Source organism: Hirundo rustica, chromosome 1 (assembly GCF_015227805.2).
Source record: "Hirundo rustica isolate bHirRus1 chromosome 1, bHirRus1.pri.v3, whole genome shotgun sequence".
NCBI classification, from domain to species: domain Eukaryota; kingdom Metazoa; phylum Chordata; class Aves; order Passeriformes; family Hirundinidae; genus Hirundo; species Hirundo rustica.
In genome coordinates, this window is record NC_053450.1 from 122789877 (window position 1) to 122859284 (window position 69408).

General features: G+C 41.2%; 1 protein-coding gene and 1 long non-coding RNA gene across 3 annotated transcripts; one reads left to right on the plus strand and one right to left on the minus strand.

Annotated features, from left to right (window-relative positions):
- Positions 1 to 23681: 23681 nt before the first annotated feature.
- Positions 23682 to 59703, minus strand: SNX10 (sorting nexin 10). Of its 2 annotated transcripts, none has more exons than XM_058421712.1 (7): positions 59653 to 59703; positions 44132 to 44187; positions 38410 to 38496; positions 35745 to 35845; positions 35056 to 35154; positions 26624 to 26839; positions 23682 to 26177 (listed from the first exon to the last, which is right to left on the minus strand). In XM_058421712.1, the coding sequence occupies exons 2-7, from the start codon at positions 44153 to 44155 to the stop codon at positions 26099 to 26101; spliced, it is 606 nt and encodes a 201-aa protein (XP_058277695.1). In that variant the 5' UTR covers positions 44156 to 44187; positions 59653 to 59703; the 3' UTR covers positions 23682 to 26098. The 2 variants fall into 2 exon arrangements, with proteins under 2 accessions (XP_058277695.1, XP_039925672.1); XM_040069738.1 differs by lacking the exon at positions 59653 to 59703 and adding an exon at positions 44331 to 44677.
- Positions 26680 to 30476, plus strand: LOC120755133 (uncharacterized). The gene is made up of 2 exons (XR_005701641.1): positions 26680 to 26796; positions 29458 to 30476. It is a non-coding gene; the product is annotated as an uncharacterized LOC120755133 (long non-coding RNA).
- Positions 59704 to 69408: the final 9705 nt, after the last annotated feature.

The following is a 69408-nucleotide window of genomic DNA, read 5'->3' on the forward strand; positions in this document are numbered from 1 at the left end:
CTGGTACCACACGTAGCCTCTGTCAGGCCTGAGTTGCAGAAGCCTAAGAACTCCCAAATAACCCCCAAAGCAGACTGATGTACATGGAAGTTGTGACCCACCATTTCCTTATGTATCTTTTGCATAATCAGGATTAATAAACTGTAACCAAACACAAACTCTGTATGTACATCCAAACCTCTCAGCTCCAGGCTGAGTTACCCAAAGCTTACTATCTTCCACAAAAACTTTGAACTTATGAATAGCTTAAAATGCAAAGTGGCACTTTCTCATAGAAAATCAACGCTGGTGTAACCAATTTTGGCAATACCAGCACAGGCCAGCCAGCAACCATCAGTGTGGGGGTTTTGCATTCCATGGACTGGAGGCATAATTGCAAAGCTCCGAAAAGGAAGCACTGAACAGTTTGAAGGATGCAAGCTCTAATCTCATTAATATTTTAGATGCCACAAGACATGGAAGCTCCACCTGCTGTCAGCAATATCGTGAAGACAATCAAGGTGACTTGGGAACAGGACTCATGGGCCTCCACAATGGTCTATTGACCTTCTGGTGAAGCAGATACCGTGTGACAGAGATTGCCTATCTCAGCAGGCAGGATGGAAACAGGAGAAAGTGTTAAATATAACCAGGTAGACAGTGATGAATTGACATGCTGGAAAATCGAACGCTTCAGTAATCAGCCTAAGGATCTGATATCAACAACATTTTTCAGTTTTGTCTGAATTCATTGAAAGGTGTAGTTTAGCAAGCTCACTTCTTGTTGGTAAGACCTTTCATCTTTATGCAGGTTTTCTGATTGGATTCTGAGACATCGTCACTGGGCTCTGTGTCTTGCTGTTTTTTGCATAGAAAACAGAGAAAACATTTGCATAAGAGTGAAGTTGCCTGAGCAAACCCAGAATTGGAGAAATTACTGGATTTGTGACATTAAAAAGTGTTACCTTGCTCCACTTACAGGGAGAAGTCTGGATCAGATTCAGCCCCAACATTTATACACATGGTTGTGCAAGGCCTCCAAGCAATTTCCAAAACATATCTGTGATCCTCATCTGACATGAAGAAAACATCAGGCTGAGAAATGAGGGATCTATCTGAGCCTTTGTTGCAAGCTGGAGGTGATATTTAGTTGAGGCATGGTCCACAGCAGCCCTCAAAGAGAGGACCTTGGAAACTTGCAGGGAGTCTAGAGGAGCTGGTCTCCAAAAAAGTAGTTTCATGGGTTATTTACCCAGTTTGACACTCAGACCCCTCTCACCAGATTGGAGGTGAATCGCTCTTCCACAGCTCTCAGTTCTTGCCCTGGATGAAAGCTGTTTACTGAAAGCTTGAAACAAGTAAATACTGCATATATATTTAGCACTCTGAAGCCTTTGTAGCTATAATTCTAATTACAGAAGTCTAATGAATGTCTTTATGGCTACATTAAATCTTTGGGATATTTATATTATCCAAAGAAATAATCTCCATCCATTAAGAGTGCATAAATCCTGAAGCAGAACTTAAGATATTGCTGCAGGTATGCTTGTTTCATTGCAAAACACATATAGAGAATTTAAAGAAATCCATTAATAGGATTATATACCTTTCTTATAAAATATATTTTGAACATAATATTTTATTATGTAAGCCTGACTGCTAGCAAAGCAATACAGGACAGGACGTTCTAAAGTAATTACTCAGATGGTCAAATGGGCAAATATTCAGCTAATGTTTGAAAGACCTTTCATAAAGGAAAAGTTTAGTATACTTTTCATCTGTATAAAGAAGCCAGGTTCCTCTCATCTCAAAATTAAATACTAAGGGTACAAATGTCAAAATCTGGAAGATTTTTTTTTTTTTTTTTTTTTTTTAAAGAAGGGTATTTTTCAGGGTTTCTTTATCTCAGGCATGTGCACAGGACTTAGAGCTTCCCAGGACATCTTTAAATTGCACATGCAAAGCACCAGTTTTGCAACAAGATCTGCATTTTTTATGGGACTGAATCTGTTACCTAGACAAGGGGGCTGATGTCACCTGAGATGCCCTTGGACATCTCAGTGGGATAGGCTTCAGCTCCCACTATAGATGGACTCAGGTCTCCCACAGATCCTGTGTCACCCCACCCAGCCTGAACAGTCCCCTGAAGTGGCTAAGGACATCTCCAACAGGAGGAGGCAACCATGTATGGATAGCTGAGTTTCATTCCATCCATCTTCACAAAAACCTCATGCACCTATATCCCAGATTGTGTCAGAAGGTGTCTCCAGACCCTGGGGAGCTCTTCTTTCCAGATACCCACTGAAAAATGGGTCTTACCATATGAGAAAGAAAAAAAAAAAAAAAAAAAAAACAAAAAAAAACAAAACAAAAAAAAAAAAAAAAAAAAAGAAGCAGCACTTCTGAGACACAGATGGATTTCCTGCATTCTTTCCATAGTGCCCAATCTTCTCCCCTTCTTCTTCCTTACTTCTGTAGAAAAATGAGCCTCAGATCCTTCCCTGACCTGACTCTCTCAAATCCACTTATATCCTGATTGCCAAGCTGAAATCAACCAAGAACTTCTCCTTTTCCCTTCATTTCACTGTCTATTTTCTACTTGGACTTTCCGTTCTTCCACATATATCGGGACTGTTGCCATATTCTTTTATTCTTTTACAGCTTGAGATTCTGGGGTCTAATTTGCAGTATGGTTTTGAGAACAGTAGTAACTGGTATTGGTTAGGTTTCTCATGAAGAAGACATAATATAATTATTATTTCAGCCTTTCAACTTCTGAATGCATCAGATCCATGTTAGGTTTTACACTTTTGCATCATTTCCCATTAATATTGCAAGGAAAAGCAGTATTCTCTCTCAAATTGGCTGAAGTGTGCAGTATATCTAGGAGCAAACTCAGCAGGAGATAGATAGTGGCTGTCCCCAGGGTATCCTGCTGCTACTGATGAGGACAGATTCAGCCCTGTTCAGACATTATATGGTGCTACTGAAAGCATACCAAGCATCTCTCTGCATGGAACATTTTCAGGAAAATAGGAATTTGCTGTAAAATTGTGTGTGTGTATTCATAGATCTCTTACTGAAAATAAACTCTCTGGACTATGGCAGAAGGTTAGGGCCATGGCAGATTGGTGCGGAAAGCAAGCAGATACCAGGGATTCCAAATATCTTCCTTCTACCTTCACTCTTCACCTTTCTCAACAGAAACAGGTACCATTTGTTGTGCTTTACCCCAGCCCCACTGAATATAAAATTATGCCTTGTAGTCCAGTCAGCTTGGGTGAAATTTTTAGTTCATTTCTATATACACCAGGGACTGGCAAAAGTGCCTCAGAGCAAGATATGCAAAAGGCTCATTCTGGTTAGCTTATAAAAACAATTATACAATTACTTTTTAAGTAATAAATACTGTGGGCAGTATGCATTTTTTTCTTTTTGATACTGCAGTTTCATGATGCACATACTTACAAGGAATATATAGAGGAAATATATATATATGTGTATATATATACACACATATATATATACAAGGAAAAGGAATATAGAGGAAGATTTGCTAAACATGGAGCAAGAATGGTGTAAATAATGTTCTTGAGAAGAAAAACTCTTTATAATTATCAAAATGGGTGAATCCACAGTATATATATATATATATATATACAGAGTGTGCTAGGGATGTTTGCTAGTAATAAAGTCATGGTTTGTCTCACCTGGAATCAAGTCCCATTGTTCCTCCTTAAATGCAACAAGGCATCACCCCAGTATCTGGCATTCCTGAACATCAGTATAATCATCAACTGTCAGCTGAGATGGGCTTCATAAGCCTCTGTGTGAAGGTAGATCATGAAGAAGTCAAAGATAGGCGTTATGGAGGGCATTTTCAAAGATATATTTCCAGTTTTGAAGACTATGTGATTCTTCTGTATTCTCAGTACTTTAGGAAGTGTCCCTTTTACTTCTGCCTTCTGCAGACTGTGTGGAGCGCCAGCCTGCAGCCCAAAACAGATCACCCAATACCCTGACTTCCAACTGCATTTTTACTTCGCTGTCCAAGCTGGGGTCCCAGTTGTCACTACCTTAGCACTAAATAACATATACCAGTTGACTTTCTGTGGCAGAGAGAGAGGTTGCTTGAACAACTGCTTATAACATTTTCTGTTCCATATTTCTTGAAATGAACCATTAGCAAGCCGAATGTTTGCGATAATTTCTGTTTCTCAACATCTCCACACCTGTCATCAAAAACTGTCAGACCTTCACAAAAAGGGAACTTCTAGAAATGGGGAGGCTGGAGTAGTTTACTCCTGAAAATCAGCTAGTAATATGCTGGGAAGGGAAACTTTTACCTCATACATGATGAAATAAAGGAATTAATCCTCTTAAACATGATTAAAGTAGTTGTATGTATGCTATAAATGAAGTGGTATCTTCCAATAAATGGTAAACTTAATGAAATTTGAAATTTCATTAATACAAACAGTGAAAACAATTTGGAATTTAAGCTACCAAACATCAGTGTTGACCTCTGGAGTTTTCTCAGTTTTCTTAAGGTGTTTTTTCTCAGTTTTCTCAGTAGCATGTATTTTACCTCTGAAGAAAATATGGAGGTCAGATTTCACTTTCTGTGAAGGCAAAATTATGCAGAAGATGGAAATACTCTTAAAATTCTTAATATGTACCTTTTCTCCTGTCAGGAGTCAAGAAATTTAAACATTTCAGAAGATGGTATATTAAACCAGAAATTTTTATAATAAATGTCAGTGGACCTGAAAAGCCAATATAATGCATCTATAAGTAGCATTTCATCAAAGGATCCAGTTGTCAATGTATAATGTATTTGTTTATATGGTAATGACAGTCAAAGACTTTCTCCCTTTTTCAATTAAATGTATTCAGAGCATTATGAGTTTCTTCTGAGATAGCTCTGTGCAGGTTGATGGAACTCCAGTTTTAACTGCATGTTTAAAATTTTATATTTTTGTTCCAATCCTCCAAAATTGGAGGTTTTAATGTTTTTGACTCTGCCTCTCCTGCTGTTTCATTTGCAACCTGTGTTTTTGACATCTTAACTTTTTCTCCACCATTGCAATTCTAAAGTTTGAGTAACTGAAGGTGAAAATGCTGATCCAGGATGCTGCAAATGTCAGACAATTTCTGGATGACAAACACTTGCTAACACTCTCTTCTTACCTGTCTCTGTCTTTCTGACTTCTTTCCTGTCTCCACAGAAACAGTACAAGGACTAGACAATATTATTTTCAATGTGTTAAACCATTCTTGTTAGGTTTGAGGTATATTAGAAAAGGCTGTATTTTGGTCATAGTTGCACTGTAGTCACAGATTTACCACATTAAACTTGTTACTTACCAATATCCCCGTTTATGCAAGGGGAGGTTTAAAACTGTTGGAGAGGCATTTTCTGAGATGCAAGTAAACAGATTAACTAGGCATTGTTATGGTTTGGATTCTTGTTTCCCCTCCCTATCCTGCTCTATAGTAGGGAGAACTATACCCTTTTGCATAGGAAGTCAATTCGTATCTAGAATTGCTTTCTCTCAGTTTGGGTCGTGGTACCCTCAATGACAAAATTTTAGTGTGACAGTCTGCCTCTCTATGAAGAAAGATTTATGCATATAAAATGTGTAAGAGTGCACTTGTCCACATTTTTTTATATGAGCCTGCATATGCATGTACATATACAAGCAGAAGCCATCAAGATTACAGAACTGCACCACTGAAGACATTCCTCAACTGATATGAAGGAGGGGAACTTGGTGAAAACTTTCCATGTTCCTGTAGCACCCAAAATAGTCAATATGACTTAAGTGGGACAATTTTAGCTTTTCCGTTAGGAACCACAACTCTGGTCTCAGTGGATCTGCACAAGACACTGTCATTATCACCGGATCATTGACACGATAGACCAAAACAGCTCCAGTCTATCGTGTCAATGTGCACTTAGGGAGCCCTTAATCCATGGATCATTGGCAAACGATGCTGTAAAATCTCTGTAGGAGACGTTATGGTGTAGCGAGTCAATGCACACCTAGGGACTCCTCCATTTGTGAATCATTTACAGTGCATCATGCCAATTCATACTCAGGGAGCCTTTAATCTGCAGGTTGGTGCATTTAGAGTAACCCTGTATACCGGAAATCCTTGTAGGCTAACTGTTGTACTGTAAACATAAAGTTCACTGTCTTAAAAAAAATTTCGGGTTCTCCAAAAGGAGCTCCTGAAGGCATATGAATTCCAGTGGCACAATGATGCGCCATGCCATGAAAATTTGTAGCTTGCTGGGGTTCTAGGGAATCTTTCAAAATCTCAGTGCAAGAACAAAGGCCAAAAAACGCTGCTGCTGAAACCTTTGTGGTTTTGACCCTCCTATAAGTTTTTAAAAAATGCCTGAACCAGTCTTTTTAGCACGCTGCTTACAAAATAAATTAATCCCAGGGGCCTTCTGTTCTAAAGGATCATTGATCATTTTCATAAGAGCACTGAAAGTATCCTTTTCTGCAAATAATGAATGAGTCGCTGATCCAAAAATGAGACTATTGAGGCAGCTAAATATTTACCAGGGTGATGAATTTTTTTATACGGTTTTCCATTTCGCAGTGTGTATTTGACAACCTGCAGATGCCTATCTACCTAGTGACATCTGCCCATCAAGCCTAGAAGCTATGATTTGTGACCACAAGAGGTTCCATTACTGAAAACAGAGAAAAGACAGCCTTCCTGTTAAGTATCCATTCCCCAAGTCTTCATCCTGGTATAAATCACTGTCATTCCATTGACTTCAGTAGGTTTGCACCAATTAACACCAGCTGACAGCCCAGCCCCATATTTAGTAAAAGCCAGTTTCCAAGGCTAATGGGGTTGATTCAGACCTTTTGCTTACCAGGCAGCTTTGCCACAGGGAATTTTTAAATTCTTTTCCTCCTAAAATGGATGCAAAATTTACCAAAGGCCATTTCTGACTGCCTTGTTATTTATGATCCCGTGGTTCCTTTTATGAGGACAAGGTATTTCTGCAATGCCCATTGCCAGCATCCCCTGGATACTGGCAATGTACTACCCCTGGATCCCCTGGATACGGAACACAACTGCTGGGTACCACTTGGTCGCTGCCCTCTCTCCCAGCCGCACGCACAATTTGCACCACGTTCTGGGGCTCCACAGCAAAAGGTCATGGTGGGCACACCAAGCACGAATGTGCCACCTCACTTCGAAAATCAACAGAAATGTGAAACCATTCTCTTCTGTTTGACCACAACAAAGTGCCCCAGACGTTCAAGCTGAGATTTACGTGGTGTCTTGGGAGTTTTCCCCGCAATCTTGTCAGGACTGCTGCTGCAGGCTCGCTGCAGGCAGGGTCATGGCGTGCTGTCCAGGCACTTCAGTGAGCCCATGACATCCCAGGTGCGTGGGCAGCGCGGGTGTGCATGGGCAGTGTGGGAGGGTGGGCAGCGGTGCGCAGCCAGGCTGAGGCTGCCTGCTCCCTGACTTGGAAACAAAAGCACTTGACAGGGGCAAGGGTGCAAGCACAGTCGGAGCCAGGGAACCAGCAGAGCAGTAATCCAGGGAGTCAGTAGATCAGCTGTGGGGATGGGGGGAGAGCGGGGAGCAGAGGGCGGTGGTGAGGAGAGGGGAGAGCTGGCAGGTCTATTTGAATATCAGGCTCTGCCACACTCGAGGCTCCGCTGACAACTTCATTACCTCCACATATAAAAATGACTGCAGGGTAATGCAAATGGCTTTTGCGTTGTACACTCGCCTGCGTTCTGCGTGCTGGCTGCAGGCTGAGAAGACCTGGCAATGGAGCCTGGAGGCAGACGAGCTTTTGTCCAATTTAATAGGATATCTCTTCAAGGCATAATCCTCCCCTCCCACTCCCCATGCATTATGGAGTCCGGTGACCTGGCTCTTCAGGCACGGGGAGAGAAGGGGGGTTGTCTCCGGCTTGACCTCATCTGTCAATCACAGAAGAAAGAAAGCGAGGGGAGAAGGAGGGAGGGATGCCTATCTATCCATAAGAAATTTCTAATGAATGTTAAGCAAATTTCCTACAGCCTGACACGGTGATCTAATTAATATTATAGAAATGTCGACGGAATATCATTCTGCAGATAGGATTTATCACCTTGAACTGCTGTATAACTGATGGTGAAGGAATGGGCACCCCTGTCCCCCCTGATGCTGATTAAATTAGACATAAGCATCAATATGTTACTTATTGGAGACTAGAATTTCATGCTATTACTCTTCAGTTAATCAGAGAGCTGTATCTTTTTTTAAAAGATATCAGACTCCCAGTTCTGCTTGTCTGATAAAACAGATGGACAATTTGACTGTATGACACTCACTGTGTGGGGAAAAAATTCAAAAAGAAATCCTACCTAAAGCAGGTTGAAAGGTCCTGCAATGACTTTGGGAAAGCTCATTCTGAATGCTCATTCAGACCCAAAATTCAAGGTGGCGTTGGTTCAAATGAAAGGAACAGGAACTTAATATTATTGCCCCTTTACTGAGCATGAAGAGACTATTTAGGAGGAGGTCTGCCATTCACTTGCCCAAGATATTTGGAAATAAGTATTTTCCTGCTGTACAAGATGCATCCAGGCCTTATTTCCTGAAGCCAGGGCACCTGAAAGTGCCTGAAAGCACTGGGTTGTGGCACAGTTCAGTGCCTCTTGCCTGAACCAGTCATGACCCACTGGGCTCTAGTATTTACCTACTTATCAAAACCTGGAAATACAGAGTAAGCCTTAAGGTCTTCTTGTAAGGAGCTTTATCCTAATTATTTGTTTTTAGAGGACTCTCATGTGTGAGTAGCAAACTCCTCTTTCCACAGTAGTACATAACCCTGAAAAGTTGGTGGGGTTCTTTGTTTTTCTAGACTTTTTTTTTTGTTCAGCTTTTATCATCCTTCCTCAAAGGATATGCACAGAAAACCTTTCCTATTGGAGCAACTTTGTTCAATGCAGAATGATCAGGGCACATCAGCACCGGCACACCCCCAATAATGATAACCAGTGGCTGAAATAATTGACTTTTCCTTTATGTGTTTACTGCTTAGGAAAAAAAAAAAAAAAAAAAAAAAAAAAAAAAAAAAAAAAAAAAAGAGGTGGTAACTGTCATTATGTTTTGCAATTATGTGGCTATAAAAGAAGGTAGTGTTGTTCAAGAACACGTAACTGTGTAAAAAGGCATGAGTCTAAGCATAGGAAAATTGTGGCAGAATATCAGGAAACATTTCCTCACAGTGAGGCTTTCAATTGTGCAGTGGTCACCCCAGGGAAGTGATAGAAGTCTTGGCACTTGAGTAATTTAAAATTAGAGTGGGTAAAGCACAGGGGAATATACTGTTGGGAACAATCCTGTATTGATAGTTGAATAGACAGAGTCACCTAATTGGTCTTTTCAGGCAGAAGTGGGAGTCTGTGATGACTGATCTGTCCCTTAGGCATTAGGTTGCAGAATGACCATTTTGCATCACTAAATGCCTGTTCCTGATTTTCTGGTTGGACAGTTTAATGCATTTCTAAGCTTGGCTAGCTGAGATGAATATTGTTGCATCCTACATGGAGCATAAAAACGTTAAGCTTGAAAGAAGTTCTTACGGCAAATAAGAGGATTTGTGATTCTGATCCACAATGTTGTGATTAAAATCTAACAGCAGGATACAAAATTTAATGAATGGGTGTCAGCCTCCTTTTGCTCCAGGTTCAATTTCACAATCTGTTTAATTTTGCACTGCCACCAGCAGCAGTAACCCTGCCACCTCACAACATTGACAATCACTGCCTTCCCATCTTTCTCCCTTGTGCCAGCACTAGTGACTGTGGGGCTGCATGGTCAGCTAGATCTCTAAAAATGAAAAGTTACACTGTGACACCCCCCAAAGACTTGTGCTCAGCCAAATCAGCTCTCAAAGCAGCTGCCTGCTGTGCTATGTGGATGCTGAGGCCAGCAGAAGTGAGGGATACGGATATAACTATGCAGCTTCAGGTTGGGGGCTCTCAGTGACAGCCCAGGCTTAGGTCAGCCTCTGCTGATCAGCAAATCCGGTCCTCTTTATTTTAATGTTTTGGAAAAATAAGGCACAGCCAGCATAAGCACTGTGCTGTGGTTGTGTGGTCAGTCTCCCAGAGCTACGGCTACCTTAGGGTCATCATTTGATGACCTTCCCTTAAAGATCATCACTAGAAATCAGATCCAGATGCATAGTGTGGGATTCAGCTCGTCTCATTTTGCAGACTAAAAGTTAGGCTTCCAGTATCATCTTTCTGCATCCCAAGAAGAGAGCCAGCATCTCCAGAGAGTAATTCACCTCCTGTAACTTAGGCTTAGCCTCAAGCACCAGTTTCAGGCTGGGATGAATCTCAATGACTGCAAATGGAACCCAGATGACTAATTCAGACTAGATATCTAATTTTCTACAGCAAAAGTGAGCTGGGGTGAATGCCTATCCTTGGATATAGAGAATTAGCCCATGAAGTGCTTGTGATAATGATAAGCTTCAAAATGATATTGAAATATTGTTTTAAATATGCTTTTAGCAATCAAATCTTCTTTCAGAGAGGGAGCTTTGAAAAATACCATTTGGGATTGAGAAAGATTTTTTGTGGTCCCACAACACCACTTCTCTGTCTCAGACAGGTGTTTCATCTCTCTCACACATTCTTCTCAGACCCCAGAAGGCGTAAACTCACAGAGTAATTTTGGTTTGTTTTTTATTAACTAGAACCATTTTCCCCTTAATTTGCAAAAAGCAGAAACAACTTGATAGCAAGGTAAGGTGAAGGAGTGGTAAGAGTGACATGGGACATAGCCCCATTTTTAAAGCCTATTATTCTAGCTCATACGCTCCTGGGTCCACGCACAACCACACAACTCCTTGCTCAGGTCACCACCCTCAGCAATACCTTAAGGTTTGTGTGGACCCACAGCCCAAGAAGTACTCAGATGCACCCCTCCAGTCAAAATAGATATTTTGTGGTTGTTACACCTGGCTATAAACTCAGACCTCTAAAAGCTGAGAGTTGTATTTTCTAATACACGTACGCCCTAGGCAGACGTGCATTGTGTGAAGATCGTGTCTGTGTGACTTCTGCTAAGGCAGGACACGACACACAACACGAGGAAACACAGACTGCATCACCCACCATTTTGTGCCGCCTGTGTCCGACACCCCCCGACAAACGTAGGGGTCGTATTTGTGCTTCTGCGTAAGCATTCATTCATCACCTTCAGTCCTAAAATGCCAGGGGGTAAATACTGTGCAGTTCATCCCTTTTAAACACTTGGGAACCCCTGTGTCCTAAGGAAAGCAAGAGTGGAGTATGACATTGGCTTTAAACCAAACAAAGCTGCAAAACCCCTCTACTTTGATAGCTGTTTGTTTGCAGAGTGACGACGAAGTGCACCTTCCCACCACCAACTTCAAGACTGCTCTTATTATGCATTTAAAACAGGGATGAGGAAAATATATAACGATTTACTAGCATTCTGAAATGATGAAATACAGTAGGAGAGGAATGATAACTTTCTTTTTCAGCAACTGCTCTAACCTACACTAATGAGTAGACTGTTAGGAATTTTCTTCACTTAGCATTTCTCATTATTAATAAATTTTCCACTGACAACTACAAAGTGAACACTTTGGATTTATGCACCTAACCTAATTACATATGCTGCATGTACGCATTTCATTATTTACTTGACAGATTCATTCCTTGATACCATAAATAATTAAAGAAGGATCAAATATTAACAATCAGATACATGTTAATTCTCCTCAAATCTGGGGAAACAAACACCTTTTATTTTCTATTCAATAAAAATGGAATAAAATAAAATGCTTTCATTAGAAGGATTAAAAAAAAAATAGTTAAGGTTCTTGAGTGTCATTTTTATTTTGCATAGAGTGAAAATTCAAATGTCCAGCTGCTCTGTAGTCCCATTACAGGAACACATATAGCAATTTTAATAAGTATAAAAGGTTAGTAATTCCCTTTTGACAGTTTCTAAATGAAGCATTTTGGTTTAGTGTTTGTCAGGCAGTTTGTCAGAGAGAAGTGACTTCAAATGTAAAGTCTGATCCTGTCCCCATGAATGTCAACAATAAATTTGTACCGAACTTCAAGCAGGACAGCATCCATCCCATTTTTTCCAAACTGAAAACCCAAGCTTGCCCTCTCCCCGCTGAACAAGGGCCTGACCTTGCTCACTGGGGAGACCTGCTGCAAATAAAAGGTGAAATTCTGTTCCTGCCCCTTTCTGCTGCTGCGTTACATCTTCTCTGGATGCATCCTACTCTGGTTTCGGTGGGGTTTTCTGTAGAGGGCATTGCACAGCAGGAACCAGGCAAGGCAAGGAACCAAGTGGCCTTTCTTGTGCTGCCAGACAGCCCCAGGAACTGCTCAGGGCCTCCAGAGTTAGGGTTCTTCTCAGAAGAATTACTGCTTAAGCTCTGAGTTATAATTAAATCTGCAGGCGAATTATTTGTGACGGAAAGCTGCTCCCAGTCACAAACCCGAACAAACTGTCTTGCCTGCTGTGCAATTTAAATTGATGTTTAAATATTTCTCTACACATTATTCAATATCTCCGTTTGATCAAAAATATTCTCCAATTTGAACAAATTTACTTTTGGATATCACATTCCACAATTTTATCATTTTAAAGGTGTTAAAAATTCATAGATTGCCACATTATTCATCATGCAAGATTAATGCCAGCCTGACAGGTTTTGCAAAGATGTGGGGGTTTTTTTTCTAAGTGCATATACCATATCTGTATGAGATGTACCATGGTTGTTGAATATTGATTATTCACATCTCCTTTCTTATTTCTGATGCTAAAGAGAGAATATTAGGGTGTGATTGTCAGGGTTAGCGTCTCTCTGACCTACACATGTACTATTAATAATTTATGAGTTGATTTGAAATAGATCTCTGTGAAATGAGCTGGCAATAAGCAGGGCTGTCTAAGATGACAAAGATTCAGAACAGGCCAACTCATGTACATTAGCTTCCTGGTTTCAATCTAAAAACAAAATGAAACAAAACCACAGTGTGCCTTATGCAGTAGTTAGGGATATATTACTTAAATACACAATGCAATATCACTGCTCCGTGTTAAAATTTATGTATGGATGATGCAATTAATATATTAGACAAACTTTCTAAAGTATTACACTTGTTTAGCTATATAAATAAATCTACATGATGCATAGATGAGCAATACAAAGTATGGCAATCTGTCAGTCAAGATGAACATCTGCTTAAAAATACAGAGCCAGCTCATAGACTCCTAATTCCATTTAAGAGTTGTCTCCCTGAATCCAAAGAAGATAAAAATAACAAAGGTCAAGACCTGCAAATGCAGCTGCTGGATTGGCTTGAGATTGCCAGCATCTAATGGGAGCTCTTCAAAGACTAACATCATGGGGTTTCCTACATTAAAAGCCTTATTTTCTCTGCACTTTATCCCTTAATTTAGAAAGCAGCCCTGCTTATGTCCACAGACTTACTGAGGATGCCCAGATTGCATTTAAGGGGTGTTCTCAGGAGCAGACCTGGACAAGGCAGCCTGTCCCCTGACTGCTGATAGCAGGCACACCCTGACAAGGTGCCTCTGGCAGAGCTGCACCCTGCTGGAGATGCTCATGGAGAGGAAGGTAACGGGTAAGGGGCAGTGGGACCACAGAGTGTCCCGCTGGGGCAGGGCAGGGACAGCCACACTCAGGACCTCCCAGCACCAGCTTAGGTGCAAAGGCAGCAAGTGAGATACAGCCAAGAAACCACAACAGGGCTGCCCACTGCTTTTCAGAGGACACTCCTAGAAATTTCATAGTAACACTGACTTTTGCCAGTTCCCCAAGAAGAAACACTTCCAGTAAACCTCAGGCCTCATCAGCTAATATAACTAATATTTGGCTTCTCTATGTCTATAACCTTTTCTTGACTGCTGGGCTGCATGTGTTTGTTACTCATTGACAAGGGGTATTTCTGGTTTCCTTGTTACATGAACTCTCGAAATCCTGAACCCTTAACCTGCATGAAAATCACAGAAATATGACATATAAGGTTGTGATGGGTTTTGATGGTTTTTGTTTGTTTGTTTGGGTTTTGTTTGTTTGTTTTTGGTTTTGCTTTGTTTTGTTGGGCGTTTTTTGTTTGGTTGGTTTTTTTAACGTGATGCAAAATCAAATGGTAAAAGCAAAAATCTAGCTGACCCTAACAGGAAAGAGACAGTTCTTTAAACAGCAAACAGCAAACAGTTAGGCATAGGGAAACTAGTTAATACCTTGTTACAATTTAAAAATAAAGATGTTCAACCAAGGAAATTACATTGAACTGCACAAGCTAGGGCAGCACAAGCAGTGTGTCAGAGTCACAGGGTTGTTGCAGTGACACAGAGACAATGAAATTGGATGACACCAGCTCTTCTTGGTGGGAGGGTTTTCTCGGTCTGTCTCCTGGGAGTTTTGCCGCACATTCTTTGCAGGAAACCTTTCCACCCAAAGTGGCAGCAAGCCTTTTGGAATTCTTATTAATATTCTTCCTTAGTGCTGTGAAGTATGCTGCAGACAGGAGATGACATCTGCCTTACTGTGAGCAAGGGAAGAGCAGGGGACTAACACCAGCACTGACATATTCCAGTAAAATTGCATCGCCGGTATCTCAGAACAAGAAATGAATCAGGAGAGAGAATTGACTCACAATCCCAAGCCCAGCCAGTGGCCAAAGCAGTTATTTATTATTTGTGGTATGGCACACCGAACACATTCTGCCCAGACAAATCGGAGGGCAAGGTCTTTGCCCTGGAGAACATACAATTTATGGAGCTGACCCTGTGAGATGCTGTGGGCCCTCCTGGGAAGAGAGGAGCAATTTCATCTCAGGATTATTTTGGCACATTTTGGGAGGTCTCACCTCTCTTGCTAACACAAATGGTTCTTCTGACCCCAGGGGATGACTTCTGTAAGTGAAGGTGGTTTGGTTTTTAATCTGTGACTCGTGAGAAGTAAAATCTTTTTACAGTAAAACTCTGTCTGTAGAGTTTCTGCACGTGCACTGTATTAATACCTGCATAACTGAGAGGGAAGCTTGAACTTCTCAGATCTATCAGGGGAGCTGCAAATCGTCATGCATTCAAGTGGCAGAGTTCAGCATACATTACTCAGCAGGCTCCAAAGCACCGTTTTCTGGGGGGAGATTTAGGCAGGGCAAAACCACATAAAAAAAACAGGGAATGAGCAAGAGAGGTGCTGCTCATCCTGCTGCTGATATCACTGACATTATCCACAGCCCTTGTCAGGTCAGGAGAGCTTTAGCCAGGAGCCCCTTCGTGTCCTCCCTGCTATGGCAGACAGAGCAACTGAGAACTGCCAGAGGAACCTTCTGTAGGAACAGCAAATTACTTCAAAGGCAAATCTTTAAGGTCTCCTTCTTGAGTTGTTCCCACAGGGGAATCTGGGTCCTGTCTTCTAAGAAATTTCAGGGGGTGCTGAGGTTGATGGTTATGAATTAGTGCAAGCACATCACCACCACTGCCATGATCTGTCTCCCCAAATGATGTTTCACTAAATTTAACATTCAGATCTCTGCTTCCTTGCGTTACACCCAGAAAAATACTAAGTACCCAGTTCTCAGACCAGCAAAATTCCTTTTGGATGCCTAAGCCCTGAAGTAGCCCAGAATACTCTTCTTACAGGATGCACTACATCAGGGAACATTCAGCTCATCAATCCAAAGCATCAATGAGCTGGCCATCTTCAGAAGGAAACATAAGCCTCATCTTTTTACAATGGCTCCAACATGATCCAGGAACAAGGAGGGACAAACTAAACCAAGGAACTTCCTAATGGCTCTCTTCTGTGGGAAAGAGGAAAGATAACATTGTACTTCTGGCTTTTCCAAAGGACAAAACTCTCTTATTCACAGGCAGTGGCCTGCCCTGATAAATGTGTTGTAGGAAGCCACAGTGATTAGTAAGGAACAAAGTGGGAGGGAAGAGCCAGTCAAGCTCCAGGAACAGCACAATGCCCTGTCCTTGGCACAATCTTCATCTCCTGCTCAGGAGTCATCATCACTTTCTACAAACAATACAGTATTAAGGATAAGCTTGCAGAGCCTTCTGGGGAAGTGTCTCTGTCACTACCCCAAGAAAAAAAAATCTGGTCAGAAAACAAAATACGAACCTTGAAAGATTCCGCTTGGTTGTAATTAAATGGGTTGTTGTAATCTAGAGAGTTATATTTAGCTATAGTGCTTGCATTTTATGTCGATTTTTGAAAATTGTTTTTACTTATGAAAGGCCAGGCCATACATCCCACCAGCAAAATAAACTCACATGGAGAGGAGGTCTGCTGAAAACAGCTGAACAGGCAACACAACTTTGGAAAAGGAAGTTTGCAGTGCGCCCTTACACCAAGGGTCTTTAATCATGCTAGCAGTCCCAAATTGTTTTAATAGCGTCATGGATGGATGAGTACAGACTGAATGATCTGGTTAAAATCAACCTTTCCTATACTTTTTAGTCAACATCAGCTCAGCTTCCTTCACTCCAGATTCAATGATAACACCATCTAATATCAAAAAGATGGCAGCACTTCTGCAAGTGTCCCTCAGAGAAAATCCTGTCAGTCCTGCTTATTTAACCAGACTAAACAAGCTACCCTAATTACCTCTCTCTTCTCACTTCCTGGGTTTTTTAATTAGGGAGAAGAGTGAGTAACTCTCTTTTTCCAAAATAGACATAAATCTCTGTTTCAAATGCTGCAACCCAAAAGATGATTAGCCCAAAATTTACAAATGCAACAGATACTAGAGGGAGTTTGGTTTCCAAGTTTCAGAGTGCACAGTGCTGGGAAGCAAAAAGCACATCCCTTTCAAGTCAAACATCAAAAACTGGGAACCCTCTGCTACCCCTTTGGAGTGCTTTGTGCTGATAGCTGGGGCGAGATTTCTACAAGGAGCCTGGCACTTCGTCCCTCCCAGCAGGTAATGCAATGGAGTCCAGCAGCAGGAGGAACACTGTTCCTCCCTCATCTGAGAGAGATGCCCTGTACATCATTGTGGTCACCTCACTGTTCCTCAGTTTCCTCAGCAGTAAAAAAGTAGATCCTGTTTATTGTAAGGCTGAATTAATTCCTCATCACAGAAGACTTTGAGATTCTGGACAGGAAATCTGTATCATAAACAGAGACAAATTATTAATTTCCTATATCCAGCCCATGATGTGTAGATTCTGGTGCCAAGGCGGACGTTGATTTCCCAGCAAAACTCAAACCATCCAGGAGCCAAAGTTGCTTTCAGACTTCTTTTTGTGTGTGACCAAATTGGCAGCATTTTTATGGACAGACACTCATATCCCACCTCCTCTCCCCATGCCTTAGATCACTAGAAGCAGCAATAGTCTTGAGCCTTTTAGAGAGCAGGAAATAATAATAAAATAGAAGATTCTTATAAACAGCACTTAGAGGGCATTTCTTGCCAAAAATTAAGAAGCTATCTTATATAAAGAGGTTACTCTTCCAACAAAGTTATTTCTTGGGGTTACAAGGTCCCCAGGGTGTCCAAAGGTGGACATTTATACGGTTGCTTTTCTGTCCTAGGACCAGGTCTCCCAAGGCTCTTGCATGTCAGGGGAGTGATGGGCTTCTTCAGGGAGTGAGTCAGAGTAACTAAATTTGTTCAGGAACCAAATTCCCTAGGTCAGTATTAGCTTCTAAGAAAAGCTCTCCCCGCACTTTTAATGCCTCAGTCTGATAATTCAACACACAAAGCCCTCAAATGACCATCGAAAGCAAAAAGTGTTGCAGACCCAAATAGGAACACAGGTACCCTGAACATTGTGGGTGAACTCCTGTCCCACACTGAGGTTTCTAATTAAAGCCCAGGTTAGTGAGATGAGTGCTGGGTCCAGACCAAGTTCTACGTTACTGCCTGACAGCCACTGTCTTCAAGAAAAGAAAGAACTGAGTCAAACCAGCAGGCGCTGGGACTCTCAATCTGCTCTCGGATAGGGGCCACCAGTAAACGCTGAAAGTAGACTGCAGGGGCAAGCCAGGAATAGGGTGGTGCCTCTTTCCTAGGAGACCTGCCCAGCTCTCAACCATACACTAGCTGTTCTTATCCACACACAGGGATAAAAACACAAGCCAAAATTTATCAAAAACCAACCAACTTGAAAAAATAATCATGCGTCCAGAAATGCATAGGTCAAAGAACGAGCTGCTAAAATACCTCATCCAGGCATAAGTGAGGAGTGTTATGAATAACTCAGGGATGCATTTTCAGGTTTTTAACACCCTCATCTGACCCAGGCTTTTAAGAGGCTTGCACACCTATAGCTCCTGACTGCCTTTTCCTTGCAGAAACTTTTTAAGAATGTATTGCTTATATAGGAAATAAAACAGAATCAAGATTTCTGACACTTGGCTCAGAGGAGTGACTTCAGAAAAATCACAAGTACTCTCTTTCTGAAGCACAAGGAGATACTGTTCTTTTGAAACAGTTTTCATTAACTGAAATAACAGGAAATAAGAACTTATGAGAGATCTTAGAAAGTGGAAATATATGGCATTTTGAAAGCATGAACATGAAAAAGGAAAGGATAGACTTTGTAGTGCACTTTATCATCACGATTATTGATCCCGTAGGACAAAGGAAATGGCTTTAAACTGAAAGAGGGTGGGTTAAGATTAGATATTAGGAAGATATTTTTTACTGTGAATTTGGTGAAACACTGGAACAGGTTGCCCAGAGAAGTTGTTGACAACCCATCTGTGGGAGTTTTCAAGGCCAGGTTGGAAGGGGCTTTGAGCAATCTGGTCTAGTGGGAGGTGTCCCTACCGATGGCAGGGGGTTTGGAAATTTAATGTCCTTTCCAACCCAACACATTCTATGAGGTCTATGAAGACCCATATCTTAACATAAGTACACCAAAAATAGGAAATAAATCCAGAAGTTCATCTATATATTGTCTTTCAGAAACAAATAAAAATCACTGTATTTGAAAATTACTGTTTTAATATGTTCTCTATTTCAAAGCAAACTTTTTTTTCTGTTTTCAGGAAAAAACTTACTACAGCACATTGCAAAAGGCCATCTATTGGTTCCACCAAGAATGTAATTTTTAATCTCAGCATCATTCAGAAAACAGAATTTTTTAACCTCCCACACAAGTAGCACAAAATTTTTACCATTGACTTCAACTGAATCAGTGCTTGATACATTTTAACCACTTTCACTGTGAAATTTGCATTTTGAATTTGCAAAAAAAAAAAAATCCCCAAATCTCCTAAACCAGTCCTTAGAACTAGTATTGTTCTATGTAACAAAGTATCTGAAACAAATATATTTTTGTTCAGAAGGCTTAAAAAAAGCCTGTGGGGCTTTTTTCTGTATAATTTTTTCCTTGCTTTCTGATTAACCATCACAGAATTAAAATAGTGGAAAAATCTGACAAAATATTCATCTCATCTAATGACTGTTTTCTTATCTACAAGCCAAAAAAAACCCCAAAACCAAAAACCAGGAGCAGATACTAGAAGTAATTTTGAAAGCACTCAAAATCATTGGTATCACAGGAAAGTTCTACCACTCACACACATTTTAAATATAACTATGGGAAGAAATCAGAGAATGTGCAAATACTTGTAATTACAGTATCCATTTAAACTTTATTTTTTTTCTTTTTTATTGCTGTTTGAGATAATTCTAAACTCAGACATATGCTGGCACATTTAACATGTAAATTAGATGTGCCTGATCAACATTTTAACATGAGAAACGTGGACAAAACCTATAGCTGCAGCAGGAACTGGGTGGTTTGCTGTTCCTGATCATCAGAAAAGCGAAGATAAACTGGAGGAGACAATGGTTGAGTTTGGTGTACTGTCATAAATGATAAATTATTCCTTACCTTTGAGAAAATATGAGATAGTTGACATGTGTGAAGATTTTTTAATGTATCAGGAGACAGTAAGACAAAATACATTCTTTGAAGGAGAACAATCCAATTGCAATCTATTGGTCTGATTTTTTTAGATCAGAGCTATGATCCAAATTATTGGTCCAAATTTAGGACTGAATACATTTTACTGCCAGGTTTCATTGATTATCCCTACACAGTGATGGACATCAAGGCCAATATGTATATGGTCAAAGATGTCCAAAGGATAAGAACCACATATGCCTTATTAGCTGAGTTTTATTTTTAATCTGCATTTGACTTTACAGTCTTTGCAAACAATTGTGGTTTTACTGTCCATACCCCTGTTTTACAACTTTCCCCTTCTCACAGCAGCAAATGGTGGATCTAAGCAACTGTGAAGGGGAAATGTTCAACTGCCAAATGGCATTAAGCAAGGAAAATATGAGAAAAGGAAAAACACTCCTCCATTTCTGCATGGCATTTATCACAAGAGTAGGTAAACACTTAGCATGTAGAAATATGATGAGACCTCATGAAAATATTTTAATGTCATTGCTAACAACTGTATTTGCTACCAGGGCAGTCATTAACAGGTTGCCAGGAGAGAAAATATAAGCTCCTAGACTGTTTCTATACAGACTGCACTCAGTGTAATTACTACCACATCAATGCCAAGAAATGATAATGGAATGAGGGCACTCCCCAGCCAGGCACCATGAAAAACCAAACGGAAAGGTTGTCACAAAGTACCAAAGGGACTTTTCTTACTCCTTCTTGTCCTTCTGCTGGGGAAGTTGAAGCATATCATGTGCAGTCACCCTTGCCATGGCTGCATGAAGGCCTGTCCTTGAATCTAGCTCTTACCCACCCTGGACATGCTTTTCCCCATGAGAGGGGGTGTCAACAGTCCAGGCTGAAAGACAGGCACCTCCCAGTCCTGCCTTTCCCAGGATCACGACCCAAACCCTTCTTCTCCTAATTCCCTCCAGCTCTTGGCAGCCCAGACGCTGTTCCCAGAACCTCTGACACTGTGGCCCCAAGTGCTCAGTGGCTCCTGGGAGGGTCCATCTGAAGGTCAGCCCGAGAGGCAGCAAGGGCCATGGTGATGGTACAGGTCTGTCCTCCAGGCGTTTTCTCTTTCCATCACCCTGGGGCTGCCTTTGTGGCATTTTCATTGCCACGGAGCTGGGAAAACTCCACTCTGGTGCCTGTGCTGTCCAGGATACATCCCACTTCTCCCTCCCTTGTTCTGCTCTATACATGAATACATTTCTCCCTTTTTTTTCCTCTGTATTTTTTTTTTTTTTTCCCATTACCCCTTTAATGCAGAGCAGGGCTGCTGATTACAAAAGAGGCAGTTTGACTTGAGCAATAGGTCTTCTTCACTAATCCTCACTGTCATGGAAATTCCAGCTGCTACAAGAATAAGAGGCTCAATCCATATTTGCCAGCTCTAATATGAAATCTGTCAGGGCCCAAATTAATGAGTTCCAAATTCCTTACATCACGATAACAGGTTAAGACTGGTCAATTAATTACATAAATCCTTCCCGATTCATTGTGCATTTTCAGGCGAGATTGTGTCTTACATAACCGGGTGACACAAGCCCTTTTGGCTCTTGCTGTTCCGCAGAAGGGCCTCCATTTCAGAGCAGCCTGCCTGCCACCGAGGCCGGCAAATGTCACGCCTGGGCTCTGCGCTGGGCCCTAACTGCCTTTGTATAAAGATATAAATACATTCGTTAATAAAGAGTAACATGCACTTTCAAAATACGGCGCAGCCCTGGGGGTCGCTGCGTGAGGGGCGGCGGGGGCTCTCCCGCGGGGCGGCAGGTGCAGGCCCCGCCACGCCGGCTGCGCCCATCCCCAGCGCGGTGGCCGCCTCCCCGTTTCGCCCGGCTGAGGAGCTGCGCGGCTGCGGGAGAGGCTCAGGGATGGGGGGAGCCGGTGGGCAGCAGGAAAACCCAGAAATAACCCAAAACCCCTCGGCCGCTCCGCGGAGAGCCGCGCAGGCGGCGCGCGCTCCCGGCGCGGGGCCGCGCCCGCTCAGCCCCGCCCGGCGGCGCCTCCCGCTGGCGCACAGCGCCCCCTGGCGCCGGCGGTGCCGCGGAGCGGGGCGGGCGCGGCCCGTGGCTCGGCGGGGGCGGCAGGGAGGGAGGGAGGGAGGGCAGGAGGGAGGGAGCGCTGCGGCAGCGCGGGCGGCCGCCCCCGCCCCGGCTCCCCCTCCGCCGTTGCCACGGGCTGCGGTTGCCACGAGTTACCGGATGAAGGCTGGGCGGCCCCGCTCCCCGAGTAGCGGGCGCGGGGCGGAGCGGGGCGGAGAGCGCGGCGGCCCCAGGTAAGGCTCTCGCCCCGCTCCGCTCCGCGGCCCCGGGGCAAGGCAAGGCCGGGCGGGGCAGGGAGCGAGGCGGGGCCGGGCCGGGCCGGGGCGCAAAGGGGAGCGCGATCTGGGATGCTGCCGTCCTTTTCCCTCCGTTGGTTGTTTCGTTCTTTTTTCCCCGCTCCCCCTTTTTTCAGTTGTCGCGGCCGCTCGTCCCGGCGGCGGAGCTCCGCGGGCCGCCAGCGCTGCCGGAGCGCTCCGGCGGGCGCACAGCCTCGCACCGCGGCTGCGGAGCATCCCCGCCAGCCAAGAGGCAGCCCGAAGGCCACAGCCCGATCTGTGTTTCACATGGCCACTTGAATGAATTTCTAAGGAGGTTTTTTGTTCCCGAAGGCGAAGAAGAGATTTAACCCGTTATGGCGCATTTTTAACAGCGAAGCAGAGAATAATTGTGTAATAATTTCCTAAAGGGTTTAGGCCTTTCGTGAAAAGAAATTTTTGCCGCCTTTTAAAAGCTAGGGAAGAAAAGTAAAGCCCCCGGTCCTTAGCCCCGAGCCTAGTCCTGCAATTGAAAGGAAACGACACAGGACCATACGAGGTTTATTTTTCTTATCCATACCGTGTATAACAGAGCAAGTCACAAACATTTTTTGTTTTAATAATTCTAGTAATTATGTAAAATTTAAATATTCAGCTGGAAAACAAGTTCAGTATGTCGCCTGTCAAAAAAAGACGTAGACACGGAAGTTTGCACTGTTCTACAGTGTGGGATTTAGAGTATAAATTTCCCTCAGTGCTTATAGAAATACACTGCGATGTGAACAACAATTTTCACTCCAAATACACCATCTTTGTGGAGATTCTTTGCTATTCTTTTTATAGAAAATGTAAAGAAGTGAAAACCCAAACACAACAGAGTGCGTGTGCATACACAGTGTGTATATGCATATACACATATATACACACTATATATATATGTATACCTGTATTTATATACATGTACACATATTACAAAAGTAATGGAAAAGTAAATTACACATGGTAAGTCATAAAGCGATTAGGATGTTGATATTGCAATAAAGGAAACCTCACTGTCAGGTCTAAACATGAGCTAGAAAGTAATAACTTGTTTTATTTAATTACTTAAAAGCTTTTAAGAAATCATCATAAAAATGAGGATGTAAAGTTATAAGCAAAAGAAAACTTTTGAATGCAGAATTATTGCAATTAGATATAATGTAATCTAATTACTACTTCTAATTTATAAATTAGGTATTATCCTGCTTTTTACAAAAAGCTAGCAGGAAATGGCAACGTTATTCAAAACTAAAAAATGAGAATCAAAATACCAGTGATCAACTGATCAAACTCTATGTCACAGTGTTGAAAAATTACCAAATCATTAAAGTAATAAAAGACATTAAAATTATTTTTTGTTTAACACTTACATTCGTAAAAGTTACATTTAATGTTCCAATGAAACAAAATGCCTTAAAGCCTTTATATGGGATTATATACAACTGATACATAAAGGAGACATACCAGAGAGTATGGAGTACCTTCCCTCCCCCATTACTAAGAAAAATTCCAGTAACACTAGCTACACAAACATCATTCAAAAGATAAATATTTGAACAAATTTCTGTCAAAGCTGAGAAGAAAGTTATAGTAGTCTTAGATTTTTTTTAACAGAATGTTGAAGAAAGTAAGAGAATACCAACAGAGCTATTAGAAAACAAATATTTATTTCAGAAACATCTTCATTTGGAAAAGACTCGCTGGCATATTGATAAGCTTCTAGAATTAAAAAAAAAAAAAAAAAAAATAGCCACAAAGGCTCTCCAAACCTTGTGTTTCTGTAATTTTTGTCAGGTACTGGTGATGTGTTTAGTAAGCAGAACAGTAAAGTGCTTCAAGAGTTTAGCTCAATCTTTTAAAACAAAAGAAAACCCTACATTATCTTAAATAAAAATAGTAATATCCTTATCAACATTATTCCAGTTTCTGTCTTTAAATCCTTCCCACTTTTAAAATAAATTTGCCAGACAATTTTTTTGCAATGTCCCATCTTAAAAAATATAGAAAAAAAAAATCAAGTAATCAAAATCTGACTGGCAATAACAGCTATTTTTAAGCTACTTTTAGTGATAACTTGTTGCTTTAATTAAACGTTATCACTTTTACATTAAGAACAGCGTTGCTGCTAACTCACATACAAGCTGAGACAGTGAATAGATACATTTGTGCAATTCAGTAAGACCCAGCAAAAAGAAATACAGATATTTGTCTTACAGAGTGCTACCATCAACAAAATACAGTGTCTTAAAGTAGTTACCTAAGAGACATTATTCTCAGACTATTAAAACCTGTTTCTAAAATTACACAGATTCCCAGCTGGATACTTTTAAAAAGCATGCCCACACATGTTTATGCTACCCCTTACTAGCTGTCTATTTAATAATCTATTGTTTCTGTAATTCACAGGTTTAAAATGCTCCTTTGAAAGTAACCTTAGATTCCTTTGAAAAGGAAAAAAAAAAAAAAAAAAAAAAGGCATGTATTTATATCCATTTCTAGGCTGGTAACTACCGCACTGAAGTTAATGGGAGCTTTGCTAGGGTGATCAGACCCCCTAGCTCTTTTTAATAGCAGTTAAATGTCAAATATAAATACAACACCACAGTGAAACATATTCCTTTGACAGAATCTGGGACAAGACACTACGCAGCTGCTGTGAACAATAAAGAGCAAAACTGACATTTAATCAAAATAAGTGCTGGTGGTTAAGAAGTTGTGTTCAAGCCTGCCTTTTGTTTGTGAAAAAGTCAATATTCCAACATGGTAACTACAGCCACAATGAAATCAGCAGCTCCTGTTACTCAGGGAGAGTGGAGAGGGCCACATCCATGCAGGGTGTTAGAGCTATGCGATTATCATCATCTCACAGAGGGAGATACTCCCCAGTTCAGCTGCTGAACTAAAACACCTCTACCAGCACCTTGAAATATAGATGCCTAATGTTAAATACCTTGGGTGAAGCCCTGGCCCTAGTGAGGTCAGTGCAAAATTCAGCCATTGGTTTCGATGGACCTCATCCAGGATTTTCACTGGGAATGAGTATCCATAATTCCCTGGGAGCTGAGAATCTCCAGCAAGCCTAGAAGTGATGTAATTTTTATTTTTATTTCTAAACTTCTAAGCAACCATGCTCAAGAATTTTTGCCTTCAGTACTTAGGCATGATAAAACCAGTCTTTCCATAAACATTACAGAAGGACCAGAGGAAGATGTATTTATATCTCAAATTGTCAGCAGCATATAGTTTGTACGAATGTTGTTTTGCTGATGTTGCTGAGCTACTTTAAAAAGTGAGTACCTTAGTGGGGTGTGTAATTTCATCACCAATGTCAAATGACTTCTAAAGATGAAACTTCTCTGATGCAAAGGACTAAAAGATTTTGAATATGTTTGATATGATATACCAACTTTTAAGGTGAGGAATTAAATTATCTTTATTTTTCAAGTCCGAGACATGCATTCACTGAGGGAATTATTTTAACTGCCACATATGTCAGAAGAGCCCGACTTACCCAATACTGAGATTTTTATAGTCACAAAAACATAAATAGGTAGCATGTAGACCTGCTCCAGAATACATTTTTAAAAAAAATCACCAAAAAAACCAGTATCAAGGTCTGTTTTGAGTATTTTGTAAGGACGTTTGGTTGCATTAATGATGAGTCTTTTAGGTACGCGTTACCAGACAGCCCTGTTTGTGTGGTACACATAACCAGTAAACAAAGCAGAAACTGCTCTGTACTGTCCTCAAGGTAACAATACAGGAATGATTTTTTCATGATTCTTCAGAAGCTGGGCTTGCTTTACGTCCACATGAAATGCTGTCATCACTAGGTCCGAGCCCGGAGGATGAACTGCAGAAAAGGGGAGAGGGGGGGGAGAAGAAAAAAAAAAAAATAAAAGGAGGAAATTGGTTTTCACAACACACTCAAAGCCTGAGTAACAGAGGAGAACTTTAATTATCTCCAGTCACAAAGAGAGACAGGAAATTTGGACTTTTAATTAGCCATTTGGAGTGCAGTTGGATATTTTTTTAGCAAGATAATTTAAACGCGAATAATTCAAGTCTGACTAAATGAAATTCACATAATCAGAATGCAGATAATTGAATTTCTACTGCATTCATTAATTCAGTGTGGAGGTGTGTGTGAAGACTTCTATGATGAGCTGTCACAGCTCAATAAAATCTCAGTCAATTAATTTTTTCATTATCTTAGTATTACATCAACAAAAAAGTGAAGCATGTGCATGCGTATGTATGGATATATAATCTCAGAAAGTAAGGATATACACAAATCACCTCTCTGAATCAGAGTCTGCATCGTTTTTTCCTTTTTTTCTCTCTTCATCTTCTATAGGAAAACGTCTGTTCAGGGAGGCGAAACTGTGAATCGCATCAGCAACAGAGTATTTGGTCTGTCCAGACACACAGGCCTCCATATCTTCTGGGCTTAGCTGAGTCTGTAAGAAGAGGTGAAGCCTGCTATCTGAGAGCAATAATGCATCTTGTAGGATCCTGGAAAAGCAAAAGAAGGCAAATGTTTATATATAACATGCACACACACGCACATATATATTCTAAAGTGTTTTCCCAGAACAAATTCTAAATGATGTCCTACTTTTAAAGTTTTCAGATGAATCCTAAATCAGTAACAGAAGGCAACGAACACATTAAAATGATTAGGTGCCTGTTACTTTCTTATTACATTATTTGGAATTTTAGGTGAGTAAAAACATGAAGCTAATAGTTAGGCACATCTGCTATTAGAATAACTTCAAGGACATTTCCTCCATTTAACCATCTGCTATTACCACATGGATCAATTAATGATTTTTAGGCAGTTGGAGGCATATACTCTTAGAAAAATTTGGTCTCTCTCTTTTTTTAATAGCCAAACTTTTACAAGTCACCGATTCGTTTGGTGGAGTAAAGAAGTGTGTAGAGAGACAGTGCGTAGGCAGAACTGACTTCATACACGTACAACATCAGGACTTTGGAATACCTGTCAACAACTGAGCCAAGACTAGGCAAAATTATTTACACTGTTACAAATGTGCATATATTTAAGCTAGAATTAAAATGCTAATACTGAACGCTGGTTTTCATTTACTTGCTGATAGTTTTCAGGGACTCTTAAATTTTATTTAATTCCAGCTATTATTTTCAAAAATCAGTTTTAAGATTTGGTTCATATTTATTTTAAATTAAGTGTCCAAATAAATTTACTTATACACTGAGCATTTACTTAAAACACATGACAGTAAACAAAATAAAATACATTACAGTAACACAGAAAGCTGCAGAGAGACTTTTTCAAGGCCTGAGACTTGAGGATCATCATAACTATTTTAAACAAAAATATGCAACTTTTTTTTTAAACATTTCTTTAAAGAAGGAATTCTTTACTATACAAATCCTAGAATTATTAACAAGAAACTTCCTCATTTTGTGTGTGTTGTTTTAGTCATGTAATAAAGACATCAGAGGCTATCACCACACCAAAGAATGCTCCACAGAAAATTATTGAAGTATCTTTAAACAACTTGAAGCTACTCAGAGTCAATATTTACCAATTTATACCCGTTTAGGCCACAGTTTTTACCAAAAAAAGTCATTGCTGTGCAACAGGAAATAAGAGATGACATTAATGTAAGAACTAGTAAGAGCAGAAAGAAATATTGCATTTTAAAGGTACTCTGACTAAAATGAAAAGTGTAACTGATTAGTTCCTTCTCTTGAATAAGATTAATGGTGTGTTTGGACTGTAATATTTTAAACACAAATACGTTCTGAAAACTGTTCTCTAAAGCAGCCAACATTACAATAACATCTAATAAACACACGAAAGGATTTCTGGCTTCATTCAAGCCCATAAAAATCTGTCAAATTAAAATAAGTAGTAAGAGATATCTACATGAAACCACGAGATACTTGTGCGCCTGCACATTTCACTTGCCTAGGTGTACACGCAGTCTCAACCAAACAACTCCAACTCTGACACCTTCCAATGAGGAAATGCCTCCAACACCCTAATGATCTACTGGGTGCGGGTGAAATTGAGTCTCAGAAAGACCAGATTTTGCTGAAGTTCAAAATAAGCACACTTTCATACATAGAGAAAGCCTTTTTAATCCAATCTGGATTCTTGCAATTTTAATAGCAAATAGACATCTGTTAAAATCAATGTGTGTAATGTAATAATAGACAGAAAACCTTATTTTTTTTAGTCTAAAATCCAGCAAAGGCCATTTAAAAATGATTCGAAAAGAATTTACAGGTCCACGCACCTTGACAGCAACAGCTTCATGATTACAGTTTGAAAACCCATCATTCAGCAGCCACTAAAAGAGGATTTCAGCCTTGACTCTTGATAAACCCACATTCCAAACAAAGACAAACATTGCAACAAAAAACAGAGGTATCATTCCAGACAATAAATCCACTTTTATAGTTTATGCAATTGGAAGAGTAAATATGCTCCTTCTACTTCTCTTAAAAAAAAACCAAAAAGCCCCAAAGTTTGCTGGAGTTTCCTGTAGAGTAACTGCAGTTTACTGTTTTTCCCAGGCACAGCCAGGGGATGCACGTTTCTGCAATTCTAACATTTGCGTGTCTAATGCCAAGTAACACAGCAAAGAGCCAAGTCATTAAATTCTGTGAATGGCATTTAGTTTCACAGATTTTTCTCTTGCTGTACCATCAAAAGTTTCCTGCCAGCCAGTGAAAACAAGAGTAACTAACTGTTCATGAGATTACGCTGCACTTACAGCTCTGTTGCTGTTTGAAATGTATTTTATTTTCTTTATAAAATAACGGGTAATCTTTAAAATTGATTTTAGATGGTTTGAGGCATTACACCAGAGAAATAATGAGCACTAATGTCAATGATATTGGACACAAATTCATTTTAGCTTTATTTCATGTCCAGTACAATTCTGCTAAACCTTGAACTGCTAAAGCACTGTTATTAACTCAGCAGTAACCTAACACATGGAACAGCAAACAAAAGTGATAAGAGTACAGACTGATCAGGACCTCAAGGCTACTGTCCTTTTTCTGCAGCTATAATTCAATTTCCAATTTTACTTTACATTGGACTCATTATTTCACAGTAATTTTCTTTTCTGCTTCAGAGTGCCATCTGGAGGTGAAGGGAGTGACGAGACACCAAGGCACAGCAATGGAAAGATGAAGCTAATCGCACCCATGCTCATACACTCATATATGTGTATATGTGTGTGTTCACGATGTGTTCACATTGAGACCAAACACTCGATGCATTTTGCATGTCATTTAAAACCATCCTGAAAGCAAATATACGAACTTTTGCCTGGTTGTACCCTTGAAGAATTTCTGTTTGCTCTTAATTAAAAAATAACTGCTGCTTTTCCCGCCCCCTCTGAACCAACAGGTTAGACTGCTTTTTAATGGCATGCTTCGAGCAATCAAAATGAACAATAAATTCCGCACTACCCATAAGTATAATGCTTTCCTGTTCAAAATACTCTTTCTTCAAGGGAACACCCGTACATTTGTCACCAGATGGTACTAGGAATGTTAAGTGCTGGTATAGCAGTCGCTCTCTGGGGCTTTTGCTGTCCTGGGGGCTCATTGTGTGAAGGGCTGTACATTTAAAAAGTAGACTTGGCTTCAAGGACTTAAATAATGAAAACTACAAACCACCACCTAACAAATTAAAAAGGCAAGAGGAAGGGAGGAGTGTCACAACATTAATACTCGGATGTCTTTGCGGCGGCTGGACGCGTGCGCAGCCTCGGCACGACCGGTAGCGCTCCCAGTGCTTCTTCAACCCTTTCACTGCAGCCAGTGCCGGGCAGGGCTGTGCTTACAGTGATGTAAATCAGCACTCGCTGCTGTTGCGCTACTGGAAGAGTCACGGCTCACCGTAATAATTCCTATAAACTGACGGAGCATATTTAAGAGAACAACAGACCTCCTGTGCACGCCTGCAAGAAGAACGAAAGGCTACACCCTGCAAGTCTTGATCCCATCAGTAGTCATTACTTGTCAGAGATTTCACTCCTCTTGGCCAGATTGCTCACATGCATAATGGCTACTTATGTGATTAAGGGGGCTGCAGGATAAGGCTCTACATTAGAATTAGAGTTAATAAAATAATTTTTTATTCACAGCCTTGTGAATCTTTGTTTGTAAGCTTTCAGTAAATGCTCATGATCTCTAGACCTTTAAAGAAGCAAGACTGAAAAACATCACAAGCAGAAGAAAAAAAGTCATTTTTGATGAAATGCTGGATACTATAAGAGGAATATTTCTCTTTTCCTCTGTTATGGCAAAAATATTTACAAAAAAAAAAACGTGTTTTTTCTTATTTGGACAAGGTCCAAAATCTGGTTTTCTTCAACATGATTTTATTAGGTATATTATACACTGTTCTGCTGGAGAAAAACAACATATGGCTGAACAGTACAACTTAATCCTAACTAAAGATTTCCTGTATCTACTGTAACCTAATACAATGACAGATGCACACTTGAATGTGCGTGGAAGGTTAACACTCCGATTTTGTTTTCAACAAATTTACTCTGCCCATTTACATCAGACCACGGAGAACAAGGGAAAAACCCAAGGAGCTGAGATACAGGAGATGACAGCCTGTGCTTTGGTGCCCTCTATTGAGCATCCAGCCCCTCAGCCCCAGCCCACACCAAACAAAGCCCCAGTTTCCTCTTTTAAAAAGCTGACTGTGTTTCCTCCTTCACTTTTTATAAGGGAGGAAATGTTACCGATATCAAGCAACTGTGAAGCAACTGTTGGGTATGTGATAATGTATGCGGTTAGGAGAAGATTAAGCCACATGTGCCTGCTACACATTACTCCCTCGCCAGACAGAGAACACCAGCAAGGCTCCACTGGAGAGAGGCAACTTGCCCAAGGTGGTTCTACCTGCCCCACACCGCCAATGCTCCTGCCTGAGCCCCTGGCAGGGGCAAGCTGGCATCCATCCCTTTGGGAGCCAGCTTCCTGCTTTCCACATTCCTGAGACAGCATCCAGTGGAGACACCTACAGAAGAGACCTCTGACCCTGCACCCGCTGCAGCTTGTGGGACTGCAGTGCAAAAGGCAGGGGGGTGGGAGGAAAAGGGCAAAACATCAGACACCTTCAGAAAATGGTTCTGCTTTAGGCAGATGAATTTTGGGTGGCTTCCTCACTCCAACACCCAGCAAGCCCAATGAATGGCCCCTCTGCAGCAGCAGCACTGTGGATGTGCTCTGTTCCCTGTGGATCCAAGCATTTCATTTCTCAAAACTCGCAGTGTCTTCCACCCCATCATAACCTGGATGTCTGAAAAGTAATCAAAGAGTAATCCTTCTCCCTAAATCACATAACTTTTTGGGATCCGACTATATTCAATTAAAAAGTCATCAATTGAACTCAACTTCATTCAAAATGGCTTTGTTAATTAGTTTTCTCATGAGCAAACCCAATTGCCCTTCTGTAAGGGTAATCTAAATCCCAAAGTTAGACCCACACAGCTACAAAGGGACGAAAGCAAATCGGATCTTACAGAAGCTAAAATTTTAAGATCGTGTTTTAATTTTGGCCTCTAGATTAAGAATAAACTTTTCCTGTGAATTTACAGGCATCCTCAAAGGATGAGGATACTTAGCAGGAAAAACACATAATTTTCCTTATTATTACAAAGTAATTCATAATTGAAAAGGGGCTAGCTGACTTCCGTTAATGCAAATGGCCTCTTGAAATATTAAATTATGCCCAGACAAGAAGTGAGCTTTACAGCTCTTCATCACTCATAGATAATAACCTGTAAGATAAGTAGATCTTACCCTGCATTTGTGCAGTAAAACCAAATCAAAACGGGACACCTGTTCCCAGATTTCACCGAAGTCTAGTGCTTAACTTCCCAGCTGTTGACCTAATTCTTACGCTACTGTGCTCAGCACGGAGAGGCTTCACAAAGGCTCTAAGTACACACTGTGCCCTCTGCTAACTCGCCCTGGAGTGGGAAGTGAAGAAGGACAACAGAACTCTGTAGCTATCTAGCAATCCATACTGCACATACAGGCAGTATGGGAGTGTTCCCAGGGCCAGAAGCTGAGCACTAGAGAGCCTCCAGCTGCTCAGTCCTTGCTCCCCAGGCACGTGGCTCCTGCCCAGGCAGGCACTACAGCAATCTCGTCATATGGCACAGGGCACAAACCTGGTCATACAGGCACAGGGCACAAACCAAGACTTTGAAAGATCTAAACCCCCTTTTCAGAGATGTCTTGGATCCTGATAACACCTGGGGTTCCTGCATCACAGGCAGGCATTTGAAAATGTTACCTGCAAACCTCTCCCAATACAGGTCCACATAGGCTCAAATCCCATTTCTTCCCACTGCCACAAAGAAACACCAGTAGGATTGTGAGCCTGTGCACAGTGACTGCTATCATTGCTGGGGTGAATGGAGCTTTCAGCTTAGCAGTTTTGGGTTAGGGAAGCCCCTTTCTAATGTATCAGAAAGGTCCTGCTTCACGTGGCATTGCCACCCCACAGAATGTGCAGCATCCAGACCCAGAGCTTTAGTAAATTGTGTATTTTATATATATATATATAATTATATTAGTAAATTTTAGTAAATATTATAAATATATTTAGTAATAATATTTAGTAAATATTATAAATATAATTATTTAGTAAATGGTGTATTATATATAAAAATATATATATTTAGTAATTTATATAATAATAATAATAATATATAATTGTATATATTATATACAATACCTATGTAACATATGCATACTGTACATATATGCACACTGTACATATATAACATGCACATATACAGAATATACGTGTACATTTTACATACATATGATTATTATACCTATATATTATATATAAGTGTGTGTGTGTATATATATATATATATATTTATACTAACCCTCGTTAGGGAGTTCCACAAATTCAATTTCAGAAAAAGAACCATAACCTTTGGTTCACAGTCATAAAATGGGGAGGAGGGAGGGGGAAAAGCATCATGGCAGCGTCACTGAGCCAATAGGAAGATGCTTTCTGTGAGCAGCAGCAGCAGCAGAAGAGCAGGGCCAGCCAGCAGAGGGCAACGGTACAGTAAGGTGCCAGGCTGCTGAATCTCAACACAACCTCTGGAAATTCCTTCCAACTGCTCCCCAGGGCTGAGAGAAAGTTAACACTTTTCTTGCACTCAGGTTCAAACACTAAAATCATCACTTTGCAATTGAGTTCCCTCTTTTCCCACTCCTCGACTAACAGCAGTGTGATGAAATGCTCCACATGCTGTCATTTTCTGCTGTCAGTACTCATTTAAGCTACAGTCATCCACAAAATTGGAGCATGAGGATGACTTTTGAGATAATCTACCTTTCTGTTTTGCCTTTTGAAGTGCAGACAGCAGTTGTAAACATTTCTGATGCTGATATATCTTGTTACCAGACTGGCCTCTTTGCCATTTTTAAAATTAAGAGCATATTTTGAAATGCACTACTACATGGGGCAGCACAGATAAGACAAAACTGCTCAGACACAGGAACCTGAGCTACCACACTCTTCATATTATCATTGACATGCTTCTAGGAGCACAGCCCTTCCATTTCACTGCTTTTCTTTCCTGAGGTGTAAAAATACCCTCTAATCCTTTTCTGCTTTCTCTCCCCTGTCTCACACGCCTTCAGCCAGTATTTATTGGCTGACCTTTTGGCCACAGATCCTATATAACTGCATGCAGAATATTATTCCTGCAGCAGTTAGCTGTCCCTGCCTTCAGCTGCTAAGCCTAACAAATATACCTCAGGACCAATGATTTGTTGTCTGTTATGGAGGCTTTATAATACACTGACTGGAAAGAAGATAAATAGTCTCTACTTGCAGCATTTCACCATGCCCTCACCCTGAGCAGCAGCTAAAGGCAGCCGGCAGAGGTACGCACAGCTTCTGCCCCAGCAGCTGTGAGCAGCCTGCTCTCACACCAGCAGTGCCAGGGCACGACAGGAATAGCAGAGAAAAAGCAGAAAATTACGCCAACAGGGGCTCAGCCACTGCGGAAGGTGAAGTGGTCACAGCAGTGGGGCTGAGGGATGCAGTACTGAAACTCATACACTACTTCCTTGTAATGCAGGTCAGGGTCTAGCTAGACCTGATGAATGATTTTATACAGATTGCAGCTACTTTGAAAATTGTCACAGCTTGCTGCTAGAGCTTGCTTATGTTATTGGGACTGATAAACAAAGTCATTTCCATTATAGGAAAGCTCTGTATTAGGAGCTCTCACTAGAGAATTCTCCCAGGCTCACAGGGGTTTAGCCCACAGATACTGATTTTCCATGAACATAATGGGGGGGAGGGAGGAGGGGGGGCTTTCTTTGTGCAAAAATATCCAGCTCCTTATTGAAAGGTAGAAATAGACACCAGAGTGAAAGATCTCCCAAACTTAGTATGCAACTGCAAAGTGACTTAAATCTAAGCCCATTATCTATAATCAGTGCAATGAAACACAATGGAAAAGCCCCAGCTGAAGTCTCATTTTAACAAATAGAGCTGAAGTCACGTGTATGAATTATGACAGTGCAAGTAAGAAAAAATAACTAAACGTGTAGCATGTACAGATGACCACATGGTGGCTCTCAAGTACCAGAGATGAGCTATTTTAAACCAGAAATTGATGACCTCATAAAAATTCCAGCACCTCTGGATAGGCTGTACTCACTTTTCCAGGAATTCTTGCAGACCCTGACGGCGATGGTCCACATGATTAGGATTGTTCATATTGAAAAAGGGTGTTTTGGATGGCAGTTCAGGTAGCTGTCTTTATAAACAGGAAAAAAAATACACAGTTAAAACCAAATGTGGAAACAGCAGAGAAAAATGCAGTAAGCAAATGCCAACCCCAATCGTGTGAAAATTATGGGTTGTGTTCTAGAAGCTCTTGAAATCAATTAGAGAACATAAGGTTGAGAAACTGAAGGGCTTTTTACACATCTCAAAAGGGAAAATAAATTAATCTGATATTTCTGGTCCAGTTGTTAAGCTTGCATCCGTGTCTGGCTGGGTCTCTTATGGTGCTTGCAAGACATAAGCACACTGAAGAAGAACAAAGAGGAGGTACAAACAGCTACATTAGATTGTTACTTCTGCTACCTGTGCATAGCAAAAGAAAATACAGATCAAATTTCCTCACAAATTAGAGGGGGGCTCACCAAAAAAAGGCTGTAAGTACAAACCATATTCTTCTGGGTTTAAAGCACATAAAATGAGTAACTACAGAGTAAACGTGGGCTAGTAAGAAACACAGGATACTTTCCAGATCTGATTTCTGCAGTTCTCTGAGTTAAGGTGAAAGAATCCTTCCCTCCATGACTGACAGATTATTAAATAGCCATCTATAAAGTTGCTCACATAAGCACTGCATTGCTCTGAAGCCTCTGCCGGAGCCATACAAATTCCCGATAGCGTCGTCTAACACAGGATGTTTTCCTTGTAAAGCATATACTGTTTGTCTGTGGGGAAATAAAAAACATTTACTTTGCAAATCAGATGAAGCTAAAGTGCAGGTGTGGTATTACCAACACATCCAAGATGTTATACTAATGCCCAAGACATCAATGGAAAGCTTGATATTAATTCGCTTTATGTTAAGGACTGTGCTTTACCTCAGGCAGGACTGGTGACAGTTTCTACTGCTTCCCAGGGAAATACTTGTCATTGCTTTCTTTTTAAAAGCAAGAGATTTGGATTACAGCACAGCTTAGGTAACAGGAAAAATAGACCTCAGAAAAAGGTTTCAGTAGATAATGTCAATCTTTGCAGGGGAAAAAGATCTTTAGCTATTCTAGTTCCAATCCGGCAAACAGCTACACGGTTTTTCCAGTGTGCGGTCCCACTTAAACTAAACCAAAGAAACCAATGTGACCGCTCTCTGCAAGTAGCAGCATCTGGAAATATTCCCACAGAACACTATTAATTCACTAGGAAAATGCCAATTCATCAAAATAGAAACAATTTGTGGAAATGAAATATTTTTGCCAATTTTTCCCATGGAGCATACATTTAGATGAAATCCCACATACCAGACACGACTCCATTAGAACACTGCCTGCAGTCCAGCCCACCCTCCCTGCCTGCCAGGAGCCGTAACTCCAGCCAGCCACAAGGTGCAGGCTGTAGAGAGCACACAGCCTTCTGGAAGAGAGCACACCCATGATATCACACAGTTTAAGAAGATAAATGCTCTAAGAGCTAGGTAGAAGTGGAACTCAGCTGGCCTAAAAGCCAGACAATACTTTGAGTCCACTGAGAAGTCTGGATGGTAGGACTGACCTAGGGACTTGGTCTCCAAAAGCCCTGGCATTGCGGTGGCAGGAAGCTGAGTTGATGGTTAATGGATTCAGAGGTGCCCAGTGATAGATCATATAACACTGTGTGCTGGGTTTGGCTGGGGGAGAGTCAATTTTCTTCACAGCAGCTGGGGCTGTGTTTTGGATCTGCGCTGAAAACAGTGCTGGTAACACGGGGATGTTTTAGTTACTGCTGAGCAGCGCTTGCACAGAGCCAAGGCCTTTTCTGCTCCTCACCCCACCCCACCAGTCAGCAGGCTGGGGGTGCATGGGAAACTGGGAGGAAACACAGCTGGAACCCAACTGACCAAAGGGATACGCCTACCATAAGGCATCATGCTCAGCAATAAACCAGGGTGGAGGTTGGCTGGGGACTGCCGCTGAGGGACTGGCTGGGCACTGGTTGCTTGGTGCTGAGCATGTTTTCATTTGCATCACTTGTCTTTCTACAGTTTTATCTATTTTTATTTTCTAATTTTCTTTATTATCATTTTTATTCTTACTATCTAATATTATTATTACTTAATATTATTATTGTTATTATATCTCAATTATTAAACTGTTCTCATCTCAACCCATGAGTTTTCTCTTTTGTGCCCCCAATTCTCTTTCCTCCATCCTGCTGGTGGAGCAGAGGGGGTGTGAGCAAGCAGCTGTGTGCTGCTTAGTTGCTGGCTGGAGTTGAATGAAGACATAATGGGTCTAAACAACATCTCCCCAGCTCAGCTTTAATATACTTTTATTCAAAAGCACTGACGTCTGTGAAAAAGTAATACAGCACCCACCCTGCCAAGTGTACAGAATTTCTATTTACCAGAAATTAAAAATATAATTGCTTTGGAAGCACATTGCAAATTTAAAAGTTTCACAACTCTGATTGCCACACAGAGAAGTACTTGTCACACAGACATTTAATAAGTCATCATTTGACTGCTTGCTCTCACACACTAACTGCTTAAGCCTTCGACATAGGAAGGAAATGCTTTTGGTCTTGTGCTAAGCATTAACCATGTAACTTGGTGCTCTCAAATACCTCTGTTTTACAATGCAATTAAAATCCTTGGATGTAGAATTAGCAAATTAGGATAACACCTTCCATATGTCATCCACCGAAGAACAATCAAGAAAACGAAATTATGTGTAGGACAGATTTAAGGCACAAAAGCACCATAATGCCAAGTGCACTTCCATTAACACATGGTGGACTACAATCACAAACCCAAATGCAACTACTTCACACATCCAAGCACCACTAAATTAGCATAATATGAATGTCAGGGTACACTGAAAACAACCACATTGCAGCAACCAAATAACCTGGCAAAAAGAACTGAGGAGAACTTAAAGTACAAATAACCAGATAATTACTTGAAAGCAAGTTGTTTTCCCATGAATACCTGAACATCAACATTCTTTTACAACGGTAAGATACCACTGGCTGTAACAGTCTCCTAGTTGATAAGTTAAGCTAGGAATTGTCTGTTGCAAGACATTGTGGAATGCACTTTGTGGAATACACATTAGCTTCAACCCCAGCTCTGCCAGACCTACGTCATGGCCATTGGCAAACCCACCTTACCTGTTTCACAGCATCCTCGTTGTTAAAAAGAGAATAATAACCTCCAGCATCCCAGAAGCAGAAACTCTATATCCCAAAGACAACCCTGGCTTGGACAGAAACAGCAGTAAGAGCCCAAAGAATCTGTTCTCATATTTTCTGTACTTACGTGAATAAATATCTCATAGTCTATGTAAGAATGCCATGAGTCTTCTTTCTGTATCCTGGGGTCTCTCACCAAGACAGTTACAAATTCCTGTAAGTGCATAATAAAAATCAAGCAATTAATTTCGGAAGAGAAAGGCAGCCTTAAAGACTCTCTTGATTGTTCTGCTGTTCCACAAACTACTGAATCAGATTAAAAGCTGAACTGCTGTTTTATTGAATTTTGCAACCCTATAAATGGAGAAGCATAAAGCAATGAATCATCTGAGCTACACCACATGTCTGGGAAAGTCCCTGCCAAACTGCTAGCTGAAAAGGAGTATTTCAGATTAAGCAACCCTGTGATAAGTCATACATGTTTCATGCATGGGAGATGAGATCTTGGTAGCGACAAACTAAAAACCTAACATTCAAAGTCCCACATGCAAAGGAGAATGAGGCAGGTATTTTAGGCTTTTCCCACATTTGTAATCAACACTGACAAAGAGTACGGCTGAAGATGTGGCACTGGGGCGTTTCTGTTCCAATCTGCCCATCAACCTGCCCAAGGAAGCAACAGAGCTACACTGCAGAGCAAAATTCCTCATTTGAAGAGACAATCATATAGAGTATTTGCTGTAGAAGCTGTCATATCTAGCTTACTTCCTTGTAATTTCTACATTTATATAATAATTTAGAGGGATCCCAAAAGAGAGAGAGAGGGCCTATGGATGTTACTGTAATGTAACTGGACATCACTAATGGGAATTGGAAGAGACTGAAGAATTAAATATTTCTCAATACTCTCAATTTAATTAATGAGAATTAAATATTACTCAATACTCTCAGCTAATGATCAAAATTTTGTTGTAGAAAAAACAAAACCAAACCCCCAAATCTTGATAAATCTGTATATTCATGCTAGGATTGAAAATATTCCTTTAAAAGATAAAGGTCAAAAGTGTGCTTAAATACCTGCTATGTCTGGAGCACATGTACAGGCTGCCCTGCTCCAGCTGCTTAAATAAGCTATTTGCCCCAAAAGCTAAGCCAACCACTTAGCAAAGACTTAAGGAAAAGTGTGTCACTCTAAGCTGCAGATATATTCCCCCTGAGAGGAGGGCACTGCGCAAGATCTCCGGGTACAAGAATCAACTGTGGGAGGAATGACAGTGTCTCTGGTAAAAAACATGGGTTTTTTAGTACATATTTGCATAAATCAAGAAATCTTGAACTAGAAAGCTCTCAAAATGTGTCTTCCTATGCCCAAACCAAAGCCATCAGGAATAAAAGCTTTACTCTTCAGCCAAGTCTTCTCCCCTAACACACACTTGCATATACCAGCACTGCAGACCTTCAGTGGACTGACAGCAGAACAATAACAACCTTGAAAGGCGAAGATACACTTTTTCCTGAATGGCCACCACACTCTGTGCATAGCAGGGAGACATTCTAGGTCTGGATTAAATCATTTTCCTCCCTGATTTCCAGAGACGAGGAACCTGTGTCCTGATGGCTGGACACAGCTTTTGGTTTTATGTCACTTAGCCCAGCTCCTGGTCCCGGGGTTGTTTTCTGTATAACTGGTGGTAACCCATTTGGTGAGCATCATGAACACCTTGCCAAAGAGAGCACATTTGAAAGGCTCCTGCCACCTCTACTGCTTCTCCCCTTGCTGAAGAGCACCAGAGGGCCAATTCTCCCCTGCAGCTTCTTAACCCCATGCCAGCATGACACAAGAGGAACAAATGAGCAGAGCTTTAATCATTTTTACCAGCTGAGGGTCATGCCTTTACTTTTACAAAAACACTAGTGGGACATTTGAGGAAGTGATTTCTGCTCCAGAGAAGATACTCAGCAATGTGCTGAACACAGGAGAGGACACCATTTTTTGGTTGTTTTTCTCCACCTGCTTCACTGTCTATAATATTTACCATACATAGGTATGTAGGTAGGTAGAGCAGACTTTCAGACCCACTGTACCATTTTTTTACATCGCAAATTTTGTCTTCCCCAAATTCTTATTTCCTCGAGTCCCAATCTTCTCCAAAGCTGCAGCCACTTCTCAATATACTTTCTTTCCTTTGCTGAGCACTAACTGCATCTGTCCTGCAAGCGGAAGAAGAGAAATCACGCCAAGAAGCTTTGAACACGACACAGCGCTCCTCTTCCCTTCAACTGCTGCAGCACTGGAGTCACAACCTCAGGCAACCTCCTTCTACCCTGGCCTGTCTCCTCCCTCTTATCTACTGCTGCATCAGCTTCTTGTTGACTTTCCTTCTGCCCAGTTCCCCACATTACCCCATTTCCAAGAAACTTGCCATAACCCTCTCCTTTGTACAGAATCAAAACAGTCTTTGAAGTAAAATACTTCTTCCAAACATTTAAATACCAAAGTATTGTTGTCACCCTGGTTGTTCTGAGTTTTTTTAAAGCCTTCTACTTGTTCATAAGATGGAGTCAGTTTCTTTAGTTTCTGCACAATATTAGGAGCAGTATTTTGCTTTTCTCACACATGGGAACATAAACAAACCTTTTGTTTTTGTTCCTTGCCCTTTGTTTACATATTTCTAGCCTGAAAACAATGTAACTGACAGCTGGTCAGGCCAGTGGAGTGAAAGATAGTAACCCCAGAAGCCAATCCACAACCAGACCCACAAATGTATAAAAATGGCAGAATAAACAGGCAGTTCTCTCTCTCTCTGGAGGAGCAACTCTGCACTGCAAACCTCCTGTCTCCGTGTTATTGCTTTGTGTGCCGCGATCACATATTGCAACTAAAAGTTGCTATTGGATATGCTATTGGTTAGCTATGGCTTACCTTGCAAATCTTTCCAGACCACAAGATTTACATTGGAAAACTTCTGTACACTTTTAACTTGCAATTAACTAGTCACTGAGTTTCAACACGGAGGAAGTTTAAAACCCATTCTTCTACCTACCGAAGAAATGAGACCTGCCGTGTGTGATGTGGCAGGCAGTGTCTAAGCAGTAAAGAACTGAGCCAAAGAATAAAGAGGAAAAATGATCTGCAGAACAGCAGAACACCTCAGCAAAATGCAGCCCTCACACACAGTCACTGTCAGCTTTGATTTGAAACACTAGGATTTCAACAGAAGACTGGGTGTTCCTTTTTTTTTTTTCCCCCTTATTTACCAAAAAAATGATGATACTGAATTTAGAGTGAAGCAAGACAAACAGTAAGCAACTAGAAATGAAAAATAAAAATGTACAGCCTTTCTCAAGATTTAGGGTTACTTCCCCTATTCATCTCTTGAATCCAGGAAGTGTTATTCCCATTACAGGTTTTGCTGCTCTGAAACAGGGGCATTGCACATGTAGACGGTTCCTTCTCTTTTGACCTTTAAGTCATCTCCAGAATTCAAGATCCCATTGAGAAAACAACATTGCTTTAATCAAAGCAGACCTAACCACTCAGTATAAGTGATGATCCACTGCCAGAAAAGGTGCCTATGGTTTTGCATCCCTAGAGTAAAGGCCAATATTCACATATGTTACGGTCCAAGCAGAGTTAGGTGGCAGAATACTCCTCTGCGAGGTTGCTGTTATATGCTCAGTCCATCCCGCATTCACTGGTCACAAACAATCAGGAGATTACAGCAATACTGGGTAATAACTGCCTTTCTCCTCTGGATGTATCCCACTCCCTCCCCATTTTGCTATAAAAGTGAGGATACTCTCAATAGACCTGTCTATTCTCCAGTAATCTGTTCACCTGGGGGAGGTGACGCTGACCTCTCCCTCCCACAGACCACTCGAAGAATAACTTAATCATTTGTCACAAAACCATATTGCAGTCCAGCTGTACAGCGTGGGAGACTCAGTACAAAGACAACCAAAGCTTCAGGGACTTTTTACTTTTGTCAGCTGCAATCCTGTACAAGGTGCCTTCCTCCCCTGCCCAGCGCTGCTTGGTTTTTCCAGAACTGCAGATCTAGCTATTATGTCACATTACATATATTTTCAGTTTTGGTAGGGTTTTGTTTGTTTAGTCGAGGTTTTTTGGGGGGTTGTTTTGTTTTGTTTTTCTTGACTGTGTTGTTGGGGTTTTAATAAATGAAGGGCACAACACATGCATTTATAATCAATGCATTCAAGAATATGTGTCCTGTAACACTTCAGAGCAACAATTCTCTCAAAACCAAAATTTGCTGCTGACAGTTAAAAGTGTCCTGGCTTGGGCAAGGAGGCCTCTTGCACTGGGAACAGTATATACTCAAGGGAAAGCTACTGAAAGGCGTGGCATCTCCATTTATTCCTTCTCTCTGGAAACTGCTAAATGCAGAGGCAATCTATTTTCTGTCCAAACTCCAAATGCTATAGTTTTTATATGGATCCCAGCAGCCATGCTGGCCTAAACAACCTCATGAAATTCTTCACATCTGCCCCAGAAGTAGTCACAACTATTTAACAAGCAGGAATTGCAGAGCACCTTCTCTGGCTGGATGTGCCCTTTAATTCCTGGCTAAACCAGACAGTTTAAGCATGGCACTGGTGGTATTTTGCTACCCTGTCCTTGAGACCAGGAGCAGTCCAAGTAGATAGGGTCACACATAAATGACAAAATGGCCAAAGTGACACCCAAACCTGGATTACAACTACTCTCTCATGGTTGCAGATCTGTGCAAAGAACATGAGTGTTGACAGCAGATTAAAAGGACAGCACTGAGGTCACATAGAGACAAGCATGGAAAAACAAAATGTTCCATTTGAATCTGCCTCAAAAGGAAGAACAACCCATACAGGCAGCTGAAGCAAACACAAAAAAAATCTTTCTCTTTTAATTTTTCTTTCTTTTTTCTTCTCCTTCTTTCTTCATTTGTTGGATATATTTCTGCATAATGCAGTGGATTCCTCAGAGAAAAAGATAAGGCAGAAGCCTTACTATATAGAATTCGACCACAAAAAATGCCTTTCTCAAAAGTTGCTAACATTTTCCTGTTAGAAAAATAGGAAATCTGACATGGAAACATCTATTTTTAATATGAGGGGAAAATCTACCACAAGAAGGAGGAATAAAAACAATCTCACATTGGTTGATTATTTGTATTAATCATTTCAGCTGCATTTTAATTCAAATGTCTGTGCTCAGGACTGTATCAGGTGATGAGCTTGTGCTCCTATTACACATCTAATTAGTCAATAACCCCTGAAGAGTAATTTTCCACAAAGCTTCCTAGAAACATAGCGTATCCCATCAGGTTGCCCGTTAGTAAAAGGATCAGTCACAAAGGACATGGGACTTTTCATGCTGTGGGTGTTGGCATCTTCACTCCACACCTGCTGTGCAATAAGGCTAATAAGTGACTAAGAGCTGAGACAAAATAATTTGTTGAAACTTTTAATGTTCATTGGACTGAGCAGAAGAGAATGTGCAAGTGGGATTCTTGTGGTCCATGCAGCTGGTAATCAGAGCTCAGAGCCTGATCCAACCATTAGTCCTATAAAATATCTAAAATTGATAAAAAGAAGACTCCATCCAAATCCTTTTCTCCTGTCTCACTGAGCCCCTTATGCACAGTCACTTATTCTGAATGAGCATCTGATTCTTCTATCACTTTAACAGAAGGAACTGGCACTGCATCATTCCAGAATATTCTGTATCCTGGCAACCAAAAGTATGAAGAATACAACCAATCTTCCCTGATCCATGCAAACCTTAATGAAATTCAATCCACAACTGCCAAATTTGAATCCTTTTTTATTAAAGCTTAGATATGACTTACCTGTTTTTCATGTTTTGGTGTCATCTTCACTGGTCTTTAGTAAAAAAAAAATCAACCTGGGAAAAAAAAACAACAGAATAGACATCAGTTTAGTATTTAGTAGTTATTTAAAGGTCATTATCACTTTTGCTCTTGATTAGTAGGCAGTGAAAAAAGCCAGGCTTAGTGCCATATATAGCAGAAAAGATGTTTGCATTACCTGTATCTCAGAATTTATTAATTTTAAAATAATCCCTTTTTAGAAGCACTGGGCTAGTCCCCTTCTCTATATATTTGTCATACTTGACAGTCTAGTGATGCTTGTTCATTTCTGGAAGCCAGTGTCCAAGAGCCATCTCGGGGTTCATCCTTGTGCCACCTCCCAAGAGCTCCGCTCAGCCAGCATTCCCAGCGCACAAACACAGCTGAGGCAGTGCTGCCTGAGCCTCACTCCCAGGTGCCCAAGCACAGGTTTGTGTGACGTCAGCTGAGGTCCAGAGACTCTAAAACATCTGAGTCAAAAGAATCAAATGCCCATCTCAACCATTTTCCAGAAACTCAGGAACTCGAGACACAAACTACTTGGAGAGCTAAAACTCAGCCTAAATTTCACAGCACCTGTGTTTTCAAACCTCCATGTAGGGAAGGGTATAATTAGACCAAATTGAAACATCCTGTCATTAACTTACATTTGAAACCTACTCTTTCACTGAAAATCCCTACTTTTTAACTGTGTCTGCAGTCCAATAAACTGGACAGTTTGCTCAGGACAGGTACCTACATGGGAAGAACAGGACAGCTTTATTTACTTGCCAGTTTATATACACATCACCTCCTGTTTAGTGATAGAGAGCTTGAAGCTGCTCTTGTTATTATACAACTATGTATTTAGGTCAAGCCTAGCCAAGGAGTGTTGAACATCCCAGCCCTGCCCAATGCCTCTTACAAACACTTTTGAATTACAAACTCCACCTGTTTTAATAAAACAGGACACAAAGATAAGCACACATACATTTTTTTGACCAGGAAATTATTCTGGAACAAACACTTTGTTGTCAATCAGTCATATCAAAATAGGATATGTTTTTTCCAAATAAAAATGACCATACATAAGACTTTGTCCTAAAGGGCACAATTATATAGTTCCCATCCCATAAAGATAAGGCCATCATTTCACTTCTATAGCTAGAATGGTACTGATAAAATAGAAATATCAAAAACACACTCAAATTTCCTTTTTTTTTTTTTTAACTCCAATTATCTATGCTTGACTAGCATATATGTTCCGAGCTGAAGTTATAGAAGAGCACTCAAACATTTCTTGCTGCACAGGCTCAGCAGTGTCAAGCATCTCTGCAAGGTGGGATTAAAAATTTGGCTCACTGGTGCTAACCGATGTTAATGCAAAAGTATATTATGAACTTTCCTTTTGGGGAGATGAATGGCTTTCACCTCACAGGAGAGCACAAGCACACATCACAGACCTTTCATAGAATTGCATAATCATTTAGGTTGTCTCCAAGATCAAGTCCAGCCTTTGGCTCACCACCACCTTGCCGACTAGACCATGGCACTGAGGCCTGTGTATAGTTTCCTGAACACCTCCATGGGGACTTCACCTCCTCCCTGGGCAGTCCATTCCAATGCTTAACAACTGAGGTCCAACCTGAACCTCCCCTGGAACAGCTTGAGGCCATGTCCTCTTGTCCTGTCGCTGGCTGCCTGGAGAACAGGCTGATTCCTACCTGGCTACACCCTCCTTCCAGGCAGTTGTAGGGAGCTCCCCTGAGCCTCCTTTCCTCCAGGCTGAACACCCCCAGCCCCCTCAGCTGCTCCTCGCAGGACACACTCTGCAGACCCTCCCCCAGCTGCCCTTCTCTGGACTCACTCCCGCACCTCAATGTCCTTCTCCAAGTGAGGCGCCCAGAACTGGACACAGGATTTGAGATGCAGCCTCAGAAGTGCAGAGTACAGGCAAAAAACCCCACTGTGTGGGGCTCAGGCTGTTTGAAGAAGATTCTTTCCGCTATCTCTCATCACTGAGTATAGTTGTAAACCTATACAGCTTGATGTTATTTTCCCCCCTTTCTGATCTGGTTGAATGTGTTGTGGCTTTTTGCAAAATGGCAATTCAAATTTTTTTTTTCCAGTTATGTATCTTTATTCCATCAAATTCTGCAGCGTGTTTCTCTCCTGTCTCTAAGCTGATTTAAGTGAGAAATTATGCATTCCCAAAATATCTCGTTCTTAACACTGCTAGCGAATTACAAGGCTAAAATAGTACATTTAGTTTTGTCATCTGTTTTTCTAATGACCAAGTTATGTGCTGGTGCAGGTTAGCAAGAACAGCTTAAACTCCAAACAGCCACCACAATTTTAAATATTTAGTGGCAAAAAATTAATATTTCAACACCAAAAAGCTTCCTAAAATATTTAAAATACATCAGTTTTTCATCAAGTAATTTGGGGGGAAAAAAAATCAATAATGGAAATGCAAGCCCCAAAAAGCTGCCTTTTTTCACTGCTTTCAGTAAGATTGCCCAGTCATGCTGCAGCCACTTGCAAATATACTGAATACAATATCCTGTCTGGTAGCAAGATATATATTTGGGGACTTCTGTAACACATAGAGAAGTCAGTGAAGCAGAACGCATAGTGAAGCCAGTGAAGCTTAAGAAGCTATCTTTTTATCTTGAGAAAAAACTACCCAAAATACCAGTGATGGAGAAAAACAGCCATCAGAAGACAAACTGAAGGCTTTTTGGTCTTTTTACTCTAACCAAAATTTTCTCTGACAGGGAAATGAACAAGTGCTGGGAAACAGAATCAAAAAAACCAGCAGTCGATCTGTAGTTTCGATAAAACACTTTCTGTTGAAACTGGGAAAATCCCCCCACATTGCTTCACATTGCTTTGAGTACATTTTTGTTCTGCTTCTGATCCATTATCAGTCTGAAGACTTCTTTCTTTTATTAGTTTCATATACTTACTATATCAGCTGCTTCTCACAGTACATATTTTTTATGGTTCTTGATTGCATAACCAACAACACTGCCAGGGAACAGCTCCACAACTGCTAATAACAACCACTCAAAAGTAAAAAGATTACGTAGGATGAATTGCCATAATTCCTGTGCCTAAAAAAGAATCAGGAAGAAGAGGGAGGAAAAAACCAAGTACTGCAGTGCTTTTCTTAGGGGAAACAGATAAACGGCAATGCTCTTCTTAAGGGTAATAGATAAATAATATCAGGTATTATATTTTATTTCATGTTTTAGAGATTAGTTTCTATTTTAAAATCTAAATTAAAACAGATAATCTAACATTAATAGGGAAATACCCTTTTATCATGTAGATAGACTGCTCCTAAAGGAGGAAGCATTCCCAAACTGAAAGATGAAAACTCAAGCAAGTAGCACAGACAAAACCCATATCAACTTGGTCTAAGAACAGCATGAACAAATGCAAGCCCTCCTGGCTGCCTCACCAGTGGCTGTATTTAGCTGCACTGATATTTAATGACTTCACTCATTACTGGGCAGTGGCCTATGCAATATCTTTACCTGCTCTGGGAGTGCTCACACATTCCATGTGGTCACTGTTCCAAGGATAAATGCTGCTAGTCAGCTCATCCATCCATCCATCCATCCACCTTTGGTTATTTCTAATCATATAACTAAATGACCACCTTCAGGCTTTAATGGGGAAGTGTGATTTAGTTTTAGACCTTGGTGATGATTGAAAGTACTAGCCAGTCATAAGCAAAGTCCTCAGCTGTGCTTTCAAGGTTGCTCCCACCATCAGTATCAAATGAAACTTTGATTCAAGGCTTCAATATAACCAAGACAGTGAGAGAGAGAAAAATTAAATCGCTAAATGTTTACAAGTCCTTCCTGCATTTTATATTTTGCTCACCTTAAGACTCAAACAAAGTCATAATAATTTTCATTTATGGCCTGTAAAAAGTTCACCTGCATCCATACATGGAGTTCACTGTCAAAGAACATGACCATATGCACCTGGCCACACTATATTCCTGAAAGGCAAGTGATCTATGTGGTTTGTAAGGAAAATACACATGCAGGGGTGATGGAAGGGGGAGGAACAGGAAGAATAAATAAGAGATGCTCTGGAGAGTTAAAAAAAAAACCCCTAAACCTATAAAAATACACCATTCTGTGTTGCCAAATTGACCTCATCCAAACACAGCTTGGCATTTACAGTAATTGGGTACATGGCTATCACAGAGTTACTGCTCTTGTTGATGGGAAAAATCTTATTCAAATGCTGTTCCTCAAGCAGGGACTTTCAGTCAATCCAGAATAAGTCAAATGCAGCATAAGGTAATGCCTTCTACTTCACCTGTTCCACCTGAGCACCCGGGGTCAACCCAAGCGTACTGATCAGAGTCATGAGTTCACTTCTGTTCCTCACTGTCCATGAACCAGATGGTGAGGAATGAAACTCCAGACTGTGCAGGTCACAGAGCATGCCCCTCCTTTCATCTATCCTGACGGTTATTGGCCTCACCCTCCCTCAGCAAATTACTTACTTTAAGAATCTGTTGGTCAGAAGAGAAAAGAGACATCAGCATTTTCATCTAAACTTTACACAATAGTCAGGAATACACAGCCTGCTTAGTGAGATCAACAAAATGAAGTATCCCTTGAGCAAATCCTTCTCACTTCCCAGGGTCAAAGTACCTGTTTCATCAGTGTTCTTCTATCACTGTAGGAGCAGAATCATTTCACTGCTAAGCAAAAAAACACGCACGTTGTCTAAGCTGCTTTTAAAAGAACAAGAGTTTTCCAAACCACTGACAGAACTCACACACCTTCCCTTCCATCAAAATGCAATGTAGAAAAGCACTGCCAAATATCCTGCCTTTGTGGCTGCACTTGAAATTCCCAGGCACTGTTGCCAAGATGCTTAGTTAACTTCTCCTTCCTATGTAATTTCATTCCATTTGGTTTCTAAACACTTGTTTATGGCCATGAGGTATGGAACAGCTTCTCCTTAACCACTACATTAGCATGTCTCCCCAGTCAGCCATTGCCTTGTCTTCCTGGCTATTAAGACATATTTTACCAGAAGAACAAATCTGGATCATTAAAAAAAGGAAAAAACCAAGAAGACAATATATAAGAATTTTTCATTTGTTTCAGAGGAACTTGAGAATCAAAGAGTTAAGGAGAAATACTAATTTCCCTCTACCCTCCAAAATAAATACATTACAAGGATTATAGTGTCAGCTGTGGGTCACAGATTTCCAGTTGCAGTGGTATTATACCACGCTTTGAATTGCTTCAAGTTAATACCATATTGCTGGACAGCAGCATAACATGTACCAAGCCTTTCTGAAACCTATAAAAGCCTAAAGATAAACAAGGAAGAAGTACTAAGAAATCTTTTCAGAGTAGGAGAGAGCATCAGATGTTTCCCCATTCCTCTTTTTGTTGTTGTGGTTGGGTGGCTTTTGGGGGGGTTGGTTTTTTTTCTCAGGCTCAGATTGCAGACATGCACACAACCAAAGGACTTCATGGATATTCTGTAGTTTTAGTGGGTTGCTGATCTCAGAGCAACTATGACTTTGGTTTTCTCATGATAGAAACTACTGGTAAGGCTAATGCCGGCACTTGGGATTTTAGGCAACAACTACAGAACAGTAATTGTGGGTCGAGTCACTGAAAGAAGAGTAAATGTAAGAGCTGGTCATGGTAATTATTTATTATTCAGCGCTAATACTTGCCACTGCTTCTGCAGAAAACCAAGGAACCACTCAAAAGTTTTCTGCAGCTCCAGCTCCTGTATTTTCCAGGCAGACTGTCAAGCCGGTTTGCTATGTGAGCCTGCCTTTGCTATTCTTTCCAATTCTTATGGTGCATAAGAGGCAGATAAAACTAAGCAAAATGATTTTGTGGCATAGATAATCACAGGTTTTGTTGCTAGGACATTTTCAGAAGGCTGACAAGGAGATAAAGCAGTCTTTGAAGGAAGCATTGGTGACCTTCAAGGTAAAGTTTCAGGAAGCGTGCTTGCTCCAGGGAGTTTTTCAGATCCCTTGAGCTAGGAGAAATCAATTTCAGAAGAAAGAGCAACCTTGGCAAGCTAGCAAATTCAACCATCTTTTCAGCTGTACTCAACATGGAAAACACTGGACAGGCACCAGGCTTCTTACTGATACTTACACAGAACAGGCACACCACTGGCACTGAAACTACCTCGGAGCTGGGAAAGAAGCGAGTAATTTCCATGCTAAACCACTCACTGAATAGCACTGTGTACTTCGCAAGGGACAGTTCTGTTCATTTGCAGAAGTGATAAGTGAGGATGTACACAGTGTGCACTCATAACCCACACAGATCTTAGGAGGTACACCAGCACAGACAGATAAGCCACCCCTAGGTATTTTTAACATGATGCAAAACAACACATTAGACAGATGTTACTTTTTGAAACCAGCAAGGTGGGGGTTGTAAAGAGAGACTAATGTCTCAGCATTTCAGAACACAGATTGAATTCCTAAGAAAAATATTAAATGCTGCTTCTGAATGAAGGTTCAGAGAATGTATGTCTTTCTCTCAAAAATCCACGTTTTCCTCAGAAATTATTTAATTGCATGAAATCAAGTTAAGTTGCCTTTAAAGTAGTATCTTTCTAAAAATACTAAAAATAGTATCTTTCTCGAGGTATCTCTGTAATAACTAATTTTTACTTATCACAGGAAAAGAAGGGCTGATGGAAGCTGTATCTTTGCTGCTGAGTAAGCAGAACAAAAGTCAGCAAATGTAGTCTTATCTCCACATTTCCTTCTCTGTCTTTCAGATGCAGAGGCTGCCATCACCTGACCCTTCCCTTCCTGACTCACCTGCTGAAACACTTTGAATCTTATGTGCCAGAAATTTCTCTTTTTTTTTTCTTATTTCAAAATCTTTTAATTTTTTTTGTCTGCTGCTTGAATTGCTGTCACTTAGCACTACATGTTTTAGCTTGACTTTTTTCCTGCTGCGGATTTCCTTAAGCTATCAAAACATCTATTTTTGTGATGTGCTACCTGCTCCAATCCAGGAAGTGTTAGTGTTTGGTCTTGTACCCAGAGAGGAAAGTAAAGCAAAAGTTATAGTTTTGGTTGCAACCACAGAATTAGAAGTCCCAGTTTCATGACATGTGTCTGGGGAGATGGCTGGGAAAGACCCAGCACAGATATAGTAAAAATAAAATGAACAGCTAAGCAGTATCATCCTGAGACAGATTGATCCTAAGTAGGCTGTATGACTGCAGCTCAAAACAATGGGTAAGATAGCAAGTATTGCAGCCAATACAGTGCGCCCACAAAGCATTTTGATCAACTCTCTTCAAACTGTTGTGTCTCTTGCATCTTTTAAGCTGACCAAGCCCATGACGGAGCATTACAACAGCGCAGCTGGATCAGATGTCCAGCCTGATCACACTATGGCCATTCACTCTTGGGGCTCTCTTCCCCTGAAGAACACATCAGATGGCCCATCATTGACACAAAATCTTACTGTTGTTACTTTTGTGTACCTGCATCCACATATTGCTCTACTTTGTGAGCTGGGTCAATCAACTACCAAATTTAAGACCATTTAAGAATGTATTAACAGTGAATTTGACTGGGCAGTTCACTTGTCCAACAAGCTTTGTTATCTTTCTAGATGCTAGACTGTGCCAATGTCACGAAAACAGTATTTTGGAAGCAAATAGCTTCTAAATAGTGCTACTTACTACTAAAGCAGGCAATTCTGAGAAACAAACAGCATTTGGCAGGAGAAACTTTTCTTGAGACTGACCAGTAAGAAAAACAAGCTGAAAACCAGTGATTCATCCAAATACCTGGATTTTCTACTTCTATTTATTTTGTGCCTAATGAACACTAAGATGTGATTTTGGTTGCTTTCACCCCTCTGCTGCACCCTGACTTTATAAGAATGTTATCAGCTTTTGGCCAATTCCCAGCACAGAAGGCTCATCTGTGATGTGGCAAACTTCTTTAGGAAGTTGTGAGACAACAGCAGGAGACACAGCAAATACACAAAAATGGGAGGGAGAAAAGAAAATCAACACATGAGTTTTTCTGCTCTGCCATCACAGCCAAGTCAAAGAAGTTGCTGGAACAAACACTGTTCAAGATAAGGTGATAAGAGAAGCAAGGATAGCAAACAGTGCTTGCAGGACAGGTACAGCTCACAGCTTGCTTTCACAGTGCCCAAAGCCATGTGATATTTTCCGACAATGAATTCAAGTAGACACTAAGTGATCTGAACAACAAGTTCTGCCTTCAGTTGGAGAAAGATTTCACACTCACAGAGCAGGTGCTGCCAAAATGAGCTGAATACACAGATCTGTATGACAAGCCTACGGGAAAAGAGTGGACTGAGAGGAAACTGGTTTGTGTTAAATAATGCTTATTCCACATTCACTTAAATATATTTATTTCAGGCCAAAAAAAGCACAATCCAGTCTTAGAACAAGTGTCAATTCATACCACCACACCTTTAACTAAACCAGTTGAAACGTACATATGGAAGTATTAGAAGTACTACTCTGTGATCCTGCAGTTAAATCCATACTAAATGCCCATCACGTGGCTGGTAGGATCTGATAACCACCAAGAGATCCTCTCCAGCTCTACTGGTTTGTAGAAACACAGTGATGTTGCAGGGAAAATGTCTTTTCGGCCCAGGGCTACGCACAGGTCTCAGAACAAAACCGCAATCACCTCAATGAAAGCAGCGGCGCAGACGAAGCAGGAGCAGAAGGTACCAGCTACCACACAGCCCCTGCAGCTGGGAGCCCATAGAGGAAAGCCCCCTGCAGGTATCCAGCCTCCCCCTCACCGCCTGTCACTTTTCTGCAGATCTGACACAATTAGGTCACTTCGCGCCACTGGAGACGTAAACAACCATTACTGAGGATGCGTTTCCTCTTTATAGGTGAGTTTCAAATCCTGCACCACGTTATGCACAGTAAGTGTTTTACATACTCGAAAGGCACTCTGTAAAGATAGTACTGTCCTTGACAGGGTCTGTATTATTGTCTAGCAGGAGAACAGGAAGGAGAATGGTTAGAGGTTTTAGTCATCTAGACTAAAAACAATTGCAATTGTAAAAGCTAGTTATTAACTGACTGCTGAAATCCAGAATTTCATCTACATTAAAGAGAGAATAAAGCTATTCGAGGCAGGAAAGTTATCTAGCTTAGCCAAGCTTACGGAGAAAAGACAGCACTCCTCAGAATTGAGCTTTGTTAAGAATTCAGCAAAAGACATAAAGCCACTTAGGATTTTTCGACACTGCTAACAACAAACAGACAAACAAACTTCTATTTCAGATGTCTAGGACAAGTCAATTATCACCCAAGACTGGAATGACAGAAGCTCTAGTGATCCTCAGGTGGTCAAAATAATTCTGGAGTGTCAGCTACTGTTTTTACACAGTGTTGGTCAGATGCTGTAAGCCCCAAAGCCTTATTTTTTCAAGCAAACCTATTACTCTAAGAAAAGATATTTAATGTGTACAACTCACCTTGGTCCAAAGGATCTGTGACTCTGGAAAACCTGGAGAAAATTAAAGAATCCTTTTTCGAAGGAAATCTTTGCTTATGCACATAGGCCATGGTACAGGATATTATTTTCCCAGTCTGACTGAAGCCTAAAGATTGCCTTATGTTCTCTTTAAAGATAGTCCACAGGACTCCAAATTATCTTTACAGTTATCTTGCATTAGTTACAAGGTTTGGTACAAATATTGATGGATAATTTTCCTGAGAACATCAAGATGCTTTCTTTGCGAGCTGACCTGGACTATCAACACCGACTTACCATGGTTTGCATTGAAGGCCTGCAATTCAGCTATGGAAAGCTCACAAAAAGAGACCTCAGCTAGGAGAGGATCTTGCATTTCCACTCTAAGGTTTAGCACTGGATTACATATCTACTGTTGACATCTTTTTCCCAGCCAGCAGGTCAAACAGATCTTCCAGCTCGGCATATTCTGTGATTCGTCTTCATCTACACAGAGAGGGGGAGACAAGGGGCTTTCCCTCATCTGGGAGGAGTGGTTTGCCTTCCTGCCTCCCAAACTCCAAACACTCATACCTGCAACCAGTGGCCAGACAGACCCAACAAATGCCACGTAGTCCTAAAGCCTTGGGGAGCACAACAACTCGTGTATCAGCTGTTAAACACCAGTCTTATTTCACATGTCTGAAGACATGTGAGGGTGTCTTTGGGCTAGGCATGAGAGACAAGGCTCTCATGTTAGACTCAGCTGTTCTCAAAGCATGATTGCAATGACACTACGTGCCAACGTGACTATTTATACACGAGTACCTGGCACGTCATAGGCTCTGGCATTATCAAGATGTTCTTCAGTGCCTGAGACTTGCAGATATGTCCCTTCTCCCCATAATCACTCCCCAACACCTCCACTGCCACCTCATCTTTTCATATGTCATTAGCAGAAATTAATTTCTTCTGGGGAAAGACACACTGCTCTTGAGAAAACAAAGCTTTCCCCTCTGGGAAGACAACTGAAGACCTCATTAAAACAGAAGCTAGAGTTATGACTAATTTAGAACCACACATCACTATTACACAATTAAAACAATGAGACTATTAGAAGGCAAAACTTATAACCTGGTGACTGCTGCTGTACACAAGAAGCAAGGCAGGTGAGCAGCTAGGGCCTCCCTGAGGGAAAGGAGGAGCAGGAACTTGTAGGGTGCGTGGGCAGCACACAGAGGTCAGGGTAAATTATTCACTGTCAATTCTACAGCAAAATACATGTTTCATTACAGGATTAGAACATTTGGCTTTGAAATGTAGTTTTAGCTATAAGTGACTGCATCTTCCTGGACATCTCTAGTAGAGAAGAAAGGGAAAGGAAGAAGTAATTTTCTTAAGTCACAAATTCTTTCAATCACACCACAAAAAAGCAGGCATGGAGGGTAAATTGCTTCCTCTTTTTAATCACAAGAGAGAAGATCCATAACGAAATTACAGCTGGTTTACCTGTTCTCAAACAAATGGAGCTCGCTGGTGTGCGTCCTGCCCCTCAGCTCAGTGACAATCTGTAACACCAGGCATGTGAAGATGTGCAAGAGGAGCAAAGAGAAATTCCCTTCAATCCAATCAAGTACTTCCTCTCAGGCTGGGCCCACAGGGTGATGCCTTTTGTAACAGTTTTTTCAGGGTTCATATCTATTGATGCATTCACCTGCCATACTGGGAGGCAGTTTGACACAAGTCATGCTGAGGTGCCAGTGGGACAACATGCAGTGCTGGTATATCGTGGACACCTTGAGCAACACCTGCACAGCATCGATCCAGAGACATACCCTGTTTAACTGCACACTTTCAGCAAAGCAGAAGAAAACAAACAAGAATGTAGTATGTATGTTATTTATGTCTGTCCCCTAGGTACTGAAGGAGTAAGTGCACCAGGGAGCAAGTCAAGGGCCAGCACAAAGGCTGGCAGACAGTGTGGGCTCCTTTCTCTGTGGAGAACAGGCCCAACAAAATCAGAAAGGAAACCAAAACCAGGAGCCCTGAGGACATTTAAGAGTTCTGTGAAGATGTTTCACTAATTAGGCCTCAAGAAAAAAACACGGATTGGAATTTCTCCAAGTTGAAAGAGGATCCCTGAAGGAACACTATGGGAATTGCAGAACCATTTGTGATTTCATCATTGGATTATGTTCCATTAAAACTCCCACTGTTCTGCCTGGTCTACAGAAATCTGGACAAGTAGGATTCAGACAGCTAAACTTAGATGTTCGGTGTCTTTGTGAATGCTCACACAGTGTCCTACTTACTCCTCAGCTGCTGCTCAAGAAGAGGGTGGATCAACTGTAGGTCATGTGCCAGCATGACAAGTGTTTTGGATCCCTCCAGACAGTCACCTGGAAAGGCACCAGTCACATACATCAGACCCATGCCCAAACTGCTGGATGCTGCACAGGCAGCACTTTGGTGCTATGTGCACTGCAGACAAATTCCTCAGAAGACCCTGCTCCTTCTGCAACATCTCCCACCACGAGGGTTTGTCTGTGCCTGGGATGCTGCAAATGGTTTCAGCTCCAAACTGTCTTTGCAGTCTCACTGCTTCTTCTTTCCCTCCCACAGATGCTTGATTTTAACAGCACAGAGAGCTGTTGACCAAGCGTGTGATTCAGTTGGAGCTTCTGCCAGCAAGGAAATCGTGATGGCAGCCCGCTTTCTGTGGGTGGAGAGGTCACACCCGCAGCCACCAATGAAGTGGCATGGCAAGCTTTTTATTTTTGCCTTCCTGTTTTTCAATGTCTATATACAAAACGTGAATGTTTTGTAAACATACTAATCAAGGATTTCTTTTTTTCCACTCCAAGCCGGGGAAGAAGAATGCTTACAAAAGGTGGTTTCTATTCTTAACTTCTGGGTAGAGATATAGCAAGCAATGATACAAAGATCCAAGCCAAACACTACGCAGCAAACTTGTGCACGTAGCTCCCTGTAGACATGAAGCATGATTTGCTTCTCTTTTCCAAGACTTATTTTGCCAAGAAGTCGGGAAATTTCTGTAGGACACAGAGCTGTGCTTTTCTCTTTGCATTTTTATCAGAAGAACAAAAAAGTTGCTGAGGGTTGTGGTTTTTTGTTTGGGTTTTTGGGTTTTTTTTTAGATAATAAAAATATGTAAAATGTTTAATGAGAAGAAAGAAAAAAACACAATATCCTAAATTATCGAGATCTCTTTTAGTTCTCTGTTTACAAAAGCCAAAACCGTATGCACCACACCACACGCATGGAAATTAGATCGATGTGACACACTGCAGAGATATGATACACCAAAGCTGTCACCTGTCTTATACTACCTACCTACTCCCAGGAAGCAAGAAACAGCCCCAGCAGTCCCTGTTGCTGAGTAAATGTTCACAACTTTTTTGCTTTGTGATTTATCATGGACTAGGTTTTGTTCTTTTGGGTTTTTTTGTTTTTTTTGTTCGCATTTTCTTTTTTAATCAACCTGCCAGAGGAGTGCTTCCTTCTTTCACATGGAGAAGTTACAAAATTGCATGATAAAAGCAAAGAAGGTTGCAGTTGCCTAAAACTATGTCAATTGGGAAACATACAGAGCAAAAATTGACTAAAATGAGGCCACAAGACTGATTCAGCCCTTCATGGTCAGAAAGGCCCCAAGCTCTGCATTGGTACCCTTGACAATATCTCTCATTCTCCAGGAGAAGGGCAGGCGGGGGGAACACCACACCGAAGCAAGTGCCTGATCTGCAGGATCAGCCCAGCATGACAAAGGCAACGCTGCTCTGTGGCAGGAGCAACGACCTGCCAGGGAAAGGAATGAGGGGTTTTTTTCATCAAGGAAAGGTGCTCTAGGATTGCTTAGCTAGGTATGTTCAAACTGATGACTGCCATGGCCTGTGTCCGGGTGGAAAAAGCTATTCTGTAAGAGAGCTATGTGCAGCAGCACAATGGATCTAAAATTTCTGTGAACAGAGCCTTCCCCCTTATTATGTTCTGTTCCTCATCTGTTCAGTGTAGCACTGAACTGCCTTGCATAGGTCACGTCACCAGTCCTGGCTCAATGGTGACAGTCCCCCAAGAGGTCACTTCACGTTTGCCAGCTAATGGTTTGATTCAGCTCTCCACTTGTTACTCAGTTTCACCCTAATCCTCTGTAGTTTTTGCTCAGTATGTCATAGTGCTTGGGAAGGGGAATCTCAGGACACTCGGAGCCTCGGCACAGCAGGGCACCACTCACGTGCGACCTGTACACTGCACCTATGCTGAAAGCACCTCATCGCTGTGGGCATGCAGACATCACAGAATGAGCTCAAGCAGCTACACCAGGGCTGGCTAACCTCCAGAACAGCTGTTCTTCAGGAGTTAATGTGGAAAAGCACAGCTGTTTTGCAATGGTAGAAGAGCACAAATCCTTAGTAGTAGTATTTTCCAAATATTTCCCTCCTTTAAAAAAAAATTAATTATTTTCCTAATAAAATTTTAAATCATCATCATCTATAATAAACGTACAAGTATTTCTATGAATAAAACTATGGTGTACCAATGCAAGATCTTTAAATTCATTAAAAGGCAAATGCTCCTTAGAGTCAACTTAAAATATACATTATAAACAAGAGGTTTCTGGATTTCAAGTCAAGCATTATAAATAACACCCTAACCTGAGCCAGGCATAATTATTATTTGCATCTTCTACGCAAAGAAAACATTGGTATTTCCACTTTTCTAAAGGAAGTCCAGTATTGCATCATTCAGGAAACCCCTGCATTGCATTACTTTCAGTTTCAGTTGCCTCTAGCACAAACAGGAAAACGTTTCCCTTCACTTGAGCTGTTTCTGTCACTGTGAGAAGCAGAGCGGGCAATGAAAACTCCAGCTGCAGTTTTCCTTGGGTCACGGGTGATGTGAGCACGTGCCCGGTGAGTGCCCCAAACACACCTGAGTGAGCCAGACCGCGATGCTCAACAGCTTGGCTCCGCATTTCCATCTGCCTTTATCCCCTGGACACTGCTAGCAGGATTAGGCAATATTTACTTAGAACTGCCATAGCCTTGAAGGGCTGTGAAAACACCCAGCCAGTTGTCCTGATCTGATGGTGACTGTGTCTCCAGGGCTGTGATCCCAGCAAGTGAGAGATGAGCAGCAAACACAGGCGCCTCAAGGAAAAGCACTGGCAGCTGCCCCAGTGCCTTTTATGCCCAACTCCAGAACGCGACAGCTCTAGCAGCCCTAAGTCACTGGAACTTCCTTTGCTTTATAAATCTGTTAGCTTTAATTGCATACTGTGTTTTCATAGGCTGTCTTCATATGTCCCTAAAAATTTCCCATGCCGCTTGACTTAGATAACACAGAATTTTAAAATAACATAAGGCGGTCGCCTAACAGAATAGTACATCGACTATAATGCATTTAATACAAAGGCATGCTATGATATACATTATATATTTGTATAGTATACATATATTGCACGTTATATAATGTATATGCACAACAATAACGATATGCATATATATACACACAGAGCTTTTGCACATCCCTGTGATCTTTAGATCACAGTTGCCAAAGGCGATGGATTTGCTATGGCAAACAAAGAGGAGCGAACCAAAACAAGATTAGTAGTAAATCTTCTCCCTGCCCGGCGTTAATCATTGCTAAGGGCCGTCATTTACCGCGCCGTAAACCGCGGCGGAGCCCTCTGTCAAAGATCAGCGGGAAAAACACGCTCCAAAGGGTCGGGAGCAGCGGAGCACCGCCCCCGGGGCACCCCAGCTGCCGGGCCAGTGCTTCCCGAGCCGCCCCTAAGGCGCGGCCGGTGCCCCCGAGCCCGGCGGCGCCCTCCGCCACCCGCAGCCCGGGGCCGGCCCGCAGCCCTCGCCCCGGCGCTGCCAGCTCCCCACGCACAGCCCCGGCCACCCGCCCCGCCGCGGCCGCTCCGGCGGCCCCAGCTGTCCGCACGGTCTGACACTCCCCGTCCCGCTCCCGCTCCCGCTCCCGCACGGCTCACCCGCCGCCGCCGCCGCTCCCGCCGCCGCCCAGAGCCGGCAGAACCCGGCGCGTCACCGGCAGCGGGCGGGGCCGCGCTCCCCGCTCCGCCCGGCCCCCGGAGACCCGGAGGGACCGCGAATGGCTTTCCTTGAGCGAGGGGTTCGTCCGTCCCTGTCGCTTGAGAGGGGGGAGGAGGCCGAGTCCCGGGGCCGCGCCTGTGGAGCGGAGCGGGGATGGAGGTGTGACCTGCATCCTCGTCGGATCTGCATCCTGATCGGATCTGCGTCCCGTGACCGAGTCACCTTGATTGAGTTGGGCTCTTTGGTGTTTACAGCTTGTAACACCTCAGTTGTAGGCGCCCCAAGTGCTTTATGAGATTGCACCCTAACTACGCGTCTTGCTCAGGCTGAAGAAGTACAGGTTTACTGGGAGTTTTTTAGAAGCCTTTAGTTAGGAAGAGGGAAAAAAAAAAAAAGAAAGAAATTATTCACTTTTCACAAGTGAATTTCACACTGCTATTTCACAAGAAATGACTGGACACAGGAGTTAATGCTATGGTCTAGTTGACAAGGTGGAGACAGGTCAAAGGTTGAGTTTGATTATTTTGATGGTATTTTCCAACCTAAATTACTTTGTTGTTCTGTGATTGATAAATCAAATTAACTGGTTTTTAAAAGGTGAATAAAACATCTCCCGAAGGTTTATTTTTGGCTTTACTTGGTTTCTCGGGAAATCAATATTCTAGTAATTTTGTTTCCTCCCTGGCTAGGTGTTAAAATTCCAGCGGGGGTTTGAAATATGTGATTAATGTTGTGTGCCATCACTTGGAGATTTTTTTTCATTATTGTGTTTAAGTCGCAACTCTGAAAGCTTGGATCCCTGCGTTTTGGAATCTGTCTTCTGAAAAAGGACTAGGCAAGCTGGGGAAAGAAATTTATCTGTGACAGTGCTTGTCTGTTGCTGTCGAGGCTTTTGTTTTGTGCTGAAATTGTTTGAGAGTAATAAATGAAAGCACCTTGGAAAATATCCACTGATGAGGCTTGAAGGAAAATAGTTAATTTTCTGTTGCAATAAGAAGGGGTAAGAGTTTCTGCTTCTGAAGAGCTTGAATGATCTTTACTTATCTCAGCACTGATAAGAATCCTCAGAGAATCTGAGCAACTTCTCCTATGTTGAAAAAGAGAAATAATTTAATACTATTATACATATTTACTTAAATTCTAAATACTGAAAAGGCTATAATATTTTCTTTTCTTAGCTTTTTTCCCCCTGTAAACTGTGGATTAATTTTTCCCATAATACATCAAAATATGAACCAAGTTCTAAGATAAAAATTCTCAAAGGAAATAATTACCAATTTGTCTTGAGTACTCTAAAACTTTTATCCAACAAGAGCTCTTAAACAAAACACTTCAGAAACAGGTAGAGATCAAGATGAACAACTACTGGAACATAATAACAGAGTACAGAGAACTGCAGGGATGTTACATGAAGTGTCTGCGTCAGTCTTTTCCACAAAACATCTGGGCACGGACAGGGCACCAAGTGTCACTTGTCCTGTAGTGGCAAATTTTGTGGGAGGATGGTGAAAGCATCTAAAGGCTGAACATCACCTTTTTTTGCTATTGCTGTCAGATGTTGTGCTGAATGGTGACTCTGAGCAACCACCCTGTCCAAGAAAGGATTCACAAAGGATGGCAAGAATTGGAAAAGGCTGAAATGAAAGAGTGAGACTAACATAATTAAATAGCTCTCTGTGGGATTGCCTGTATAGATTTATTTTCAGAAATCATTTTTTTCTTATATTCTAGCATTCAAAAATTAATATCAGTGAGATTTATAAACCTTGGTTATCTCTGCATAAAAGTGGAATAGTGCTATCTGTTAGCCACACAATTTTGCCACAAAAAAAAAAAAAAAAAAAAAAAAAAAAAAAAAAAAAAAAATAAAAAAAGCTATAGTCAAGTTTAGCAAAAAGGGACTATACAGGCAAGTGTTCTTAACTGAAGAAAGAACAATTACGACAGGGAAGTTTTTGTCTTTGGGAGAAGGCCTGTTCAAACTTCCAAACTGCTTATTTGTAGGATTTCAATCCTTCATCCATTTTCCAGACTTTTTTTTGTTCTGTCCCACATCAGTGATGTACTGAATAGTCATCTTTCATAAGGCTATGGCATGCAAATATATTCCAGGAAAGAATGGGAAATGAAAGGCCTTACTTTCATTTGTAGATGACTGTGACAAGCAGAAGAATGAAGATGTGGAATGATGCCCCTACAGAATTTTTCTTCCTTCCTATTTTTATAGCAAAGCTTGTGTCAGGAGGACCAGATGCCAGTTATCGTAATATTCGCATTTTCTAGTTCTGAAGTGGAAGATGTGTCCAAGCCCTTCTTGATGGATTTCCTCGCAGGGGTGGGCTTCTCTTTCCATAACCTAGTTTGGTCAATGTACCCAGTTTTCGGTAGCATGGACAAAATTTTCCTAATCTAAGTCACCTTCATGGTGTTTCTTATTTTATGTTCTTCTCTCCATTTATTCATGGATGATGAGGGCTGCATACTCCAACCACATTTTCCTCCTTGCTTTTGCCATAAAACAGGCTCTCAGTTTGCCTTGAGCTCTATAAAGCTGTCTGGTGAAAGATTCAGAGGGACCAGCTGGTTACTGTTCAGAGCATCTACCACCAGACCTACTGAAGTGGAAACAGCTTTCAGCTCAACAGCAAACTTAAAGATTATTACACCTGATAAATAAATGAAAAGTATAACATCCTAAGGCAAAAAACAGGAAAGATGAAGGAGAGAAAGTTGAAAGGACTGGAAAAAGGAGATTGATTTTCTGAGGAAAGGGATAGAAATCAAGGCATGGGGGAGTTTTAGAAATCTGGTGTTGTCAACTTAGTTCTGTTGGCAGACAAAAATTTGCGTCAAGGAAATTCCTGTGCATTTCCTGTGAAGTCCTCATGGTATTTTTGTCCAGTTTTCTTCTGCCAGTGGCACTGTGTCCTGACATGATGTCCAAGTGTTTCTCGGGTCGCAGCTGTGGTGCTGGAGTGGGTGATGGGGCCTGCTGCTGGTATTCGCTGACTTGCTGGTCTCAGGGGACTTCTTTCCCTACGCCAAGAACTTGCTTCTCAATGCTAAGATAAACTAATTGCACTTCAGGGAGTTATCAAATCTATGTAAAGTATTTTTTCCATGTTTCAACAACAAAAATAAGAGGAAACTTCATTCCACAACAACTCTTTCTTATAATTTTTACAGAAAAAAATTTATCCTGCTATCTTTCCATCAGTTTGATTATTTCAGATTAAATCTGCCACAGATATGACCATTCATAAGGGCAAACTTAACTGTTCATTCATCTACATTGACTTTTTTTTTTTAAGTGTGGTGTGTGTTTTTCGAAGCAAATCTCTGGTCGCCTTCCCTTCCTGCTCTTTGGTTCATTTTGTGGATCATCCTCAAAAGACACAGTAAGAAATGTTCCACCCGAAACATGACAAAAAGCTGCATTCAAACCACTGTTGGAGCCAGCCTGGAACAAATCTTCCAGAGCACACAGAGGGAGAAGGTTACATCCTCCACATAAGCTGGCTTGCACGGCAGAGCTTTTCCTGTAGGAGTCCTGCTGCTTGCTAGCATAGACCTAGCCTAAGTCACAGAGTGATTACAATGCTGGTTTTGTTGCCCCATGTTTATAATCCCTCAGTTATTTTATTGGAGTTGAATAAATTTCTGCATCCAGAGGATGTTGCAGGACTGGATCCTGACTGCTTGATCATATCATGAAAAATTCCAGATAAAAAGGAAGATTCTTAAATTTGAAAAATACCCTGCTTCAAACTAAGTAACTAGATTTAAAGAACAAAGAAATGTGGGTTATTATGAACACAAATTAAAACATTATTTTCAAGACTTTCCCGTAATTTCTTTTTCATGGCTGAAGAGGAGGAAATCATGCAGCTTTAGGCTGCACTGGGATTCTTAGGCATTACTCTTAGAAAGCATTAATAAAAAGTGAGAGGAATTGTGACAATGATTGCAGTTCTGAAAAATGCTTGGTAAAGATGCTCAGTGTTTTCATCTTATGGAAGGTGTAAGGATTAAGAAAAGAGTGAGATGAACAAAAGAAGGAACTCTGCAAATGTCTCCCCTTACTGGTGTGTGTTCTGTGGTGGAAAACAACAGTTGTCCCTCAACTATGGTGTCATGTTTGGCAAGGAGGAATTTCTTTGTAGCTTATTTGCAATAAAGCGTGAAATCAATGCATTTTCCAATGTCTTGCTACTGAGTTGTATCCATTTTCCAAGTATGTATGGCAATAAGCAGATGAGCATACTTAAATACTCCCACCTGCAAAAGGGATGTTCCATCATGCAGCTTGGGCAAGTGTTCTCTGTCTGAAACTGCAGAAGGAATGAAACTCTTGGACTTAGCTTGTCCATTTGGATGACCACAGCTAAGGGAGGACTTTTGATTAGAACAAGCAAGTTGCCAGGACCCTGGACATTTTATTGCAATGAGTGCAGTAGCTTCAGACTTGGTGATGCAAGTGCCGTTCTCTCACATTCAGTGGTATCTGCTAAATTGCAGGCTCGAAAGTGCTGGGCTTAGAAGCACAAAGTCTGCCCAAGCAAAATTGGGTCAGACTGTGGGAGAGAGAGGATTATTTGGATTTGCATGTAATGTGAAAAAGGACTGCTTATTTTGCTTCACTTTTTTTCCTTTTTTACCGATAAGTAATTCCAGGTTTCCATATTATATCTGATCTGAAGACAAGGTCAAATGGAAGACCTTGATGTTTTCAGTGTGAAGAAGAAGAAAATTATCAACTGACAAGAAAAGGATTATTAATGAAATTCCTTTGCCATCTCTTCAGCTTGAGCTGAAGCCAAGGGCCTTATTAAAAACTGAAAACCATCAGAAAGAGCTATGGTTCGTTGCCACACACTTGGTTTTGCATAGCGTTGTCTAGTCAACCTGCTGGACTTGCATGATACTCTGCAAGAAGAAAATAAACAAGGATGAAAGAAACATGAATATTTTTTAAAGGGACTCCTCCTTTATATGTTTGATAGAAGCAAAGTAAAACAGACTTTCTTTCCTCTTTTCTCTCCTAAATTTGCGTCTCACAAGGTTTTTATTGTTTCCTGCCTTTCTTTTTAGGAAATTTTTACTCTGCTTAATTTTGTTTCTCAGAGTCAAGTTTAATAAAATAGCATAGAGCCACTGTTTATTTGCATGAATACCCCAAACTGACCAATTAAATTCAACATCAAGGGCAAATTCTAAAGTAACAAAAGATACAGCCCTAAAATTTGGCTTGATATTTATTACTATTTCAGGGAAGGTTATAATAATGTAAAGCAGTGGTTGACTGCAAAAGCCTCATACACTGGTTTTCAACCTGCGTTTTCTCATTGGTTGTGTGCTGGTTTCTTGCAGAATGTGAGACCAGAACAATTTTGTTCTTGAAGGGGACTCCAGGTAAATTGATTTTTTTCCATTTTCCCCATCTTGCCTTTCTATTTGTGTTTCTTTCTACTGGGATGCAAGGCACAAAAGCCAAGCAGCTGGCTGCCCTATTTTCCCTGCTTATACAGCGTACTTAGATGTTTGTAGTCAAGGCAGATACAAACATCTCCTTCAGAAAATTCAGATTCCCCAGGATTTAATCGGTCCTCCAAAAACGCCTGTGGCCCCAGGGTCCAGAGCGGCAGCCGATGGCAATTCTGCCCCTCAAGTGGGAGATGTCTGGGTCAGACTGGCTATAAAATGGTAGCTTTTCCTCTGAGTTTCCAGAGGCTTGGCTGTGAGCTGCCATTTGGTTAGCACAGAAAATATGCATGTCATGTGAAAGGCAGTGCCTTTGTGGATTACTGTGTACTGCCCGCTGTTGTCCTGATGCACTCATAAAAAGAGGTAGAATAAGAAGAGGCCTGTGCTATTTTCAGTCCAAATACTCTCAGTTGATACAAACCTTTCTGGTTTTCCTTTTGACAAGGAGAAACCAGTAATAAACTGTCATGTGCCATTTATTCCACATCTGGAAAAAATTAAATGCAACTTAAAAAATTAGCCATTCTTCATAAACTTTAGATGGAGCCCTGCTTTAAGCAGATTGCACAGGTGTATTTCCAAATGAACAACTCTTCTCTTTGACGGATTATCCCACAGTTCTCACCACACTCCTGAAACTTTGGAAACTTGCTCCTTCTGCTGATGGGACCCCAAACCTGAGGGGCAGGGGGATCTCACCTGATGAGGTGGGTGAGACTTCTGCAGTTGACTTCTAGACAGTGTCTGTGCAATGGCTTGATAAGGTAACTTTTTGTTCCCCTCAGGAAGAAGGAAGTTGGAGTACCAGCAATGGGAACCAGGTATTACAATAAAGAGGTTGAGAGGAACTAGTGGTTTTCAAAGGTATTTAAATTGATAGTTTTTGTCTGAGATGAGCACAGATGGGAGGAGACAAGTTAATGGTGAATATTTCAAGACAAGCTGCAGCCAGGTGGCTACCAATGGAGTTAGAAGATTCAGAACAGCAGAGATGCAATTAGGAGAAGCAGGCTTGGAAACAAGAAGGTTTACAGGGTCTGGTATTACTGACAGTGGTTAAGGTACTGGCAACGGATCCCTTTTCCTAACATCCAAAGACATCCTAACACCCCAGTCACACCCAGAACAAGCCTCTCCCATCATCTCAGGGCTTACACCTCTGCTGAAGATGCGGCAGCCAAACAAGTTACTCTGCACCAGCTGAGTTTCAATGACTCTGCTGCTGGTTCATGCAAATGCTGCAACATAGAAGCCCATTTAGCAGGAAACAAGAGAGGTTTAAGCTAAAGGCTGTCCCCTTGCTTTTCAAGTCCTCTGAGATGCTGCCTTGTGGGTGGATCTCATCAGGCTGAGGAACGGTGGGAGCTTGCTCCCGTGGTGGACTCCTCCTGCCATTACCCGGCCTTGGCTGTGTAGCCTGGTTACATGCAGGGTTTGTGCTGGCATAGGAGCCATTTAGAGTGTGGTGGTTTTTTGTTTGTTTGTTTGTTTTTGTTTTGTTTTTTCCCCAGAATAAATACACTGGTAATTCCTAGTATAAATGTATTAAGTGGATTTAAAGCTCAGTGTAACTTAGTTGCTTCCTCAGCCCAGGCATAAGCATATACCCTCCAAATGCCAATTTAGTAAACTCTTCGAGAAGGCTTTATTTTTTAGGCAAACCTGCATAATTAGACTGAGACTTCTCTCATGTGGTGATAAGATTCTCAGGGGCAACCTGTACCTACAGCACTTAACATGTCAATGGCTGTCACTTTTAGTTCTATCAATACCTCATTGCTGCGAATAAATTTTACAAGTACATGTGATTGAAATCTACTGAACCAGCTGGTTTGTTCAGCAAAGGAGATGGGCAAGCAAAACTATCAGTTGTTCAGAATCAGCTCTTGTGTTTTAGGATGTATTGCTTAGTTCTTTTAATAGTAAATCAGATGCATCAGATGCCTCCTGCTGCCTGGCACAGCCACATTAGACAGGTTTTGTCCTCTCTGTATCCCACATATTCTGCTCCTTTCAGAAGTGTGTATCCATTGTCTTAAAGTCATTACAGTGAAGAAAAGCTGCTACTTTTTTGAGACTCAGTCTAAAATCTACATGGAATGAACAGTCACATCTGTGTAGTAGTTGAACTTACAATATGAATCACACTGTATGCACTAGTATATTTGAAACAGCTTCTTGATTGTCTGAGAAACATCTGCAATGCCATTTACAGCCAAAGAAACCTGTTGTAGGGTGTGAGTGGTGCTGGACTAGATGGTTGCTTCTTTGCAGTTGGCAGCCTGGGTTTTGTGAGACTGCATGTGAGAGTTGCAGCAGTAGCTCAGCACCACAAGCAGCTTCTAAGTAACTATTACCTCATTGTGAGTCCATGTGGTCTATTGTTCCATTTCCTTCATTTTTTATATTTACAGTGAAGGAGTAGTGCACTTTGGATTGATCCGTGTGAGGTGGTTACTGGGAAACAATCTGAAGTGCAGAATTGAGAGGCCAGAAGCTGCAGTGTACCAGTTCCTAAGGAAGATTGTTCTTACTTTCCATGATGGATGCTTTTGTTTGCTTTTAACACATCTCATTTCTCATGGTCAGCTAAACCACATAAATGCATACTTAGTGCAAAAAAAATATGTCCCCATGGAAAGCTGTTGCAGAACAGATACTCTGCAGCGGTTATTCTTAGCTCTTTCCTGTGTAGACAAGTCCTGTGATGTAGATCATTGCTTTGTCTGGCCTTGATGTCCTTGTGTGAAGTTTTAAAATTATATTACATGGCCAAAAAAGTTAATGCCAAGGTCTATCTGAAATGTGTTACTTAAGTAGACACAGCTTTAGGCATTTGATTGACTCTACTTTCCACCTGTGGCTTGATTTCCTCTTTGTGACTCCAAATTTTAAAATGCTTAGGTTTGCTTTCTAATTACCTTGCTAATTACCAGTGTTGGATAATAACATAATGTGGGAAGAGTGGTAAGAATTTCTTAGTTAAATTCTTACGAATCTCATTGGTCTGACCTTCAGATTTGTTGACATTGTAATATTCCTAGGGAGATTTGTAATGCCTCTTGTCTCATCTCAGTTTGGGATGTGGGACTCTGCTGTGCACTTGCTGTGATTTCAGGTAATTATTTCCGTCCTGTACTGTGCTGCGTTCTCTCTTCATTGGCACAGTTAAGCAGGAAACCAGAAGCGTTTTTGTAACTATTTATTTATATATTTTCCCAGTTTTTGTATTAAGAAGCCAAACCAAAATGAAATAATAAAGGAGCATATTGCCTGTGTGAATGGAGAGCGTGGTAGTTGGGTTTGCTGTTGCTGTTACAGAGATGATACTCTGATTACAGAAACGTTGTGTGATACCTGGGGAACAGGGAGAACAGAGATTTCAAGGGACTACATAAGCAACCCTTCTTTACCTGTAGCACTCACATTTTCAGAGCGTGTATCCATTTGTATCTGTGATGTCCAGGCCTTGATATACTGATCTCTACTCAGACCAGCTTTAGCCACTACAGAATTAATTTCTCACTAAGTACAGGGAAGAGGCACGCAAATTTCAAGTGAGACCCCGCCAAATTGTCTTAATAATGACATGTGGCTGGGTCAGACACAAAAAGATGAAGTTGGATCTGGTTTTGTGCTTATTGAAAATAGACACAAGCAGTGGGCTGTCTGTAGCCATTCTAATTGAGCAGCTTCAGATGGTAAGAAATATGAGGGGTGGTAAGCAAGAGAAGGATGTTTGAACCTCTCTTTTGGTTCAAAGGTTTGAACCTCATTTCTCCACTAAGACAGATTATCTCTTAAGATTGTAACTGTCTTTGAAATCTACTTCAGTGCTGATGTCTTTAGATACATACATCATCCTCTGCTAAATCAAGCTTTAGTATTGCCTTAAACTTCATTTTTGCTTTTTCAAAGCACTATCAAAAAAATTTGCCTCTTCTTTAAAAATACAGCATTACTTATTTTGAGAGAAGTTTATATGCATCATGGAAAAGAGTGAAGGACTAGGAATCAAGCCTGTGATGACATTGGTGTTATAGGTTTCTTGTAAATTTGGAAAACAAACAAACAAACAAAACCCCAAAAAACCTCTGTGTCTTTTGTTTTCACATAATATCCCCTGGGTATAGTCAATCATTCTATTTATATGGGAAAAGTGCTCTCATTTCCTTTCAGTGCTCTTCTTCAGGTGCTTTGCTGCATCCTCA

What these genes read in the sequence shown, in the direction of transcription:
- SNX10 (XM_058421712.1), bottom strand. Translation starts at nt 44,155, where the DNA reads ATGACACCAAAACATGAAAAACAG. An exon ending in ACTATGAGATATTTATTCAC is followed by an intron (nt 35,846 to 38,409) that starts GTAAGTACAGAA and finishes ATTTCCCCACAG; the next exon opens with ACAAACAGTATATGCTTTAC. An exon ending in CAGAGCAATGCAGTGCTTAT is followed by an intron (nt 35,155 to 35,744) that starts GTGAGCAACTTT and finishes CTGTTTATAAAG; the next exon opens with ACAGCTACCTGAACTGCCAT.